Genomic DNA, 72,089 nt, shown 5'->3' on the forward strand with positions numbered 1-72,089 from the left:
ATACACGTACCCTCCTGAAATCGCGTGATAAACTTCCCCGCACCCCAGAAATACACGTACCCTGCTGAAATCGCGTGGTAAACTTCCCCGCACCCCAGAAATACACGTACCCTGCTGAAATCGCGTTTGGAACTTCCCGCGCACCGCAGTAATACATGTACCCTGCTGAAATCGCGTGTGGAACTTCCCCGCACCCCAGAAATACACATACGCTGCTGAAATCGCGTGTGGACTTCCCGCGCACCCCAGTAATACACGTACACTGCTGAAATCGCGTGTTAAACTTCCCCGCACCCCAGAAATACACGTACCCTTCGGAAATCGCGTGTGGAACTTCCCACGCACCCCAGTAATACACGTACCCTGCTTAAATCGCGTTGTACCCTGCTGAAATCGCGTATTAAACTTCCCCGCACCCCAGAAATACACGTACCCTGCTGAAATCGCGTGTGGATCTTCCCACGCACCCCAGAAATACACGTACCCTGCTGAAAATCGCGTGTGGAACTTCCCGCGCACCCCAGTAATACACATACCCTGCTGAAATCGCGTGTTAAACTTCCCCGCACCCCAGAAATACACATACGCTGCTGAAATCGTGTGTGGAACTTCCGGCGCACCCCAGTAATACACGTACCCTGCTGAAATTGCATGTTAAACTTCCCCACACCCCAGAAATACACGTACCCTGCTGAAATCGCGTGTGGAACTTCCCGCGCACCGCAGTAATACATGTACCCTGCTGAAATTGCGTGTTAAACTTCCCCGCACCCCAGAAATACACGTACCCTGCTAAAATCGCTTGTGGAACTTCCCGTGCACCCCAGTAATACACGTATCCTGCTGAAATCGCGTGTTAAACTTCCCCGAACCCCAGAAATACACATACCCTGCTGAAATCGCGTATTAAACTTCCCCGCACCCCAGAAATACACGTACCCTGCTGAAATCGCGTGTGGAACTTCCCACGCACCCCAGTAATACACGTACCCTGCTGAAATCGCGTGTGAAACTTCCCACGCACCCCAGTAATACACGAACCCTGCTGAAATCACGTGTTAAACTTCCCCGCACCCCAGCAATACACGTACCCTGCTGAAATCGCGTGTGGACTTCCAGCGCACCCCAGTAATACACATACCCTGCTGAAATTGCGTGTTAAACTTCCCCGCGCCCCAGTAATACACGTACCCTGCTGAAATCGCATGTTAAACTTCCCCGCATCCCAGAAATACATGTACCCTGCTGAAATTGCGTGTGGAACTTCCCGCGCACCCCAGTAATACACGTACCCTGCTGAAATCACGTGTTAAACTTCCCCGCACCCCAGAAATACACGTACCCTGCTGAAATCGCGTGTGGAACTTCCCGTGCACCCCAGTAAAACACGTACCCTGCTGAAATCGCGTGTTAAACTTCCCCGCACCCCCGAAATTCACGTACCCTGCTGAAATCGCGTGTGAAACTTCCTGCGCACCCCAGTGATACACGTACCCTGCTTAAATCACGTGTTAAACTTCCCCGCACCCCAGTAATACACATACCCTGCTGAAATTGCGTGTTAAACTTCCCCGCACCCCAGAAATACACATACCCTGCTGAAATCGCGTGTGGAACTTCCCGCGCACCCCAGTAATACACATACCCTGCTGAAATTGCGTATTAAACTTCCCCGCACCCCAGAAATACACGTTCCCTGCTGAAATCGCGTGTGGAACTTCCCGCGCACCCCAGTAATACACGTACCCTGCTGAAATTGCGTGTTAAACTTCCCCGCACCCCAGAAATACACGTACCCTGCTGAAATCGCATGTGGAACTTCCCGCGCACGCTAGTAATACATGTACCCTGCTGAAATCGCGTGTTAAACTTCTCCGCACCCCAGAAATACACATACGCTGCTGAAATCGCGTGTGGAACTTCCTGCGCACCCCAGTAATACACGTACCCTGCTGAAATCGCGTGGTAAACTTCCCCGCACCCCAGAAATACACGTACCCTGCTGAAATCGCGTGTGGAACTTCCCGCGCACCCCAGTAATACACGTACCCTGCTGAAATCGCGTGATAAACTTCCCCGCACCCCAGAAATACACGTACCCTGCTGAAATCGCGTGATAAACTTCCCCGCACCCCAGAAATACACGTACCCTGCTGAAATCGCGTGGTAAACTTCCCCGCACCGCAGAAATACCCGTACCCTGCTGAAATCGCGTGTGGAACTTCCCGCGCACCGCAGTAATACATGTACCCTGCTGAAATCGCGTGTGGAACTTCCCCGCACCCCAGTAATACACGTACACTGCTGAAATCGCGTGTTAAACTTCCCCGCACCCCAGAAATACACGTACCCTGCGGAAATCGCGTGTGGAACTTCCCACGCACCCCAGTAATACACGTACCCTGCTGAAATCGCGTTGTACCCTGCTGAAATCGCGTATTAAACTTCCCCGCACCCCAGAAATACACGTACCCTGCTGAAATCGCGTGTGGAACTTCCCACGCACCCCAGTAATACACGTACCCTGCTGAAATCGCGTTGTACCCTGCTGAAATCGCGTGTTAAACTTCCCCGCACCCCAGAAATACACGTACCCTGCTGAAATCGCGTGTGGAACTTCCCGCGCACCGCAGTAATACATGTACCCTGCTGAAATCGCGTGTTAAACTTCTCTGCACCCCAGAAATACACGTACCCTGCTGAAATTGCTTGTGGAACTTCTTGCGCACCCCAGTAATACACGTACCCTGCTGAAATCGCGTGTTAAACTTCCCCGCACCCCAGAAATACACATACCCTGCTGAAATCACGTGTGGAACTTCCCGTGCACCCGAGTAATACACGTACCCTGCTGAAATCGCGTGTTAAACTTCCCTGCACCCCTGAAATTCACGTACCCTGCTGAAATCGCGTGTGAAACTTCCCGCGCACCCCAGTAATACACGTACCCGGCTGAAATCACGTGTTAAACTTCCCCGCACCCCAGTAATACACATACCCTGCTGAAATTGCGTGTTAAACTTCCCCGCACACCAGCAATACATGTACCCTGCTGAAATCGCGTGTGGAACTTCCCGCGCACCCCAGTAATACACATACCCTGCTGAAATCGCATGTTAAACTTCCCTGCACCTCAGAAATACACATACCCTGCTGAAATCGCGTGTGGAACTGCCCGCGCACCCCAGTAATACACGTACCCTGCTGAAATTGCGTGTTAAACTTCCCTGCACCCCAGAAATACACGTACCCTGCTTAAATCGCGTGTGGAACTTCCCGCGCACCCCAGTAATACATGTACCCTGCTGAAATCGCGAGTTAAACTTCCTCACACCCCAGAAATACTCATACGCTGCTGAAATCGTGTGTGGAACTTCCCGTGCATCCCAGTAATACACGTACCCTGCTGAAAACGCGTGTTAAACTTCCCCGCACACCTGAAATTCACGTACCCTGCTGAAATCGCTTGTGGAACTTCCCGCGCACCCCAGTAATACACGTACCCTGCTGAAATCACGTGTGGAACTTCCCGCGCACCCCAGTAATACACATACCCTGCTGAAATTGCATGTTAAACTTCCCCACACCCCAGAAATACACATACCCTGCTGAAATCGCTTGTGGAACTTCCCGCGCACCCCAGTAATACACGTACACTGATGAAATTGCGTGTTAAACTTCCCCGCACCCCAGTAATACACATACCCTGCTGAAATTGCGTGTTAAACTTCCCCGCACCCCAGAAATACATGTACCCTGCTGAAATCGCGTGTCGAACTTCCTGCGCACCCCAGTAATACACGTACCCTGCTGAAATCGCGAGTTAAACTTCCCCGCACCCCAGAAATACACGTACCATGCTTAAATCGCGTGTGGAACTTCCCGCGCACCCCAGTAATACACGTACCCTGCTGAAATTGCGTGTTAAACTTCCCCGCACTCCAGAAATACACGTACCCTGCTGAAATCGCGTGTGAAACTTCCAGCGCACCCCAGTAATACATGTACCCTGCTGAAATCGCGTGTTAAACTTCCCCGCACCCTAGAAATACACGTACCCTGCTGAAATCGCTTGTGGAACTTCTTGCGCACCCCAGTAATACACGTACCCTGCTGAAATCGCTTGTGGAACTTCTTGCGCACCCCAGTAATACACGTACCCTGCTGAAATTGAGTGTTAAACTTCCACGCACCCCAGAAATACACGTACCCTGCTGAAATCGCGTGTGGAACTTCCCGCGCACCCCAGTAATACACGTACCCTGATGAAATTGCGTGTTAAACTTCCCCGCACCCCCGAAATTCATGTACCCTGCTGAAATCGCGTGTGAAACTACCCGCGCACCCCAGTAATACACGTACCCTGCTGAAATCACGTGTTAAACTTCCCCGCACCCCAGTAATACACATACCCTGCTGAAATTGCGTATTAAACTTCCCCGCACCCCAGAAATACACATACGCTGCTGAAATCGCGTGTGGAACTTCCCGCGCACCCCAGTAATACACGTACCCTGGTGAAATTGCGTGTTAAACTTCCCCGCACACCCGAAATTCACGTACCCTGCTGAAATCGCATGTGAAACTTCCCGCGCACCCCAGTAATACACGTACCCTCCTGAAATCGCGTGATAAACTTCCCCGCACCCCAGAAATACACGTACCCTGCTGAAATCGCGTGGTAAACTTCCCCGCACCCCAGAAATACACGTACCCTGCTGAAATCGCGTTTGGAACTTCCCGCGCACCGCAGTAATACATGTACCCTGCTGAAATCGCGTGTGGAACTTCCCCGCACCCCAGAAATACACATACGCTGCTGAAATCGCGTGTGGACTTCCCGCGCACCCCAGTAATACACGTACACTGCTGAAATCGCGTGTTAAACTTCCCCGCACCCCAGAAATACACGTACCCTTCGGAAATCGCGTGTGGAACTTCCCACGCACCCCAGTAATACACGTACCCTGCTTAAATCGCGTTGTACCCTGCTGAAATCGCGTATTAAACTTCCCCGCACCCCAGAAATACACGTACCCTGCTGAAATCGCGTGTGGATCTTCCCACGCACCCCAGAAATACACGTACCCTGCTGAAAATCGCGTGTGGAACTTCCCGCGCACCCCAGTAATACACATACCCTGCTGAAATCGCGTGTTAAACTTCCCCGCACCCCAGAAATACACATACGCTGCTGAAATCGTGTGTGGAACTTCCGGCGCACCCCAGTAATACACGTACCCTGCTGAAATTGCATGTTAAACTTCCCCACACCCCAGAAATACACGTACCCTGCTGAAATCGCGTGTGGAACTTCCCGCGCACCGCAGTAATACATGTACCCTGCTGAAATTGCGTGTTAAACTTCCCCGCACCCCAGAAATACACGTACCCTGCTAAAATCGCTTGTGGAACTTCCCGTGCACCCCAGTAATACACGTATCCTGCTGAAATCGCGTGTTAAACTTCCCCGAACCCCAGAAATACACATACCCTGCTGAAATCGCGTATTAAACTTCCCCGCACCCCAGAAATACACGTACCCTGCTGAAATCGCGTGTGGAACTTCCCACGCACCCCAGTAATACACGTACCCTGCTGAAATCGCGTGTGAAACTTCCCACGCACCCCAGTAATACACGAACCCTGCTGAAATCACGTGTTAAACTTCCCCGCACCCCAGCAATACACGTACCCTGCTGAAATCGCGTGTGGACTTCCAGCGCACCCCAGTAATACACATACCCTGCTGAAATTGCGTGTTAAACTTCCCCGCGCCCCAGTAATACACGTACCCTGCTGAAATCGCATGTTAAACTTCCCCGCATCCCAGAAATACATGTACCCTGCTGAAATTGCGTGTGGAACTTCCCGCGCACCCCAGTAATACACGTACCCTGCTGAAATCACGTGTTAAACTTCCCCGCACCCCAGAAATACACGTACCCTGCTGAAATCGCGTGTGGAACTTCCCGTGCACCCCAGTAAAACACGTACCCTGCTGAAATCGCGTGTTAAACTTCCCCGCACCCCAGAAATACACGTACCCTGCTGAAATCGCGTGTGGAACTTCCCGTGCACCCCAGTAAAACACGTACCCTGCTGAAATCGCGTGTTAAACTTCCCCGCACCCCCGAAATTCACGTACCCTGCTGAAATCGCGTGTGAAACTTCCTGCGCACCCCAGTGATACACGTACCCTGCTTAAATCACGTGTTAAACTTCCCCGCACCCCAGTAATACACATACCCTGCTGAAATTGCGTGTTAAACTTCCCCGCACCCCAGAAATACACATACCCTGCTGAAATCGCGTGTGGAACTTCCCGCGCACCCCAGTAATACACATACCCTGCTGAAATTGCGTATTAAACTTCCCCGCACCCCAGAAATACACGTTCCCTGCTGAAATCGCGTGTGGAACTTCCCGCGCACCCCAGTAATACACGTACCCTGCTGAAATTGCGTGTTAAACTTCCCCGCACCCCAGAAATACACGTACCCTGCTGAAATCGCATGTGGAACTTCCCGCGCACGCTAGTAATACATGTACCCTGCTGAAATCGCGTGTTAAACTTCTCCGCACCCCAGAAATACACATACGCTGCTGAAATCGCGTGTGGAACTTCCTGCGCACCCCAGTAATACACGTACCCTGCTGAAATCGCGTGGTAAACTTCCCCGCACCCCAGAAATACACGTACCCTGCTGAAATCGCGTGTGGAACTTCCCGCGCACCCCAGTAATACACGTACCCTGCTGAAATCGCGTGATAAACTTCCCCGCACCCCAGAAATACACGTACCCTGCTGAAATCGCGTGATAAACTTCCCCGCACCCCAGAAATACACGTACCCTGCTGAAATCGCGTGGTAAACTTCCCCGCACCGCAGAAATACCCGTACCCTGCTGAAATCGCGTGTGGAACTTCCCGCGCACCGCAGTAATACATGTACCCTGCTGAAATCGCGTGTGGAACTTCCCCGCACCCCAGTAATACACGTACACTGCTGAAATCGCGTGTTAAACTTCCCCGCACCCCAGAAATACACGTACCCTGCGGAAATCGCGTGTGGAACTTCCCACGCACCCCAGTAATACACGTACCCTGCTGAAATCGCGTTGTACCCTGCTGAAATCGCGTATTAAACTTCCCCGCACCCCAGAAATACACGTACCCTGCTGAAATCGCGTGTGGAACTTCCCACGCACCCCAGTAATACACGTACCCTGCTGAAATCGCGTTGTACCCTGCTGAAATCGCGTGTTAAACTTCCCCGCACCCCAGAAATACACGTACCCTGCTGAAATCGCGTGTGGAACTTCCCGCGCACCGCAGTAATACATGTACCCTGCTGAAATCGCGTGTTAAACTTCTCTGCACCCCAGAAATACACGTACCCTGCTGAAATTGCTTGTGGAACTTCTTGCGCACCCCAGTAATACACGTACCCTGCTGAAATCGCGTGTTAAACTTCCCCGCACCCCAGAAATACACATACCCTGCTGAAATCACGTGTGGAACTTCCCGTGCACCCGAGTAATACACGTACCCTGCTGAAATCGCGTGTTAAACTTCCCTGCACCCCTGAAATTCACGTACCCTGCTGAAATCGCGTGTGAAACTTCCCGCGCACCCCAGTAATACACGTACCCGGCTGAAATCACGTGTTAAACTTCCCCGCACCCCAGTAATACACATACCCTGCTGAAATTGCGTGTTAAACTTCCCCGCACACCAGCAATACATGTACCCTGCTGAAATCGCGTGTGGAACTTCCCGCGCACCCCAGTAATACACATACCCTGCTGAAATCGCATGTTAAACTTCCCTGCACCTCAGAAATACACATACCCTGCTGAAATCGCGTGTGGAACTGCCCGCGCACCCCAGTAATACACGTACCCTGCTGAAATTGCGTGTTAAACTTCCCTGCACCCCAGAAATACACGTACCCTGCTTAAATCGCGTGTGGAACTTCCCGCGCACCCCAGTAATACATGTACCCTGCTGAAATCGCGAGTTAAACTTCCTCACACCCCAGAAATACTCATACGCTGCTGAAATCGTGTGTGGAACTTCCCGTGCATCCCAGTAATACACGTACCCTGCTGAAAACGCGTGTTAAACTTCCCCGCACACCTGAAATTCACGTACCCTGCTGAAATCGCTTGTGGAACTTCCCGCGCACCCCAGTAATACACGTACCCTGCTGAAATCACGTGTGGAACTTCCCGCGCACCCCAGTAATACACATACCCTGCTGAAATTGCATGTTAAACTTCCCCACACCCCAGAAATACACATACCCTGCTGAAATCGCTTGTGGAACTTCCCGCGCACCCCAGTAATACACGTACACTGATGAAATTGCGTGTTAAACTTCCCCGCACCCCAGTAATACACATACCCTGCTGAAATTGCGTGTTAAACTTCCCCGCACCCCAGAAATACATGTACCCTGCTGAAATCGCGTGTCGAACTTCCTGCGCACCCCAGTAATACACGTACCCTGCTGAAATCGCGAGTTAAACTTCCCCGCACCCCAGAAATACACGTACCATGCTTAAATCGCGTGTGGAACTTCCCGCGCACCCCAGTAATACACGTACCCTGCTGAAATTGCGTGTTAAACTTCCCCGCACTCCAGAAATACACGTACCCTGCTGAAATCGCGTGTGAAACTTCCAGCGCACCCCAGTAATACATGTACCCTGCTGAAATCGCGTGTTAAACTTCCCCGCACCCTAGAAATACACGTACCCTGCTGAAATCGCTTGTGGAACTTCTTGCGCACCCCAGTAATACACGTACCCTGCTGAAATCGCTTGTGGAACTTCTTGCGCACCCCAGTAATACACGTACCCTGCTGAAATTGAGTGTTAAACTTCCACGCACCCCAGAAATACACGTACCCTGCTGAAATCGCGTGTGGAACTTCCCGCGCACCCCAGTAATACACGTACCCTGATGAAATTGCGTGTTAAACTTCCCCGCACCCCCGAAATTCATGTACCCTGCTGAAATCGCGTGTGAAACTACCCGCGCACCCCAGTAATACACGTACCCTGCTGAAATCACGTGTTAAACTTCCCCGCACCCCAGTAATACACATACCCTGCTGAAATTGCGTATTAAACTTCCCCGCACCCCAGAAATACACATACGCTGCTGAAATCGCGTGTGGAACTTCCCGCGCACCCCAGTAATACACGTACCCTGGTGAAATTGCGTGTTAAACTTCCCCGCACACCCGAAATTCACGTACCCTGCTGAAATCGCATGTGAAACTTCCCGCGCACCCCAGTAATACACGTACCCTCCTGAAATCGCGTGATAAACTTCCCCGCACCCCAGAAATACACGTACCCTGCTGAAATCGCGTGGTAAACTTCCCCGCACCCCAGAAATACACGTACCCTGCTGAAATCGCGTTTGGAACTTCCCGCGCACCGCAGTAATACATGTACCCTGCTGAAATCGCGTGTGGAACTTCCCCGCACCCCAGAAATACACATACGCTGCTGAAATCGCGTGTGGACTTCCCGCGCACCCCAGTAATACACGTACACTGCTGAAATCGCGTGTTAAACTTCCCCGCACCCCAGAAATACACGTACCCTTCGGAAATCGCGTGTGGAACTTCCCACGCACCCCAGTAATACACGTACCCTGCTTAAATCGCGTTGTACCCTGCTGAAATCGCGTATTAAACTTCCCCGCACCCCAGAAATACACGTACCCTGCTGAAATCGCGTGTGGATCTTCCCACGCACCCCAGAAATACACGTACCCTGCTGAAAATCGCGTGTGGAACTTCCCGCGCACCCCAGTAATACACATACCCTGCTGAAATCGCGTGTTAAACTTCCCCGCACCCCAGAAATACACATACGCTGCTGAAATCGTGTGTGGAACTTCCGGCGCACCCCAGTAATACACGTACCCTGCTGAAATTGCATGTTAAACTTCCCCACACCCCAGAAATACACGTACCCTGCTGAAATCGCGTGTGGAACTTCCCGCGCACCGCAGTAATACATGTACCCTGCTGAAATTGCGTGTTAAACTTCCCCGCACCCCAGAAATACACGTACCCTGCTAAAATCGCTTGTGGAACTTCCCGTGCACCCCAGTAATACACGTATCCTGCTGAAATCGCGTGTTAAACTTCCCCGAACCCCAGAAATACACATACCCTGCTGAAATCGCGTATTAAACTTCCCCGCACCCCAGAAATACACGTACCCTGCTGAAATCGCGTGTGGAACTTCCCACGCACCCCAGTAATACACGTACCCTGCTGAAATCGCGTGTGAAACTTCCCACGCACCCCAGTAATACACGAACCCTGCTGAAATCACGTGTTAAACTTCCCCGCACCCCAGCAATACACGTACCCTGCTGAAATCGCGTGTGGACTTCCAGCGCACCCCAGTAATACACATACCCTGCTGAAATTGCGTGTTAAACTTCCCCGCGCCCCAGTAATACACGTACCCTGCTGAAATCGCATGTTAAACTTCCCCGCATCCCAGAAATACATGTACCCTGCTGAAATTGCGTGTGGAACTTCCCGCGCACCCCAGTAATACACGTACCCTGCTGAAATCACGTGTTAAACTTCCCCGCACCCCAGAAATACACGTACCCTGCTGAAATCGCGTGTGGAACTTCCCGTGCACCCCAGTAAAACACGTACCCTGCTGAAATCGCGTGTTAAACTTCCCCGCACCCCCGAAATTCACGTACCCTGCTGAAATCGCGTGTGAAACTTCCTGCGCACCCCAGTGATACACGTACCCTGCTTAAATCACGTGTTAAACTTCCCCGCACCCCAGTAATACACATACCCTGCTGAAATTGCGTGTTAAACTTCCCCGCACCCCAGAAATACATGTACCCTGCTGAAATCGCGTGTTAAACTTCCCCGTAACCCAGAAATACACGTACCCTGGTAAAATCGCTTGTGGAACTTCCCGCGCACCCCAGTAATACACGTACCCTGCTGAAATCACGTGATAAACTTCCCCGCACCCCAGAAATACACGTACCCTGCTGAAATCGCGTGGTAAACTTCCCCGCACCCCAGAAATACACGTACCCTGCTGAAATCGCGTGTGGAACTTCCCGCGCACCGCAGTAATACATGTACCCTGCTGAAATCGCGTGTGGAACTTCCCCGCACCCCAGAAATACACATACGCTGCTGAAATCGCGTGTGGACTTCCCGCGCACCCCAGTAATACACGTACACTGCTGAAATCGCGTGTTAAACTTCCCCGCACCCCAGAAATACACGTACCCTGCGGAAATCGCGTGTGGAACTTCCCACGCACCCCAGTAATACACGTACCCTGCTGAAATCGCGTTGTACCCTGCTGAAATCGCGTATTAAACTTCCCCGCACCCCAGAAATACACGTACCCTGCTGAAATCGCGTGTGGAACTTCCCACGCACCCCAGAAATACACGTACCCTGCTGAAAATCGCGTGTGGAACTTCCCGCGCACCCCAGTAATACACATACCCTGCTGAAATCGCGTGTTAAACTTCCCCGCACCCCAGAAATACACATACGCTGCTGAAATCGTGTGTGGAACTTCCGGCGCACCCCAGTAATACACGTACCCTGCTGAAATTGCATGTTAAACTTCCCCACACCCCAGAAATACACGTACCCTGCTGAAATCGCGTGTGGAACTTCCCGCGCACCGCAGTAATACATGTACCCTGCTGAAATTGCGTGTTAAACTTCCCCGCACCCCAGAAATACACGTACCCTGCTAAAATCGCTTGTGGAACTTCCTGTGCACCCCAGTAATACACGTATCCTGCTGAAATCGCGTGTTAAACTTCCCCGAACCCCAGAAATACACATACCCTGCTGAAATCGCATGTGGAACTTCCCGCGCACCACAGTAATACACGTACCCTGCTGAAATCGCGTGTTAAACTTCCCCGCACCCCCGAAATTCACGTACCCTGCTGAAATCGCGTGTGAAACTTCCCACGCACCCCAGTAATACACGAACCCTGCTGAAATCACGTGTTAAACTTCCCCGGACCCCAGCAATACACGTACCCTGCTGAAATCGCGTGTGGACTTCCAGCGCACCCCAGTAATACACATACCCTGCTGAAATTGCGTGTTAAACTTCCCCGCGCCCCAGTAATACACGTACCCTGCTGAAATCGCATGTTAAACTTCCCCGCATCCCAGAAATACATGTACCCTGCTGAAATTGCGTGTGGAACTTCCCGCGCACCCCAGTAATACACGTACCCTGCTGAAATCACGTGTTAAACTTCCCCGCACCCCAGAAATACACGTACCCTGCTGAAATCGCGTGTGGAACTTCCCGTGCACCCCAGTAAAACACGTACCCTGCTGAAATCGCGTGTTAAACTTCCCCGCACCCCCGAAATTCACGTACCCTGCTGAAATCGCGTGTGAAACTTCCTGCGCACCCCAGTGATACACGTACCCTGCTTAAATCACGTGTTAAACTTCCCCGCACCCCAGTAATACACATACCCTGCTGAAATTGCGTGTTAAACTTCCCCGCACCCCAGAAATACATGTACCCTGCTGAAATCGCGTGTGGAACTTCCCGCGCACCCCAGTAATACACGGACCCTGCTGAAATCGCGTGTTAAACTTCTCTGCACCCCAGAAATACACGTACCCTGCTTAAATCGCTTGTGGAACTTCCCGCGCACCCCAGTAATACACGTACCCTGCTGAAATCACGTGTTAAACTTCCCGCGCACCCCAGAAATACATGTACCCTGCTGAAATCGCGTGTGGAACTTCCTGCGCACCCCAGTAATACACATACCCTGCTGAAATTGTGTGTTAAACTTCCCCGCACCCCAGAAATACATGTACCCTGCTGAAATCGCGTGTGGAACTTCCCGCGCACCCCAGTAATACACCTACCCTGCTGAAATCGCGTGTTAAACTTCCCTGCACCCCAGAAATACACATACGCTGCTGAAATCGCGTGTGGAACTTCCCGCGCACCCCAGTAATACACGTACCCTGCTGAAATCGTGTGTTAAACTTCCCCGCACCCCAGAAATACACGTACCCTACTGAAATCGCGTGTGGAACTTCCCGTGCACCGCAGTAATACATGTACCCTGCTGAAATCGCGTGTTAAACTTCCCCGCACCCCAGAAATACACGTACCCTTCTGAAATCGCTTGTGGAACTTCTTGCGCATCCCAGTAATACACGTACCCTGCTGAAATCGCTTGTGGAACTTCTTGCGCACCCCAGTAATGCACGTACCCTGCTGAAATTGCGTGTTAAACTTCCCCGCACCCCAGAAATACACGTACCCTGCTGAAATCGCGTGTGGAACTTCCCGCGCACCCCAGTAATACACATACCCTGATGAAATTGCGTGTTAAACTTCCCCACACCCCTGAAATTCATGTACCCTGCTGAAATCGCGTGTGAAACTACCCGCGCACCCCAGTAATACACGTACCCTGCTGAAATCACGTGTTAAACTTCCCCGCACCCCAGTAATACACATACCCTGCTGGAATTGCGTGTTAAACTTCCCCGCACCCCAGAAATACACATACGCTGCTGAAATCGCGTGTGGAACTTCCCGTGCATCCCAGTAATACACGTACCCTGCTGAAATCGCGTGTTAAACTTCCCCACACCCCAAAAATACACGTACCCTGCTTAAATCGCTTGTGGAACTTCCCGCGCACCCCAGTAATACACGTACCCTGCTTAAATCACGTGTGCAACTTCCCAAGCACCCCAGTATTACACGTACCCTGCTGAAATCGCGGGTTAAACTTCCCCGCACCCCAGAAATACACGTACCCTGTTGAAATCGCATGTGGAACTTCCCGCGCACCCCAGTAATACACATACCCTGCTGAAAACGCGTGTTAAACTTCCCCGCACACCTGAAATTCACGTACCCTGCTGAAATCGCGTGTGGAACTTGCCGCGCACCCCAGTAATACACGTACCCTGCTGAAATCACGTGTTAAACTTCCCCGCACCCCAGAAATACACATACCCTGCTGAAATCGCGTGTGGAACTTCCCGGGCACCCCAGTAATACACATACCCTGCTGAAATTGCGTATTAAACTTCCCCGCACCCCAGAAATACACGTTCCCTGCTGAAATCGCGTGTGGAACTTCCCGCGCACCCCAGTAATACACGTACCCTGCTGAAATTGCGTGTTAAACTTCCCCGCACCCCAGAAATACACGTACCCTGCTGAAATCGCATGTGGAACTTCCCGCGCACGCTAGTAATACATGTACCCTGCTGAAATCGCGTGTTAAACTTCCCCGCACCCCAGAAATACACATACGCTGCTGAAATCGCGTGTGGAACTTCCCGCGCACCCCAGAAATACACGTACCCTGCTGAAATCGCGTGTGGAACTTCCCGCGCACCGCAGTAATACATGTACCCTGCTGAAATCGCGTGTTAAACTTCCCCGTAACCCAGAAATACACGTACCCTGGTAAAATCGCTTGTGGAACTTCCCGCGCACCCCAGTAATACACGTACCCTGCTGAAATCGCGTGATAAACTTCCCCGCACCCCAGAAATACACGTACCCTGCTGAAATCGCGTGGTAAACTTCCCCGCACCCCAGAAATACACGTACCCTGCTGAAATCGCGTGTGGAACTTCCCGCGCACCGCAGTAATACATGTACCCTGCTGAAATCGCGTGTGGAACTTCCCCGCACCCCAGAAATACACATACGCTGCTGAAATCGCGTGTGGACTTCCCGCGCACCCCAGTAATACACGTACACTGCTGAAATCGCGTGTTAAACTTCCCCGCACCCCAGAAATACACGTACCCTGCGGAAATCGCGTGTGGAACTTCCCACGCACCCCAGTAATACACGTACCCTGCTGAAATCGCGTTGTACCCTGCTGAAATCGCGTATTAAACTTCCCCGCACCCCAGAAATACACGTACCCTGCTGAAATCGCGTGTGGAACTTCCCACGCACCCCAGAAATACACGTACCCTGCTGAAAATCGCGTGTGGAACTTCCCGCGCACCCCAGTAATACACATACCCTGCTGAAATCGCGTGTTAAACTTCCCCGCACCCCAGAAATACACATACGCTGCTGAAATCGTGTGTGGAACTTCCGGCGCACCCCAGTAATACACGTACCCTGCTGAAATTGCATGTTAAACTTCCCCACACCCCAGAAATACACGTACCCTGCTGAAATCGCGTGTGGAACTTCCCGCGCACCGCAGTAATACATGTACCCTGCTGAAATTGCGTGTTAAACTTCCCCGCACCCCAGAAATACACGTACCCTGCTAAAATCGCTTGTGGAACTTCCCGTGCACCCCAGTAATACACGTATCCTGCTGAAATCGCGTGTTAAACTTCCCCGAACCCCAGAAATACACATACCCTGCTGAAATCGCGTATTAAACTTCCCCGCACCCCAGAAATACACGTACCCTGCTGAAATCGCGTGTGGAACTTCCCACGCACTCCAGTAATACACGTACCCTGCTGAAATCGCGTGTGAAACTTCCCAAGCACCCCAGTAATACACGAACCCTGCTGAAATCACGTGTTAAACTTCCCCGCACCCCAGCAATACACGTACCCTGCTGAAATCGCGTGTGGACTTCCAGCGCACCCCAGTAATACACATACCCTGCTGAAATTGCGTGTTAAACTTCCCCGCGCCCCAGTAATACACGTACCCTGCTGAAATCGCATGTTAAACTTCCCCGCATCCCAGAAATACATGTACCCTGCTGAAATTGCGTGTGGAACTTCCCGCGCACCCCAGTAATACACGTACCCTGCTGAAATCACGTGTTAAACTTCCCCGCACCCCAGAAATACACGTACCCTGCTGAAATCGCATGTGGAACTTCCCGTGCACCCCAGTAAAACACGTACCCTGCTGAAATCGCGTGTTAAACTTCCCCGCACCCCCGAAATTCACGTACCCTGCTGAAATCGCGTGTGAAACTTCCTGCGCACCCCAGTGATACACGTACCCTGCTTAAATCACGTGTTAAACTTCCCCGCACCCCAGTAATACACATACCCTGCTGAAATTGCGTGTTAAACTTCCCCGCACCCCAGAAATACATGTACCCTGCTGAAATCGCGTGTGGAACTTCCCGCGCACCCCAGTAATACACGGACCCTGCTGAAATCGCGTGTTAAACTTCTCTGCACCCCAGAAATACACGTACCCTGCTTAAATCGCTTGTGGAACTTCCCGCGCACCCCAGTAATACACGTACCCTGCTGAAATCACGTGTTAAACTTCCCGCGCACCCCAGAAATACATGTACCCTGCTGAAATCGCGTGTGGAACTTCCTGCGCACCCCAGTAATACACATACCCTGCTAAAATTGTGTGTTAAACTTCCCCGCACCCCAGAAATACATGTACCCTGCTGAAATCGCGTGTGGAACTTCCCGCGCACCCCAGTAATACACCTACCCTGCTGAAATCGCGTGTTAAACTTCCCTGCACCCCAGAAATACACATACGCTGCTGAAATCGCGTGTGGAACTTCCCGCGCACCCCAGTAATACACGTACCCTGCTGAAATTGCGTGTTAAACTTCCCCGCACCCCAGAAATACACGTACCCTACTGAAATCGCGTGTGGAACTTCCCGTGCACCGCAGTAATACATGTACCCTGCTGAAATCGCGTGTTAAACTTCCCCGCACCCCAGAAATACACGTACCCTTCTGAAATCGCTTGTGGAACTTCTTGCGCATCCCAGTAATACACGTACCCTGCTGAAATCGCTTGTGGAACTTTTTGCGCACCCCAGTAATGCACGTACCCTGCTGAAATTGCGTGTTAAACTTCCCCGCACCCCAGAAATACACGTACCCTGCTGAAATCGCGTGTGGAACTTCCCGCGCACCCCAGTAATACACATACCCTGATGAAATTGCGTGTTAAACTTCCCCACACCCCTGAAATTCATGTACCCTGCTGAAATCGCGTGTGAAACTACCCGCGCACCCCAGTAATACACGTACCCTGCTGAAATCACGTGTTAAACTTCCCCGCACCCCAGTAATACACATACCCTGCTGGAATTGCGTGTTAAACTTCCCCGCACCCCAGAAATACAAATACGCTGCTGAAATCGCGTGTGGAACTTCCCGTGCATCCCAGTAATACACGTACCCTGCTGAAATCGCGTGTTAAACTTCCCCACACCCCAAAAATACACGTACCCTGCTTAAATCGCTTGTGGAACTTCCCGCGCACCCCAGTAATACACGTACCCTGCTTAAATCACGTGTGCAACTTCCCAAGCACCCCAGTATTACACGTACCCTGCTGAAATCGCGGGTTAAACTTCCCCGCACCCCAGAAATACACGTACCCTGTTGAAATCGCGTGTGGAACTTCCCGCGCACCCCAGTAATACACATACCCTGCTGAAAACGCGTGTTAAACTTCCCCGCACACCTGAAATTCACGTACCCTGCTGAAATCGCGTGTGGAACTTGCCGCGCACCCCAGTAATACACGTACCCTGCTGAAATCACGTGTTAAACTTCCCCGCACCCCAGAAATACACATACCCTGCTGAAATCGCGTGTGGAACTTCCCGCGCACCCCAGTAATACACATACCCTGCTGAAATTGCGTATTAAACTTCCCCGCACCCCAGAAATACACGTTCCCTGCTGAAATCGCGTGTGGAACTTCCCGCGCACCCCAGTAATACACGTACCCTGCTGAAATTGCGTGTTAAACTTCCCCGCACCCCAGAAATACACGTACCCTGCTGAAATTGCATGTGGAACTTCCCGCGCACGCTAGTAATACATGTACCCTGCTGAAATCGCGTGTTAAACTTCTCCGCACCCCAGAAATACACATACGCTGCTGAAATCGCGTGTGGAACTTCCCGCGCACCCCAGTAATACACGTACCCTGCTGAAATCGCGTGGTAAACTTCCCCGCACCCCAGAAATACACGTACCCTGCTGAAATCGCGTGTGGAACTTCCCGCGCACCGCAGTAATACATGTACCCTGCTGAAATCGCGTGTTAAACTTCCCCGTAACCCAGAAATACACGTACCCTGGTAAAATCGCTTGTGGAACTTCCCGCGCACCCAAGTAATACACGTACCCTGCTGAAATCGCGTGATAAACTTCCCTGCACCCCAGAAATACACGTACCCTGCTGAAATCGCGTGGTAAACTTCCCCGCACCCCAGAAATACACGTACCCTGCTGAAATCGCGTGTGGGACTTCCCGCACACCGCAGCAATACATGTACCCTGCTGAAATCGCGTGTGGAACTTCCCCGCACCCCAGAAATACACATACGCTGCTGAAATCGCGTGTGGACTTCCCGCGCACCCCAGTAATACACGTACACTGCTGAAATCGCGTGTTAAACTTCCCCGCACCCCAGAAATACACGTACCCTGCGGAAATCGCGTGTGGAACTTCCCACGCACCCCAGTAATACACGTACCCTGCTGAAATCGCGTTGTACCCTGCTGAAATCGCGGATTAAACTTCCCCGCACCCCAGAAATACACGTACCCTGCTGAAATCGCGTGTGGAACTTCCCACGCACCCCAGTAATACACGTACCCTGCTGAAATCGCGTTGTACCCTGCTGAAATCGCGTATTAAACTTCCCCGCACCCCAGAAATACACGTACCCTGCTGAAATCGCGTGTGGAACTTCCCACGCACCCCAGTAATACACGTACCCTGCTGAAATCGCGTTGTACCCTGCTGAAATCGCGTGTTAAACTTCCCCGCACCCCAGAAATACACGTACCCTGCTGAAATCGCGTGTGGAACTTCCCGCGCACCACAGTAAGACATGTACCCTGCTGAAATCGCGTGTTAAACTTCTCTGCACCCCAGAAATACACGTACCCTGCTGAAATCGCTTGTGGAACTTCTTGCGCACCCCAGTAATACACGTACCCTGCTGAAATCGCGTGTTAAACTTCCCCGCACCCCAGAAATACACATACCCTGCTGAAATCACGTGTGGAACTTCCCGTGCACCCGAGTAATACACGTACCCTGCTGAAATCGCGTGTTAAACTTCCCTGCACCCCTGAAATTCACGTACCCTGCTGAAATTGCGTGTGAAACTTCCCGCGCACCCCAGTAATACACGTACCCTGCTGAAATCACGTGTTAAACTTCCCCGCACCCCAGTAATACACATACCCTGCTGAAATTGCGTGTTAAACTTCCCCGCACACCAGAAATACATGTACCCTGCTGAAATCGCGTGTGGAACTTCCCGCGCACCCCAGTAATACACATACCCTGCTGAAATCGCATATTAAACTTCCCTGCACCTCAGAAATACACATACCCTGCTGAAATCGCGTGTGGAACTGCCCGCGCACCCCAGTAATACACGTACCCTGCTGAAATTGCGTGTTAAACTTCCCTGCACCCCAGAAATACACGTACCCTGCTTAAATCGCGTGTGGAACTTCCCGCGCACCCCAGTAATACATGTACCCTGCTGAAATCGCGAGTTAAACTTCCTCACACCCCAGAAATACTCATACGCTGCTGAAATCGTGTGTGGAACTTCCCGTGCATCCCAGTAATACACGTACCCTGCTGAAAACGCGTGTTAAACTTCCCCGCACACCTGAAATTCACGTACCCTGCTGAAATCGCTTGTGGAACTTCCCGCGCACCCCAGTAATACACGTACCCTGCTGAAATCACGTGTGGAACTTCCCGCGCACCCCAGTAATACACATACCCTGCTGAAATTGCATGTTAAACTTCCCCGCACCCCAGAAATACACATACCCTGCTGAAATCGCTTGTGGAACTTCCCGCGCACCCCAGTAATACACGTACCCTGATGAAATTGCGTGTTAAACTTCCCCGCACCCCCGAAATTCACGTACCCTGCTGAAATCGCATGTGAAACTTCCCGCGCACCCCAGTAATACACGTACCCTGCTGAAATCACGTGTTAAACTTCCCCGCACCCCAGTAATACACATACCCTGCTGAAATTGCGTGTTAAACTTCCCCGCACCCCAGAAATACATGTACCCTGCTGAAATCGCGTGTAGAACTTCCTGCGCACCCCAGTAATACACGTACCCTGCTGAAATCGCGAGTTAAACTTCCCCGCACCCCAGAAATACACGTACCATGCTTAAATCGCGTGTGGAACTTCCCGCGCACCCCAGTAATACACGTACCCTGCTGAAATTGCGTGTTAAACTTCCCCGCACTCCAGAAATACACGTACCCTGCTGAAATCGCGTGTGAAACTTCCAGCGCACCCCAGTAATACATGTACCCTGCTGAAATCGCGTGTTAAACTTCCCCGCACCCTAGAAATACACGTACCCTGCTGAAATCGCTTGTGGAACTTCTTGCGCACCCCAGTAATACATGTACCCTGCTGAAATCACGTGTTAAACTTCCCCGCACCCCAGTAATACACATACCCTGCTGAAATTGCGTATTAAACTTCCCCGCACCCCAGAAATACACATACGCTGCTGAAATCGCGTGTGGAACTTCCCGCGCACCCCAGTAATACACGTACCCTGCTGAAATCGCGTGTGGAACTTCCCGCGCACCCCAGTAATACACGTACCCTGGTGAAATTGCGTGTTAAACTTCCCCGCACACCCGAAATTCACGTACCCTGCTGAAATCGCATGTGAAACTTCCCGCGCACCCCAGTAATACACGTACCCTGCTGAAATCGCGAGTTAAACTTCCCCGCACCCCAGAAATACACGTACCCTGCTTAAATCGCGTGTGGAACTTCCCGCACACCCCAGTAATACACGTACCCTGCTGAAATCGTGAGTTAAACTTCCCCGCACCCCAGAAATACACGTACCCTGCTTAAATCGCGTGTGGAACTTCCCGCGCACCCCAGTAATACACATACCGTGCTGAAATTGCGTGTGGAACTTCCCGCACACCCCAGTAATACACATACCCTGCTGAAATCGCGTGTTAAACTTCCCCGCACACCCGAAATTCACATACCCTACTGAAATCGCGTGTGGAACTTCCCGCGCACTCCAGTAATACACGTACCCTGCTGAAATCACGTGTTAAACTTCCCGCGCACCCCAGTAATACATGTACCCTGCTGAAATCGCGGGTTAAACTTCCCCACACCCCAGAAATACACGTACCCTGCTGAAATCGCGTGTGGAACTTCCCGCGCACCTCAGTAATACACGTACCCTGCTGAAAACGCGTGTTAAACTTCCCCGCACACCCGAAATTCACATACCCTACTGAAATCGCGTGTGGAACTTCCCGCCCACTCCAGAAATACACGTACCCTGCTGAAATCGGGTGTGGAACTTCCCACGCACCCCAGAAATACACGTACCCTGCTGAAAATCGCGTGTGGAACTTCCCGCGCACCCCAGTGTTAGGGAGAATTCTCTGTTTAGGCTGAATTTCCCTACCTAGTGAGTCCCCCAGCAGCTTTGCTGGATTTCTGGAGTTTATTTTTTTTCTCCTGCCAAGAGTGAGACTCTTTTACCCTCACTCTTGGACATGTTGAACTGTGTTATCTTGGTTAAACCTTGTGTTGAATGGGCTATGGGGTCTTTTACTCCATAGGGCCTCATGTATTTTTGTGATGTGGGTTACACAGCACCCTCTGTGCCGTGACCCAGGAGTGTCCTAGGGACTCCCCAACATAGACTCCATACCCTGGGACTGACTACTGTCTCCCAGGGCATGTAAAGTCACCAAAGACTTTGCTAGTCTTGAATCCTGAACAGAACCAGTACAAACCATCATATTGTGGACGTACTGGCTGGGGCAATTCGATTGCCCCAGGGTCTGTTAGTCGAGGGGGCACGTCTCCGTCCCCCCTGATCGAGTTTTGGCTGGTGGCAGTGGAAACTACTTTTTATATTCGACCGCGAATATTTCCCTATGGGATTTCCCATTGTTTTAGGCTAACACATTTAATTATTTATTTACGGTAGCCTTAAACATCCCGCCGGTTTATATATTTCTTTTTATAACTCCGGTTGGGACTTTTTGCCAAAACTTGATTCTAAAATGGCGTTGGTGTTCGCCTCTGTAACTCTGACCCAAAGTGGAGCCCTTTGTTCCACTTTTGGCGGGCTTCTCCACAGAAGCCCTCCAAAGTGGTGCCACTCTGTCTGGGGTACTTAGGAGGGGTGGAGGGGGATTTAGGCACCCTGGACTGAGTTACCTTGGTAACTCAAGTCGCACTCCGTCCTGATTGGCCCAAGTGGTGAGCCGCCCGGCTCACCACTTAGCATGTTTGAGTGACAGCTAGGCTGGGTGAATGGGGGCTTGCTGCATAAAAGCAGGGCTTTGGGGACTGGGACTTCAGAAGTCGCCACAGGACCAAGAATCCGACGAGGGAAGAGCTGAGCCGACCTGCTTCGACGACACCACCCGGTGGAGCCCTGCTGAACCGTCTCACCACTTTTTCCCGACGACCGAGGAGAACTCTTAACGGAGTGGCTCCTTCCCTTAACTGGTGGGGACAACCAGTTTTCGCCTTCTTTCCGTTCTTTGAGGTATCTCGTGGCCGCCTTGCCTGTGCCAAGCACCCCGGCAACCGGAATACCACACTTTACCCCCCTACCGCGAAAGTCGGTACCAACCCTTTAACCGGAGGACTCCGCGGCTGGTTTCTTCCCGGGCAGTGCAACGACCCTCCTCTTCTGCCCTTCAGCGAGAACTTCTTCTCCCCTGACCGACGTCGAGCCCTGCTGCCACTGCCTGGAACAACTGCCACCGCTGGAGGATCCTTTCCGCTTAAGGTACTGTGTTCCGCCTGGCTTCCCTTGCCACCGACTGTACGGGGTAGATTTAGTCCCCGGCTTTCGAACCTGGGAGTGCCTGGGACACTTTGGCTAAACTTTCTGAGCCACTCTAAAACTCTTTTTGACTCTTTGCAAGACTTGAATCTCTAACTAACAGTGTGATCTTGGGCACCTTTTCGCTCCGGCTACTCTAAGAGTGGGCCCTGCCTAGTGACTTTTTGCTCACCTGTGACTTTGTGCTTCTTTAAGCCTATTGCAAGTGTTCTGGACCTTAGAGTGGTGTGTTTAACCCATTTCTGCTTTTTCTCTCCCTTTCTTGGAAACTACTAGAGTGTCATCTAACGTTAAACACTCACCTCTGTTTTAATTAAGTGGTGTTAACCTAGAGTTGTCTAGATAGGAGAAAGGATTGAATCTACTTTCATTATAACTGTGTTTGAAGTGTTTACTATATTGTGCTAGAGTGTTTTTAACTTATGTGTATTTTAAATAAATAACTATATACTTTTGAAACCAAGCTCTGGTCAGTGTTTGCTTGTGCTATTGTGTTTTGGTACATATTGTGTATACTTTGCATACTGCCTAACTCTTCTTGAGAGAAGTCTGACTGCTCAGCCACAGCTACCAGGTAAATCTGGGTGGTACAGACTGCTACCAAAGGGGTTTACTGCTCTACCTGTAGTCTTAAATCTTTTGCAGTGTTCCCCAAGGGAACTGCACAGGTTTCTGCCTAACACTGGTGGCAGCGGTGGGATTTGTATTGAGTATACACTTTATTGTGCTTTAGATACCTTAGTGCAACTAACCACAAAGCTTAGCACTGAAAAAGTAAAACCTCTAACATGTCAGTTATAGAAAGCTATAGTCAAGAGTCCCTTGCAGCCAAAACTGCTGATTGTTTAAGAGTGCTCTGTAAACATAAGGATCTCCTGACTAAGGGCAAGAAAATGGAGCTGATTGAAAGATTGTTAGCTAACCAAAGTCTGGGTGATGGTTCAGAGGAACCTACCACTCCAGCAACTGTAGATGACAGTGTTGAAGTTAACATGGAGCAAAATGTTGATGATTCTGAGGAAGAGTCAGAAGAGGAGGGTGAGGCTGTTGTAACTGTCCCCCCTAGGCCTCTGCCTGCTCTACCTGCTGTGCCTACTGGACCTTTACCAGGTCCCACATTTAGTCCTCAGTACTTTGAACTGGAGAAAATGAAGCTAGAATTGGAGTATAAGAAACTTAATGCTCAAACTGACAAAGAACTAAGGCTAAGGGAAATGGAGCTCAAGTATGACTTAGAAATGAAGAAATTATCTGTTGAGAATGTTTCTCTCTCTGGCTCCTCTAGAAGTTCCAGTCCTAAAAGACCCCGGATGCCTAAAGAATTGGTTGGTATGTATGAGCCTAAGTTGGATGTGTTGGATTGGTTGTCTCTGTTTGAATATAATCATGGGCTCCAGAACATCACAGGAAATGACTTACTCACCTGGTTGTTCTCTAGGCTTCCCCCTGTTGCAACTGATGTGGTAATGGAGATGGGGGAGGAGGATAGGAAGGACTATGAATGTGTGAAACTAGCTTTGATAGCTAGGTTTGGGAAGACCCCTTCCCAGTATCTTAAGAGGTTTAGGAGCCTCAAAAAGCATGATGGTACCCCTTGGGCTACCTGGGTGAATGAATGTTTGAAAAACTTAGAGGGATGGATTAAGGGTTACAAGGTGAACACTTATGAAGGTATGAAGAATTTGTTTATGTTGGAGACTATTTATGATGCCTGCTCTCCTGAGCTCAGACAACACTTGGCTGATTCCAGGGAATTGGATTCCCGGAAACTAGCTAAGGCTGCTGACTTGTGGGTTGCCAACAGGGCCACTCACAAGGATTCTGGGGTAACTCAGAAGAAGGATGGGGAAAAACAGTCTAAGAAGGACTCCAAAGAGAATTCTAATACTACAAATTCCAAAGAGGGCCCCAAACAAAACTATAAGGGTAAGCCACAAGGGAAACCAAATCAGGCTAGTGTACCTTCTGGTCCCAGACCAGAAGGAGGTCAGAACAAGCCTCCTTTCCAGCGAGCCTTTGGCTCATGCTTTGTTTGTAAGGCTACTGACCATGTGAAAGGAGATCCCAGATGTAAGGGTAAACCTTCAGGGGTCCAGCTTGCCTCCTTAGCCTTCGCTCCAGAAGAGGGAGTACATATGGCAAGTGGAAACTTTCTATTACTAGCTGATGAACCCACTGGAGTCTCAGCTAGTGTTTCTTTAGTCTCTCTGGGGTTGTGGGAGCAACAGAATTTAGATGTCTATAACTCTATCCCAGATAATACTAAAGAGTATTATAAGGACAGTGTCCAGGTGAATGGTCAGGAGACTCCTGCCATTAGGGACACTGGAGCCAGCATAACTGTGGTGGATGAATCATTTTTCAAGGCAGAGGATGTTGCTAAGGCACCCAAATGCCTCACCAAGTTAGCTGGTGGGCCTGTGCAGATGTGTCCCCAGTTACCAGTTCTCATCCAATGTAATGATATGGCTGTAAAAATACCTGTCAGTGTACAATGTGAAGTGCCAGGTAGGGTTCTGTTGGGTAATGACCTCAAAGCTCTTGGAGTTGTATCTCATACCCCCAGACCTCCTAGCAAAAGGTTTCAGGAACTCACAAAACCTGCAAGGGAGAAAACCCTGAGAGGGTTATCTCAGGAGATGATGACAGAAATCACTCCTCTACCACTGGAGCAACTTACTGCAGTAACTACCAGATCAGGAGCAAAGGGGCAACCCAAGACTCCTAGGAAAAAGCCAGCAGCAAGCACTCCAGTGCTTCCAACAAGGACTTCCCCTAGGTTGTCCAAAGTTACACCTGTAACTCCCCCTCCAGCTGAGGCTGAGAGAGAGGTACAACCCTGTGTGGTTGAGCTAGACTCTGAGGAAGAGCTAGAAGGAGGCCCCAACCTTATTGGAGATTTGGACCCTGAGGACCATCCTGAGCTGCAGTCTTTACTGGCAGAAGGTGGGCCTAGCAGGGCAGCTTTTCGTAAGGGGCAAAGAGAATGTCCAACTCTGGAGGGTCTCCGCCACCAGGCAGCTTCTCAAGCTGATGGGCAAGAGCCTGGGAAGTATAGGTTGCACTGGGAAGATGGCCTCTTCTACAGTGAACCCACTGAGTCTGAACCTGGAGACTACAAACGCCTTGTAGTCCCACAAGAGAACAGACAACAGTTCTTACAACTAGCCCATGAGATACCTTTGGCTGGCCACTTGAGTTTCAAGAAGACCAAGGAAAGGCTCTCACTCTACTTTTATTGGCCAAAGATGGGGGCTGAAGTAGATAGATATTGTAAGAGCTGCCATACCTGCCAGACTTCTGGTAAGGTTGGTTCCAAGAATGTGGCACCTTTAGTGCCTCTCCCAGTTGTGGGAGTCCCATTTGAGAGGGTAGGGATTGACATTGTTGGTCCCCTTGATCCTCCAACCTCCTCAGGCAACAGGTTTATCCTTGTTGTAGTAGACCATGCTACTAGATACCCTGAGGCCATTCCTATGAGGACTGTTACAGCTCCGGCTGTGGCTAAGGCCCTCCTTGGTATTTTTACCAGGGTTGGGTTTCCTAAGGAGGTAATCTCTGACAGGGGGTCAAACTTTATGTCCCACTACATGAAGGCCATGTGGAAAACCTGTGGAGTTACCTACAAGTTCTCAACCGCCTACCACCCTCAGACAAACGGGTTGGTTGAAAGGTTTAACAGAACCATGAAGAGCATGATAGGTGCTTTGGAAGAACCCCTTAAGAAAAAGTGGGACCTTCTACTGCCATGCCTTCTCTTTGCTTATAGAGAAGTCCCTCAGGAGGGAGTAGGTTATTCTCCCTTTGAGCTTCTCTATGGCCATCCAGTCAGGGGTCCATTGGCCCTGATTAAGGAGGGGTTGGAAGGTGCTCCTCCCCTCAAGCCAGTCAGAGTGACTGACTATGTGATAGGTCTCCGGAGGAGAATGTCACACATGATGGCAGAAGCAAGTGACAACTTGAAAGCTGGTCAAGCCCTGGTCAAACATTGGCACGACCAGAAGGCTAACATGGTTGAGTTTACTCAAGACCAGCTAGTTCTAGTTATGCTCCCAACAAGGCAGAGGGCCTTGCAAGACAAATGGATGGGACCCTTCAAGGTTGTGGGAAAACTTGGAGAGGTCAACTATCTGGTGGATCTGGGCAGACCCAGGGAAGCTCCTAGAGTCTTCCACACCAACCGACTAAAAGCCTACATCTCCAGACCTGATGTAGGAGCCTTGCTCCTAGCTTCAGCTGCAGAGGAGGAAGAGAGTGAATCTCTCCCTGATCTCCTCAGAGGTGTACCTTTAGATGAAAAAGTTGAAGGAGTCAATCTCTCTTCAGACCTGACACCTGAGCAACAAGAGGAGTGCAAATCTATGTTAAATCAGTTTGCCTCCCTGTTCTCACTGTCACCAGGCTTGACCCCTTGGGGCCAGCATGAGATACTCACTGGTGACTGTCTGCCAGTCAAAAGCAGAGGATACAGAATGTCAGAACATATCAGAGCCCACATCAAAGGAGAGGTCAAGAAGATGCTTGATCTCGGGGTAATAGAGCCCTCTACTAGTCCATGGTCTAGCCCAGTTGTGTTAGTACCAAAGGCAGGATCCAAAGACTTGAGATTCTGTGTGGACTATAGAGCTCTAAATGCAGTCACCAAGACTGATGCCCATCCTTTGCCCAGGACAGATGAGTTGGTGGATAAACTTGGTGCAGCCAAGTACCTCAGCACATTTGACCTGACGTCAGGCTATTGGCAAATAGCCCTGACAGACCATGCCAAGGAGAAAACTGCATTTTCAACCCCAGTTGGCTTGTACCAGTTTAAGGTCATGCCTTTTGGACTGAAAAATGCACCTGCCACATTCCAAAGGATGGTGAACCAAGTTCTGGCTGGGATGGAAGATTTCTGCATGGCATACTTGGATGACATTGCAGTCTTCAGCCACTCCTGGGAAGAACATGTGAACCACCTAGGACATGTGTTGCAGGCTCTGAAACAGGCCCATTTGACAATCAAAGCCAGTAAGTGCCAGATTGGTCAAAGTAAAGTGGTCTACCTTGGACATGAGGTAGGAGGTGGAGAAATAAGGCCTTTGCCCAGCAAGATTGAAGCTGTGCAAAATTGGACAACACCAACTACTCAAACCCAAGTGAGAGCTTTTTTAGGCCTCACTGGGTATTACAGGAATTTCATTGAGAACTATGGGACCATAGCTTCTCCACTGAATGTAATCTCCTCTCCCAAATTCCCAAAAAAGGTAAAATGGAATGAGGAGTGCAATCAGGCCTTTGAAAAACTGAAGAGAGCTCTTTGCCAGGCCCCAGTATTGAGAGCTCCTGACTACCACCAACCTTTCATTGTACAAACTGATGCTTCCAATGTAGGTATAGGTGCAGTTCTAAGCCAACTGGATGAGAAGGGTAGGGAGCACCCCATTTGCTTCATCAGTAGGAAACTGAAGGATCCTGAGACAAGGTGGGCAACTATCGAAAGAGAATGCTTTGCTATTGTGTGGGCACTGAAGAAGTTTAGGCCATACTTGTATGGTTCTACTTTTGTTATTCAGACTGACCACCAACCCTTGAGATGGTTAATGCAAATGAAAGGGGAAAATCCAAAACTATTGAGATGGTCAATCTGCCTGCAAGGGTTTGATTTCACCATTGAGCACAGGTCAGGGTGTCACCATCAAAATGCTGATGGACTCTCTAGGATGTATATCATCGACTAGAGGTATGAGGTTCATCCAGGAGTGGATTAAATCCTCCTGTCCCTTAGTCTGGGGGGGGCGAGTGTTAGGGAGAATTCTCTGTTTAGGCTGAATTTCCCTACCTAGTGAGTCCCCCAGCAGCTTTGCTGGATTTCTGGAGTTTATTTTTTTTCTCCTGCCAAGAGTGAGACTCTTTTACCCTCACTCTTGGACATGTTGAACTGTGTTATCTTGGTTAAACCTTGTGTTGAATGGGCTATGGGGTCTTTTACTCCATAGGGCCTCATGTATTTTTGTGATGTGGGTTACACAGCACCCTCTGTGCCGTGACCCAGGAGTGTCCTAGGGACTCCCCAACATAGACTCCATACCCTGGGACTGACTACTGTCTCCCAGGGCATGTAAAGTCACCAAAGACTTTGCTAGTCTTGAATCCTGAACAGAACCAGTACAAACCATCATATTGTGGACGTACTGGCTGGGGCAATTCGATTGCCCCAGGGTCTGTTAGTCGAGGGGGCACGTCTCCGTCCCCCCTGATCGAGTTTTGGCTGGTGGCAGTGGAAACTACTTTTTATATTCGACCGCGAATATTTCCCTATGGGATTTCCCATTGTTTTAGGCTAACACATTTAATTATTTATTTACGGTAGCCTTAAACATCCCGCCGGTTTATATATTTCTTTTTATAACTCCGGTTGGGACTTTTTGCCAAAACTTGATTCTAAAATGGCGTTGGTGTTCGCCTCTGTAACTCTGACCCAAAGTGGAGCCCTTTGTTCCACTTTTGGCGGGCTTCTCCACAGAAGCCCTCCAAAGTGGTGCCACTCTGTCTGGGGTACTTAGGAGGGGTGGAGGGGGATTTAGGCACCCTGGACTGAGTTACCTTGGTAACTCAAGTCGCACTCCGTCCTGATTGGCCCAAGTGGTGAGCCGCCCGGCTCACCACTTAGCATGTTTGAGTGACAGCTAGGCTGGGTGAATGGGGGCTTGCTGCATAAAAGCAGGGCTTTGGGGACTGGGACTTCAGAAGTCGCCACAGGACCAAGAATCCGACGAGGGAAGAGCTGAGCCGACCTGCTTCGACGACACCACCCGGTGGAGCCCTGCTGAACCGTCTCACCACTTTTTCCCGACGACCGAGGAGAACTCTTAACGGAGTGGCTCCTTCCCTTAACTGGTGGGGACAACCAGTTTTCGCCTTCTTTCCGTTCTTTGAGGTATCTCGTGGCCGCCTTGCCTGTGCCAAGCACCCCGGCAACCGGAATACCACACTTTACCCCCCTACCGCGAAAGTCGGTACCAACCCTTTAACCGGAGGACTCCGCGGCTGGTTTCTTCCCGGGCAGTGCAACGACCCTCCTCTTCTGCCCTTCAGCGAGAACTTCTTCTCCCCTGACCGACGTCGAGCCCTGCTGCCACTGCCTGGAACAACTGCCACCGCTGGAGGATCCTTTCCGCTTAAGGTACTGTGTTCCGCCTGGCTTCCCTTGCCACCGACTGTACGGGGTACCCTGCTGAAATTGCATGTTAAACTTCCCCACACCCCAGAAATACACGTACCCAGCTGAAATCGCGTGTGGAACTTCCCGCGCACCGCAGTAATACATGTACCCTGCTGAAATTGCGTGTTAAACTTCCCCGCACCCCAGAAATACACGTACCATGCTAAAATCGCTTGTGGAACTTCCCGTGCACCCCAGTAATACACGTATCCTGCTGAAATCGCGTGTTAAACTTCCCCGAACCCCAGAAATACACATACCCTGCTGAAATCGCATGTGGAACTTCCCGCGCACCACAGTAATACACGTACCCTGCTGAAATCGCGTGTTAAACTTCCCCGCACCCCCGAAATTCACGTACCCTGCTGAAATCGCGTGTGAAACTTCCCACGCACCCCAGTAATACACGAACCCTGCTGAAATCACGTGTTAAACTTCCCCGCACCCCAGCAATACACGTACCCTGCTGAAATCGCGTGTGGACTTCCAGCGCACCCCAGTAATACACATACCCTGCTGAAATTGCGTGTTAAACTTCCCCGCGCCCCAGTAATACACGTACCCTGCTGAAATCGCATGTTAAACTTCCCCGCATCCCAGAAATACATGTACCCTGCTGAAATTGCGTGTGGAACTTCCCGCGCACCCCAGTAATACACGTACCCTGCTGAAATCACGTGTTAAACTTCCCCGCACCCCAGAAATACACGTACCCTGCTGAAATCGCGTGTGGAACTTCCCGTGCACCCCAGTAAAACACGTACCCTGCTGAAATCGCGTGTTAAACTTCCCCGCACCCCCGAAATTCACGTACCCTGCTGAAATCGCGTGTGAAACTTCCTGCGCACCCCAGTGATACACGTACCCTGCTTAAATCACGTGTTAAACTTCCCCGCACCCCAGTAATACACATACCCTGCTGAAATTGCGTGTTAAACTTCCCCGCACCCCAGAAATACATGTACCCTGCTGAAATCGCGTGTTAAACTTCCCCGTAACCCAGAAATACACGTACCCTGGTAAAATCGCTTGTGGAACTTCCCGCGCACCCCAGTAATACACGTACCCTGCTGAAATCGCGTGATAAACTTCCCCGCACCCCAGAAATACACGTACCCTGCTGAAATCGCGTGGTAAACTTCCCCGCACCCCAGAAATACACGTACCCTGCTGAAATCGCGTGTGGAACTTCCCGCGCACCGCAGTAATACATGTACCCTGCTGAAATCGCGTGTGGAACTTCCCCGCACCCCAGAAATACACATACGCTGCTGAAATCGCGTGTGGACTTCCCGCGCACCCCAGTAATACACGTACACTGCTGAAATCGCGTGTTAAACTTCCCCGCACCCCAGAAATACACGTACCCTGCGGAAATCGCGTGTGGAACTTCCCACGCACCCCAGTAATACACGTACCCTGCTGAAATCGCGTTGTACCCTGCTGAAATCGCGTATTAAACTTCCCCGCACCCCAGAAATACACGTACCCTGCTGAAATCACGTGTGGAACTTCCCACGCACCCCAGAAATACACGTACCCTGCTGAAAATCGCGTGTGGAACTTCCCGCGCACCCCAGTAATACACATACCCTGCTGAAATCGCGTGTTAAACTTCCCCGCACCCCAGAAATACACATACGCTGCTGAAATCGTGTGTGGAACTTCCGGCGCACCCCAGTAATACACGTACCCTGCTGAAATTGCATGTTAAACTTCCCCACACCCCAGAAATACACGTACCCTGCTGAAATCGCGTGTGGAACTTCCCGCGCACCGCAGTAATACATGTACCCTGCTGAAATTGCGTGTTAAACTTCCCCGCACCCCAGAAATACACGTACCCTGCTAAAATCGCTTGTGGAACTTCCCGTGCACCCCAGTAATACACGTATCCTGCTGAAATCGCGTGTTAAACTTCCCCGAACCCCAGAAATACACATACCCTGCTGAAATCGCATGTGGAACTTCCCGCGCACCACAGTAATACACGTACCCTGCTGAAATCGCGTGTTAAACTTCCCCGCACCCCCGAAATTCACGTACCCTGCTGAAATCGCGTGTGAAACTTCCCACGCACCCCAGTAATACACGAACCCTGCTGAAATCACGTGTTAAACTTCCCCGCACCCCAGCAATACACGTACCCTGCTGAAATCGCGTGTGGACTTCCAGCGCACCCCAGTAATACACATACCCTGCTGAAATTGCGTGTTAAACTTCCCCGCGCCCCAGTAATACACGTACCCTGCTGAAATCGCATGTTAAACTTCCCCGCATCCCAGAAATACATGTACCCTGCTGAAATTGCGTGTGGAACTTCCCGCGCACCCCAGTAATACACGTACCCTGCTGAAATCACGTGTTAAACTTCCCCGCACCCCAGAAATACACGTACCCTGCTGAAATCGCGTGTGGAACTTCCCGTGCACCCCAGTAAAACACGTACCCTGCTGAAATCGCGTGTTAAACTTCCCCGCACCCCCGAAATTCACGTACCCTGCTGAAATCGCGCGTGAAACTTCCTGCGCACCCCAGTGATACACGTACCCTGCTTAAATCACGTGTTAAACTTCCCCGCACCCCAGTAATACACATACCCTGCTGAAATTGCGTGTTAAACTTCCCCGCACCCCAGAAATACACGTACCCTGCTGAAATCGCGTGTGGAACTTCCCGCGCACCCCAGTAATACACGGACCCTGCTGAAATCGCGTGTTAAACTTCTCTGCACCCCAGAAATACACGTACCCTGCTTAAATCGCTTGTGGAACTTCCCGTGCACCCCAGTAATACACGTACCCTGCTGAAATCACGTGTTAAACTTCCCGCGCACCCCAGAAATACATGTACCCTGCTGAAATCGCGTGTGGAACTTCCTGCGCACCCCAGTAATACACATACCCTGCTGAAATTGTGTGTTAAACTTCCCCGCACCCCAGAAATACATGTACCCTGCTGAAATCGCGTGTGGAACTTCCCGCGCACCCCAGTAATACACCTACCCTGCTGAAATCGCGTGTTAAACTTCCCTGCACCCCAGAAATACACATACGCTGCTGAAATCGCGTGTGGAACTTCCCGCGCACCCCAGTAATACACGTACCCTGCTGAAATTGCGTGTTAAACTTCCCCGCACCCCAGAAATACACGTACCCTACTGAAATCGCGTGTGGAACTTCCCGTGCACCGCAGTAATACATGTACCCTGCTGAAATCGCGTGTTAAACTTCCCCGCACCCCAGAAATACACGTACCCTTCTGAAATCGCTTGTGGAACTTCTTGCGCATCCCAGTAATACACGTACCCTGCTGAAATCGCTTGTGGAACTTCTTGCGCACCCCAGTAATGCACGTACCCTGCTGAAATTGCGTGTTAAACTTCCCCGCACCCCAGAAATACACGTACCCTGCTGAAATCGCGTGTGGAACTTCCCGCGCACCCCAGTAATACACATACCCTGATGAAATTGCGTGTTAAACTTCCCCACACCCCTGAAATTCATGTACCCTGCTGAAATCGCGTGTGAAACTACCCGCGCACCCCAGTAATACACGTACCCTGCTGAAATCACGTGTTAAACTTCCCCGCACCCCAGTAATACACATACCCTGCTGGAATTGCGTGTTAAACTTCCCCGCACCCCAGAAATACACATACGCTGCTGAAATCGCGTGTGGAACTTCCCGTGCATCCCAGTAATACACGTACCCTGCTGAAATCGCGTGTTAAACTTCCCCACACCCCAAAAATACACGTACCCTGCTTAAATCGCTTGTGGAACTTCCCGCGCACCCCAGTAATACACGTACCCTGCTTAAATCACGTGTGCAACTTCCCAAGCACCCCAGTATTACACGTACCCTGCTGAAATCGCGGGTTAAACTTCCCCGCACCCCAGAAATACACGTACCCTGTTGAAATCGCGTGTGGAACTTCCCGCGCACCCCAGTAATACACATACCCTGCTGAAAACGCGTGTTAAACTTCCCCGCACACCTGAAATTCACGTACCCTGCTGAAATCGCGTGTGGAACTTGCCGCGCACCCCAGTAATACACGTACCCTGCTGAAATCACGTGTTAAACTTCCCCGCACCCCAGAAATACACATACCCTGCTGAAATCGCGTGTGGAACTTCCCGCGCACCCCAGTAATACACATACCCTGCTGAAATTGCGTATTAAACTTCCCCGCACCCCAGAAATACACGTTCCCTGCTGAAATCGCGTGTGGAACTTCCCGCGCACCCCAGTAATACACGTACCCTGCTGAAATTGCGTGTTAAACTTCCCCGCACCCCAGAAATACACGTACCCTGCTGAAATCGCATGTGGAACTTCCCGCGCACGCTAGTAATACATGTACCCTGCTGAAATTGCGTGTTAAACTTCCCCGCACCCCAGAAATACACATACGCTGCTGAAATTGCGTGTGGAACTTCCCGCGCACCCCAGTAATACACGTACCCTGCTGAAATCGCGTGGTAAACTTCCACGCACCCCAGAAATACACGTACCCTGCTGAAATCGCGTGTGGAACTTCCCGCGCACCGCAGTAATACATGTACCCTGCTGAAATCGCGTGTTAAACTTCCCCGTAACCCAGAAATACACGTACCCTGGTAAAATCGCTTGTGGAACTTCCCGCGCACCCCAGTAATACACGTACCCTGCTGAAATCGCGTGATAAACTTCCCCGCACCCCAGAAATACACGTACCCTGCTGAAATCGCGTGGTAAACTTCCCCGCACCCCAGAAATACACGTACCCTGCTGAAATCGCGTGTGGAACTTCCCGCGCACCGCAGTAATACATGTACCCTGCTGAAATCGCGTGTGGAACTTCCCCGCACCCCAGAAATACACATACGCTGCTGAAATCGTGTGTGGACTTCCCGCGCTCCCCAGTAATACACGTACACTGCTGAAATCGCGTGTTAAACTTCCCCGCACCCCAGAAATACACGTACCCTGCGGAAATCGCGTGTGGAACTTCCCACGCACCCCAGTAATACACGTACCCTGCTTAAATCGCGTTGTACCCTGCTGAAATCGCGTATTAAACTTCCCCGCACCCCAGAAATACACGTACCCTGCTGAAAATCGCGTGTGGAACTTCCCGCGCACCCCAGTAATACACATACCCTGCTGAAATCGCGTGTTAAACTTCCCCGCACCCCAGAAATACACATACGCTGCTGAAATCGTGTGTGGAACTTCCGGCGCACCCCAGTAATACACGTACCCTGCTGAAATTGCATGTTAAACTTCCCCACACCCCAGAAATACACGTACCCTGCTGAAATCGCGTGTGGAACTTCCCGCGCACCGCAGTAATACATGTACCCTGCTGAAATTGCGTGTTAAACTTCCCCGCACCCCAGAAATACACGTACCCTGCTAAAATCGCTTGTGGAACTTCCCGTGCACCCCAGTAATACACGTATCCTGCTGAAATCGCGTGTTAAACTTCCCCGAACCCCAGAAATACACATACCCTGCTGAAATCGCGTATTAAACTTCCCCGCACCCCAGAAATACACGTACCCTGCTGAAATCGCGTGTGGAACTTCCCACGCACCCCAGTAATACACGTACCCTGCTGAAATCGCGTGTGAAACTTCCCACGCACCCCAGTAATACACGAACTCTGCTGAAATCACGTGTTAAACTTCCCCGCACCCCAGCAATACACGTACCCTGCTGAAATCGCGTGTGGACTTCCAGCGCACCCCAGTAATACACATACCCTGCTGAAATTGCGTGTTAAACTTCCCCGCGCCCCAGTAATACACGTACCCTGCTGAAATCGCGTGTGGAACTTCCCACGCACCCCAGAAATACACGTACCCTGCTGAAAATCGTGTGTGGAACTTCCCGCGCACCCCAGTAATACACATACCCTGCTGAAATCGCGTGTTAAACTTCCCCGCACCCCAGAAATACACATACGCTGCTGAAATCGTGTGTGGAACTTCCGGCGCACCCCAGTAATACACGTACCCTGCTGAAATTGCATGTTAAACTTCCCCACACCCCAGAAATACACGTACCCTGCTGAAATCGCGTGTGGAACTTCCCGCGCACCGCAGTAATACATGTACCCTGCTGAAATTGCGTGTTAAACTTCCCCGCACCCCAGAAATACACGTACCCTGCTAAAATCGCTTGTGGAACTTCCCGTGCACCCCAGTAATACACGTATCCTGCTGAAATCGCGTGTTAAACTTCCCCGAACCCCAGAAATACACATACCCTGCTGAAATCGCGTATTAAACTTCCCCGCACCCCAGAAATACACGTACCCTGCTGAAATCGCGTGTGGAACTTCCCACGCACCCCAGTAATACACGTACCCTGCTGAAATCGCGTGTGAAACTTCCCACGCACCCCAGTAATACACGAACCCTGCTGAAATCACGTGTTAAACTTCCCCGCACCCCAGCAATACACGTACCCTGCTGAAATCGCGTGTGGACTTCCAGCGCACCCCAGTAATACACATACCCTGCTGAAATTGCGTGTTAAACTTCCCCGCGCCCCAGTAATACACGTACCCTGCTGAAATCGCATGTTAAACTTCCCCGCACACCTGAAATTCACGTACCCTGCTGAAATCGCGTGTGGAACTTGCCGCGCACCCCAGTAATACACGTACCCTGCTGAAATCACGTGTTAAACTTCCCCGCACCCCAGAAATACACATACCCTGCTGAAATCGCGTGTGGAACTTCCCGCGCACCCCAGTAATACACATACCCTGCTGAAATTGCGTATTAAACTTCCCCGCACCCCAGAAATACACGTTCCCTGCTGAAATCGCGTGTGGAACTTCCCGCGCACCCCAGTAATACACGTACCCTGCTGAAATTGCGTGTTAAACTTCCCCGCACCCCAGAAATACACGTACCCTGCTGAAATCGCATGTGGAACTTCCCGCGCACGCTAGTAATACATGTACCCTGCTGAAATCGCGTGTTAAACTTCTCCGCACCCCAGAAATACACATACGCTGCTGAAATCGCGTGTGGAACTTCCCGCGCACCCCAGTAATACACGTACCCTGCTGAAATCGCGTGGTAAACTTCCCCGCACCCCAGAAATACACGTACCCTGCTGAAATCGCGTGTGGAACTTCCCGCGCACCCCAGTAATACACGTACCCTGCTGAAATCGCGTGATAAACTTCCCCGCACCCCAGAAATACACGTACCCTGCTGAAATCGCGTGATAAACTTCCCCGCACCCCAGAAATACACGTACCCTGCTGAAATCGCGTGGTAAACTTCCCCGCACCGCAGAAATACCCGTACCCTGCTGAAATCGCGTGTGGAACTTCCCGCGCACCGCAGTAATACATGTACCCTGCTGAAATCGCGTGTGGAACTTCCCCGCACCCCAGTAATACACGTACACTGCTGAAATCGCGTGTTAAACTTCCCCGCACCCCAGAAATACACGTACCCTGCGGAAATCGCGTGTGGAACTTCCCACGCACCCCAGTAATACACGTACCCTGCTGAAATCGCGTTGTACCCTGCTGAAATCGCGTATTAAACTTCCCCGCACCCCAGAAATACACGTACCCTGCTGAAATCGCGTGTGGAACTTCCCACGCACCCCAGTAATACACGTACCCTGCTGAAATCGCGTTGTACCCTGCTGAAATCGCGTGTTAAACTTCCCCGCACCCCAGAAATACACGTACCCTGCTGAAATTGCGTGTGGAACTTCCCGCGCACCGCAGTAATACATGTACCCTGCTGAAATCGCGTGTTAAACTTCTCTGCACCCCAGAAATACACGTACCCTGCTGAAATTGCTTGTGGAACTTCTTGCGCACCCCAGTAATACACGTACCCTGCTGAAATCGCGTGTTAAACTTCCCCGCACCCCAGAAATACACATACCCTGCTGAAATCACGTGTGGAACTTCCCGTGCACCCGAGTAATACACGTACCCTGCTGAAATCGCGTGTTAAACTTCCCTGCACCCCTGAAATTCACGTACCCTGCTGAAATCGCGTGTGAAACTTCCCGCGCACCCCAGTAATACACGTACCCGGCTGAAATCACGTGTTAAACTTCCCCGCACCCCAGTAATACACATACCCTGCTGAAATTGCGTGTTAAACTTCCCCGCACACCAGCAATACATGTACCCTGCTGAAATCGCGTGTGGAACTTCCCGCGCACCCCAGTAATACACATACCCTGCTGAAATCGCATGTTAAACTTCCCTGCACCTCAGAAATACACATACCCTGCTGAAATCGCGTGTGGAACTGCCCGCGCACCCCAGTAATACACGTACCCTGCTGAAATTGCGTGTTAAACTTCCCTGCACCCCAGAAATACACGTACCCTGCTTAAATCGCGTGTGGAACTTCCCGCGCACCCCAGTAATACATGTACCCTGCTGAAATCGCGAGTTAAACTTCCTCACACCCCAGAAATACTCATACGCTGCTGAAATCGTGTGTGGAACTTCCCGTGCATCCCAGTAATACACGTACCCTGCTGAAAACGCGTGTTAAACTTCCCCGCACACCTGAAATTCACGTACCCTGCTGAAATCGCTTGTGGAACTTCCCGCGCACCCCAGTAATACACGTACCCTGCTGAAATCACGTGTGGAACTTCCCGCGCACCCCAGTAATACACATACCCTGCTGAAATTGCATGTTAAACTTCCCCACACCCCAGAAATACACATACCCTGCTGAAATCGCTTGTGGAACTTCCCGCGCACCCCAGTAATACACGTACCCTGATGAAATTGCGTGTTAAACTTCCCCGCACCCCAGTAATACACATACCCTGCTGAAATTGCGTGTTAAACTTCCCCGCACCCCAGAAATACATGTACCCTGCTGAAATCGCGTGTCGAACTTCCTGCGCACCCCAGTAATACACGTACCCTGCTGAAATCGCGAGTTAAACTTCCCCGCACCCCAGAAATACACGTACCATGCTTAAATCGCGTGTGGAACTTCCCGCGCACCCCAGTAATACACGTACCCTGCTGAAATTGCGTGTTAAACTTCCCCGCACTCCAGAAATACACGTACCCTGCTGAAATCGCGTGTGAAACTTCCAGCGCACCCCAGTAATACATGTACCCTGCTGAAATCGCGTGTTAAACTTCCCCGCACCCTAGAAATACACGTACCCTGCTGAAATCGCTTGTGGAACTTCTTGCGCACCCCAGTAATACACGTACCCTGCTGAAATCGCTTGTGGAACTTCTTGCGCACCCCAGTAATACACGTACCCTGCTGAAATTGAGTGTTAAACTTCCACGCACCCCAGAAATACACGTACCCTGCTGAAATCGCGTGTGGAACTTCCCGCGCACCCCAGTAATACACGTACCCTGATGAAATTGCGTGTTAAACTTCCCCGCACCCCCGAAATTCATGTACCCTGCTGAAATCGCGTGTGAAACTACCCGCGCACCCCAGTAATACACGTACCCTGCTGAAATCACGTGTTAAACTTCCCCGCACCCCAGTAATACACATACCCTGCTGAAATTGCGTATTAAACTTCCCCGCACCCCAGAAATACACATACGCTGCTGAAATCGCGTGTGGAACTTCCCGCGCACCCCAGTAATACACGTACCCTGGTGAAATTGCGTGTTAAACTTCCCCGCACACCCGAAATTCACGTACCCTGCTGAAATCGCATGTGAAACTTCCCGCGCACCCCAGTAATACATGTACCCTGCTGAAATCGCGTGATAAACTTCCCCGCACCCCAGAAATACACGTACCCTGCTGAAATCGCGTGGTAAACTTCCCCGCACCCCAGAAATACACGTACCCTGCTGAAATCGCGTTTGGAACTTCCCGCGCACCGCAGTAATACATGTACCCTGCTGAAATCGCGTGTGGAACTTCCCCGCACCCCAGAAATACACATACGCTGCTGAAATCGCGTGTGGACTTCCCGCGCACCCCAGTAATACACGTACACTGCTGAAATCGCGTGTTAAACTTCCCCGCACCCCAGAAATACACGTACCCTGCGGAAATCGCGTGTGGAACTTCCCACGCACCCCAGTAATACACGTACCCTGCTTAAATCGCGTTGTACCCTGCTGAAATCGCGTATTAAACTTCCCCGCACCCCAAAAATACACGTACCCTGCTGAAATCGCGTGTGGATCTTCCCACGCACCCCAGAAATACACGTACCCTGCTGAAAATCGCGTGTGGAACTTCCCGCGCACCCCAGTAATACACATACCCTGCTGAAATCGCGTGTTAAACTTCCCCGCACCCCAGAAATACACATACGCTGCTGAAATCGTGTGTGGAACTTCCGGCGCACCCCAGTAATACACGTACCCTGCTGAAATTGCATGTTAAACTTCCCCACACCCCAGAAATACACGTACCCTGCTGAAATCGCGTGTGGAACTTCCCGCGCACCGCAGTAATACATGTACCCTGCTGAAATTGCGTGTTAAACTTCCCCGCACCCCAGAAATACACGTACCCTGCTAAAATCGCTTGTGGAACTTCCCGTGCACCCCAGTAATACACGTATCCTGCTGAAATCGCGTGTTAAACTTCCCCGAACCCCAGAAATACACATACCCTGCTGAAATCGCGTATTAAACTTCCCCGCACCCCAGAAATACACGTACCCTGCTGAAATCGCGTGTGGAACTTCCCACGCACCCCAGTAATACACGTACCCTGCTGAAATCGCGTGTGAAACTTCCCACGCACCCCAGTAATACACGAACCCTGCTGAAATCACGTGTTAAACTTCCCCGCACCCCAGCAATACACGTACCCTGCTGAAATCGCGTGTGGACTTCCAGCGCACCCCAGTAATACACATACCCTGCTGAAATTGCGTGTTAAACTTCCCCGCGCCCCAGTAATACACGTACCCTGCTGAAATCGCATGTTAAACTTCCCCGCATCCCAGAAATACATGTACCCTGCTGAAATTGCGTGTGGAACTTCCCGCGCACCCCAGTAATACACGTACCCTGCTGAAATCACGTGTTAAACTTCCCCGCACCCCAGAAATACACGTACCCTGCTGAAATCGCGTGTGGAACTTCCCGTGCACCCCAGTAAAACACGTACCCTGCTGAAATCGCGTGTTAAACTTCCCCGCACCCCCGAAATTCACGTACCCTGCTGAAATCGCGTGTGAAACTTCCTGCGCACCCCAGTGATACACGTACCCTGCTTAAATCACGTGTTAAACTTCCCCGCACCCCAGTAATACACATACCCTGCTGAAATTGCGTGTTAAACTTCCCCGCACCCCAGAAATACATGTACCCTGCTGAAATCGCGTGTTAAACTTCCCCGTAACCCAGAAATACACGTACCCTGGTAAAATCGCTTGTGGAACTTCCCGCGCACCCCAGTAATACACGTACCCTGCTGAAATCGCGTGATAAACTTCCCCGCACCCCAGAAATACACGTACCCTGCTGAAATCGCGTGGTAAACTTCCCCGCACCCCAGAAATACACGTACCCTGCTGAAATCGCGTGTGGAACTTCCCGCGCACCGCAGTAATACATGTACCCTGCTGAAATCGCGTGTGGAACTTCCCCGCACCCCAGAAATACACATACGCTGCTGAAATCGCGTGTGGACTTCCCGCGCACCCCAGTAATACACGTACACTGCTGAAATCGCGTGTTAAACTTCCCCGCACCCCAGAAATACACGTACCCTGCGGAAATCGCGTGTGGAACTTCCCACGCACCCCAGTAATACACGTACCCTGCTGAAATCGCGTTGTACCCTGCTGAAATCGCGTATTAAACTTCCCCGCACCCCAGAAATACACGTACCCTGCTGAAATCGCGTGTGGAACTTCCCACGCACCCCAGAAATACACGTACCCTGCTGAAAATCGCGTGTGGAACTTCCCGCGCACCCCAGTAATACACATACCCTGCTGAAATCGCGTGTTAAACTTCCCCGCACCCCAGAAATACACATACGCTGCTGAAATCGTGTGTGGAACTTCCGGCGCACCCCAGTAATACACGTACCCTGCTGAAATTGCATGTTAAACTTCCCCACACCCCAGAAATACACGTACCCTGCTGAAATCGCGTGTGGAACTTCCCGCGCACCGCAGTAATACATGTACCCTGCTGAAATTGCGTGTTAAACTTCCCCGCACCCCAGAAATACACGTACCCTGCTAAAATCGCTTGTGGAACTTCCTGTGCACCCCAGTAATACACGTATCCTGCTGAAATCGCGTGTTAAACTTCCCCGAACCCCAGAAATACACATACCCTGCTGAAATCGCATGTGGAACTTCCCGCGCACCACAGTAATACACGTACCCTGCTGAAATCGCGTGTTAAACTTCCCCGCACCCCCGAAATTCACGTACCCTGCTGAAATCGCGTGTGAAACTTCCCACGCACCCCAGTAATACACGAACCCTGCTGAAATCACGTGTTAAACTTCCCCGGACCCCAGCAATACACGTACCCTGCTGAAATCGCGTGTGGACTTCCAGCGCACCCCAGTAATACACATACCCTGCTGAAATTGCGTGTTAAACTTCCCCGCGCCCCAGTAATACACGTACCCTGCTGAAATCGCATGTTAAACTTCCCCGCATCCCAGAAATACATGTACCCTGCTGAAATTGCGTGTGGAACTTCCCGCGCACCCCAGTAATACACGTACCCTGCTGAAATCACGTGTTAAACTTCCCCGCACCCCAGAAATACACGTACCCTGCTGAAATCGCGTGTGGAACTTCCCGTGCACCCCAGTAAAACACGTACCCTGCTGAAATCGCGTGTTAAACTTCCCCGCACCCCCGAAATTCACGTACCCTACTGAAATTGCGTGTGAAACTTCCTGCGCACCCCAGTGATACACGTACCCTGCTTAAATCACGTGTTAAACTTCCCCGCACCCCAGTAATACACATACCCTGCTGAAATTGCGTGTTAAACTTCCCCGCACCCCAGAAATACATGTACCCTGCTGAAATCGCGTGTGGAACTTCCCGCGCACCCCAGTAATACACGGACCCTGCTGAAATCGCGTGTTAAACTTCTCTGCACCCCAGAAATACACGTACCCTGCTTAAATCGCTTGTGGAACTTCCCGCGCACCCCAGTAATACACGTACCCTGCTGAAATCACGTGTTAAACTTCCCGCGCACCCCAGAAATACATGTACCCTGCTGAAATCGCGTGTGGAACTTCCTGCGCACCCCAGTAATACACATACCCTGCTGAAATTGTGTGTTAAACTTCCCCGCACCCCAGAAATACATGTACCCTGCTGAAATCGCGTGTGGAACTTCCCGCGCACCCCAGTAATACACCTACCCTGCTGAAATCGCGTGTTAAACTTCCCTGCACCCCAGAAATACACATACGCTGCTGAAATCGCGTGTGGAACTTCCCGCGCACCCCAGTAATACACGTACCCTGCTGAAATCGTGTGTTAAACTTCCCCGCACCCCAGAAATACACGTACCCTACTGAAATCGCGTGTGGAACTTCCCGTGCACCGCAGTAATACATGTACCCTGCTGAAATCGCGTGTTAAACTTCCCCGCACCCCAGAAATACACGTACCCTTCTGAAATCGCTTGTGGAACTTCTTGCGCATCCCAGTAATACACGTACCCTGCTGAAATCGCTTGTGGAACTTCTTGCGCACCCCAGTAATGCACGTACCCTGCTGAAATTGCGTGTTAAACTTCCCCGCACCCCAGAAATACACGTACCCTGCTGAAATCGCGTGTGGAACTTCCCGCGCACCCCAGTAATACACATACCCTGATGAAATTGCGTGTTAAACTTCCCCACACCCCTGAAATTCATGTACCCTGCTGAAATCGCGTGTGAAACTACCCGCGCACCCCAGTAATACACGTACCCTGCTGAAATCACGTGTTAAACTTCCCCGCACCCCAGTAATACACATACCCTGCTGGAATTGCGTGTTAAACTTCCCCGCACCCCAGAAATACACATACGCTGCTGAAATCGCGTGTGGAACTTCCCGTGCATCCCAGTAATACACGTACCCTGCTGAAATCGCATGTTAAACTTCCCCACACCCCAAAAATACACGTACCCTGCTTAAATCGCTTGTGGAACTTCCCGCGCACCCCAGTAATACACGTACCCTGCTTAAATCACGTGTGCAACTTCCCAAGCACCCCAGTATTACACGTACCCTGCTGAAATCGCGGGTTAAACTTCCCCGCACCCCAGAAATACACGTACCCTGTTGAAATCGCATGTGGAACTTCCCGCGCACCCCAGTAATACACATACCCTGCTGAAAACGCGTGTTAAACTTCCCCGCACACCTGAAATTCACGTACCCTGCTGAAATCGCGTGTGGAACTTGCCGCGCACCCCAGTAATACACGTACCCTGCTGAAATCACGTGTTAAACTTCCCCGCACCCCAGAAATACACATACCCTGCTGAAATCGCGTGTGGAACTTCCCGCGCACCCCAGTAATACACATACCCTGCTGAAATTGCGTATTAAACTTCCCCGCACCCCAGAAATACACGTTCCCTGCTGAAATCGCGTGTGGAACTTCCCGCGCACCCCAGTAATACACGTACCCTGCTGAAATTGCGTGTTAAACTTCCCCGCACCCCAGAAATACACGTACCCTGCTGAAATCGCATGTGGAACTTCCCGCGCACGCTAGTAATACATGTACCCTGCTGAAATCGCGTGTTAAACTTCCCCGCACCCCAGAAATACACATACGCTGCTGAAATCGCGTGTGGAACTTCCCGCGCACCCCAGAAATACACGTACCCTGCTGAAATCGCGTGTGGAACTTCCCGCGCACCGCAGTAATACATGTACCCTGCTGAAATCGCGTGTTAAACTTCCCCGTAACCCAGAAATACACGTACCCTGGTAAAATCGCTTGTGGAACTTCCCGCGCACCCCAGTAATACACGTACCCTGCTGAAATCGCGTGATAAACTTCCCCGCACCCCAGAAATACACGTACCCTGCTGAAATCGCGTGGTAAACTTCCCCGCACCCCAGAAATACACGTACCCTGCTGAAATCGCGTGTGGAACTTCCCGCGCACCGCAGTAATACATGTACCCTGCTGAAATCGCGTGTGGAACTTCCCCGCACCCCAGAAATACACATACGCTGCTGAAATCGCGTGTGGACTTCCCGCGCACCCCAGTAATACACGTACACTGCTGAAATCGCGTGTTAAACTTCCCCGCACCCCAGAAATACACGTACCCTGCGGAAATCGCGTGTGGAACTTCCCACGCACCCCAGTAATACACGTACCCTGCTGAAATCGCGTTGTACCCTGCTGAAATCGCGTATTAAACTTCCCCGCACCCCAGAAATACACGTACCCTGCTGAAATCGCGTGTGGAACTTCCCACGCACCCCAGAAATACACGTACCCTGCTGAAAATCGCGTGTGGAACTTCCCGCGCACCCCAGTAATACACATACCCTGCTGAAATCGCGTGTTAAACTTCCCCGCACCCCAGAAATACACATACGCTGCTGAAATCGTGTGTGGAACTTCCGGCGCACCCCAGTAATACACGTACCCTGCTGAAATTGCATGTTAAACTTCCCCACACCCCAGAAATACACGTACCCTGCTGAAATCGCGTGTGGAACTTCCCGCGCACCGCAGTAATACATGTACCCTGCTGAAATTGCGTGTTAAACTTCCCCGCACCCCAGAAATACACGTACCCTGCTAAAATCGCTTGTGGAACTTCCCGTGCACCCCAGTAATACACGTATCCTGCTGAAATCGCGTGTTAAACTTCCCTGCACCCCAGAAATACACATACGCTGCTGAAATCGCGTGTGGAACTTCCCGCGCACCCCAGTAATACACGTACCCTGCTGAAATCGTGTGTTAAACTTCCCCGCACCCCAGAAATACACGTACCCTACTGAAATCGCGTGTGGAACTTCCCGTGCACCGCAGTAATACATGTACCCTGCTGAAATCGCGTGTTAAACTTCCCCGCACCCCAGAAATACACGTACCCTTCTGAAATCGCTTGTGGAACTTCTTGCGCATCCCAGTAATACACGTACCCTGCTGAAATCGCTTGTGGAACTTCTTGCGCACCCCAGTAATGCACGTACCCTGCTGAAATTGCGTGTTAAACTTCCCCGCACCCCAGAAATACACGTACCCTGCTGAAATCGCGTGTGGAACTTCCCGCGCACCCCAGTAATACACATACCCTGATGAAATTGCGTGTTAAACTTCCCCACACCCCTGAAATTCATGTACCCTGCTGAAATCGCGTGTGAAACTACCCGCGCACCCCAGTAATACACGTACCCTGCTGAAATCACGTGTTAAACTTCCCCGCACCCCAGTAATACACATACCCTGCTGGAATTGCGTGTTAAACTTCCCCGCACCCCAGAAATACACATACGCTGCTGAAATCGCGTGTGGAACTTCCCGTGCATCCCAGTAATACACGTACCCTGCTGAAATCGCGTGTTAAACTTCCCCACACCCCAAAAATACACGTACCCTGCTTAAATCGCTTGTGGAACTTCCCGCGCACCCCAGTAATACACGTACCCTGCTTAAATCACGTGTGCAACTTCCCAAGCACCCCAGTATTACACGTACCCTGCTGAAATCGCGGGTTAAACTTCCCCGCACCCCAGAAATACACGTACCCTGTTGAAATCGCATGTGGAACTTCCCGCGCACCCCAGTAATACACATACCCTGCTGAAAACGCGTGTTAAACTTCCCCGCACACCTGAAATTCACGTACCCTGCTGAAATCGCGTGTGGAACTTGCCGCGCACCCCAGTAATACACGTACCCTGCTGAAATCACGTGTTAAACTTCCCCGCACCCCAGAAATACACATACCCTGCTGAAATCGCGTGTGGAACTTCCCGCGCACCCCAGTAATACACATACCCTGCTGAAATTGCGTATTAAACTTCCCCGCACCCAAAAATACACGTTCCCTGCTGAAATCGCGTGTGGAACTTCCCGCGCACCCCAGTAATACACGTACCCTGCTGAAATTGCGTGTTAAACTTCCCCGCACCCCAGAAATACACGTACCCTGCTGAAATCGCATGTGGAACTTCCCGCGCACGCTAGTAATACATGTACCCTGCTGAAATCGCGTGTTAAACTTCCCCGCACCCCAGAAATACACATACGCTGCTGAAATCGCGTGTGGAACTTCCCGCGCACCCCAGAAATACACGTACCCTGCTGAAATCGCGTGTGGAACTTCCCGCGCACCGCAGTAATACATGTACCCTGCTGAAATCGCGTGTTAAACTTCCCCGTAACCCAGAAATACACGTACCCTGGTAAAATCGCTTGTGGAACTTCCCGCGCACCCCAGTAATACACGTACCCTGCTGAAATCGCGTGATAAACTTCCCCGCACCCCAGAAATACACGTACCCTGCTGAAATCGCGTGGTAAACTTCCCCGCACCCCAGAAATACACGTACCCTGCTGAAATCGCGTGTGGAACTTCCCGCGCACCGCAGTAATACATGTACCCTGCTGAAATCGCGTGTGGAACTTCCCCGCACCCCAGAAATACACATACGCTGCTGAAATCGCGTGTGGACTTCCCGCGCACCCCAGTAATACACGTACACTGCTGAAATCGCGTGTTAAACTTCCCCGCACCCCAGAAATACACGTACCCTGCGGAAATCGCGTGTGGAACTTCCCACGCACCCCAGTAATACACGTACCCTGCTGAAATCGCGTTGTACCCTGCTGAAATCGCGTATTAAACTTCCCCGCACCCCAGAAATACACGTACCCTGCTGAAATCGCGTGTGGAACTTCCCACGCACCCCAGAAATACACGTACCCTGCTGAAAATCGCGTGTGGAACTTCCCGCGCACCCCAGTAATACACATACCCTGCTGAAATCGCGTGTTAAACTTCCCCGCACCCCAGAAATACACATACGCTGCTGAAATCGTGTGTGGAACTTCCGGCGCACCCCAGTAATACACGTACCCTGCTGAAATTGCATGTTAAACTTCCCCACACCCCAGAAATACACGTACCCTGCTGAAATCGCGTGTGGAACTTCCCGCGCACCGCAGTAATACATGTACCCTGCTGAAATTGCGTGTTAAACTTCCCCGCACCCCAGAAATACACGTACCCTGCTAAAATCGCTTGTGGAACTTCCCGTGCACCCCAGTAATACACGTATCCTGCTGAAATCGCGTGTTAAACTTCCCCGAACCCCAGAAATACACATACCCTGCTGAAATCGCGTATTAAACTTCCCCGCACCCCAGAAATACACGTACCCTGCTGAAATCGCGTGTGGAACTTCCCACGCACCCCAGTAATACACGTACCCTGCTGAAATCGCGTGTGAAACTTCCCAAGCACCCCAGTAATACACGAACCCTGCTGAAATCACGTGTTAAACTTCCCCGCACCCCAGCAATACACGTACCCTGCTGAAATCGCGTGTGGACTTCCAGCGCACCCCAGTAATACACATACCCTGCTGAAATTGCGTGTTAAACTTCCCCGCGCCCCAGTAATACACGTACCCTGCTGAAATCGCATGTTAAACTTCCCCGCATCCCAGAAATACATGTACCCTGCTGAAATTGCGTGTGGAACTTCCCGCGCACCCCAGTAATACACGTACCCTGCTGAAATCACGTGTTAAACTTCCCCGCACCCCAGAAATACACGTACCCTGCTGAAATCGCATGTGGAACTTCCCGTGCACCCCAGTAAAACACGTACCCTGCTGAAATCGCGTGTTAAACTTCCCCGCACCCCCGAAATTCACGTACCCTGCTGAAATCGCGTGTGAAACTTCCTGCGCACCCCAGTGATACACGTACCCTGCTTAAATCACGTGTTAAACTTCCCCGCACCCCAGTAATACACATACCCTGCTGAAATTGCGTGTTAAACTTCCCCGCACCCCAGAAATACATGTACCCTGCTGAAATCGCGTGTGGAACTTCCCGCGCACCCCAGTAATACACGGACCCTGCTGAAATCGCGTGTTAAACTTCTCTGCACCCCAGAAATACACGTACCCTGCTTAAATCGCTTGTGGAACTTCCCGCGCACCCCAGTAATACACGTACCCTGCTGAAATCACGTGTTAAACTTCCCGCGCACCCCAGAAATACATGTACCCTGCTGAAATCGCGTGTGGAACTTCCTGCGCACCCCAGTAATACACATACCCTGCTAAAATTGTGTGTTAAACTTCCCCGCACCCCAGAAATACATGTACCCTGCTGAAATCGCGTGTGGAACTTCCCGCGCACCCCAGTAATACACCTACCCTGCTGAAATCGCGTGTTAAACTTCCCTGCACCCCAGAAATACACATACGCTGCTGAAATCGCGTGTGGAACTTCCCGCGCACCCCAGTAATACACGTACCCTGCTGAAATCGCGTGTTAAACTTCCCCGCACCCCAGAAATACACGTACCCTACTGAAATCGCGTGTGGAACTTCCCGTGCACCGCAGTAATACATGTACCCTGCTGAAATCGCGTGTTAAACTTCCCCGCACCCCAGAAATACACGTACCCTTCTGAAATCGCTTGTGGAACTTCTTGCGCATCCCAGTAATACACGTACCCTGCTGAAATCGCTTGTGGAACTTCTTGCGCACCCCAGTAATGCACGTACCCTGCTGAAATTGCGTGTTAAACTTCCCCGCACCCCAGAAATACACGTACCCTGCTGAAATCGCGTGTGGAACTTCCCGCGCACCCCAGTAATACACATACCCTGATGAAATTGCGTGTTAAACTTCCCCACACCCCTGAAATTCATGTACCCTGCTGAAATCGCGTGTGAAACTACCCGCGCACCCCAGTAATACACGTACCCTGCTGAAATCACGTGTTAAACTTCCCCGCACCCCAGTAATACACATACCCTGCTGGAATTGCGTGTTAAACTTCCCCGCACCCCAGAAATACAAATACGCTGCTGAAATCGCGTGTGGAACTTCCCGTGCATCCCAGTAATACACGTACCCTGCTGAAATCGCGTGTTAAACTTCCCCACACCCCAAAAATACACGTACCCTGCTTAAATCGCTTGTGGAACTTCCCGCGCACCCCAGTAATACACGTACCCTGCTTAAATCACGTGTGCAACTTCCCAAGCACCCCAGTATTACACGTACCCTGCTGAAATCGCGGGTTAAACTTCCCCGCACCCCAGAAATACACGTACCCTGTTGAAATCGCGTGTGGAACTTCCCGCGCACCCCAGTAATACACATACCCTGCTGAAAACGCGTGTTAAACTTCCCCGCACACCTGAAATTCACGTACCCTGCTGAAATCGCGTGTGGAACTTGCTGCGCACCCCAGTAATACACGTACCCTGCTGAAATCACGTGTTAAACTTCCCCGCACCCCAGAAATACACATACCCTGCTGAAATCGCGTGTGGAACTTCCCGCGCACCCCAGTAATACACATACCCTGCTGAAATTGCGTATTAAACTTCCCCGCACCCCAGAAATACACGTTCCCTGCTGAAATCGCGTGTGGAACTTCCCGCGCACCCCAGTAATACACGTACCCTGCTGAAATTGCGTGTTAAACTTCCCCGCACCCCAGAAATACACGTACCCTGCTGAAATCGCATGTGGAACTTCCCGCGCACGCTAGTAATACATGTACCCTGCTGAAATCGCGTGTTAAACTTCTCCGCACCCCAGAAATACACATACGCTGCTGAAATCGCGTGTGGATCTTCCCGCGCACCCCAGTAATACACGTACCCTGCTGAAATCGCGTGGTAAACTTCCCCGCACCCCAGAAATACACGTACCCTGCTGAAATCGCGTGTGGAACTTCCCGCGCACCGCAGTAATACATGTACCCTGCTGAAATCGCGTGTTAAACTTCCCCGTAACCCAGAAATACACGTACCCTGGTAAAATCGCTTGTGGAACTTCCCGCGCACCCCAGTAATACACGTACCCTGCTGAAATCGCGTGATAAACTTCCCTGCACCCCAGAAATACACGTACCCTGCTGAAATCGCGTGGTAAACTTCCCCGCACCCCAGAAATACACGTACCCTGCTGAAATCGCGTGTGGGACTTCCCGCACACCGCAGCAATACATGTACCCTGCTGAAATCGCGTGTGGAACTTCCCCGCACCCCAGAAATACACATACGCTGCTGAAATCGCGTGTGGACTTCCCGCGCACCCCAGTAATACACGTACACTGCTGAAATCGCGTGTTAAACTTCCCCGCACCCCAGAAATACACGTACCCTGCGGAAATCGCGTGTGGAACTTCCCACGCACCCCAGTAATACACGTACCCTGCTGAAATCGCGTTGTACCCTGCTGAAATCGCGGATTAAACTTCCCCGCACCCCAGAAATACACGTACCCTGCTGAAATCGCGTGTGGAACTTCCCACGCACCCCAGTAATACACGTACCCTGCTGAAATCGCGTTGTACCCTGCTGAAATCGCGTATTAAACTTCCCCGCACCCCAGAAATACACGTACCCTGCTGAAATCGCGTGTGGAACTTCCCACGCACCCCAGTAATACACGTACCCTGCTGAAATCGCGTTGTACCCTGCTGAAATCGCGTGTTAAACTTCCCCGCACCCCAGAAATACACGTACCCTGCTGAAATCGCGTGTGGAACTTCCCGCGCACCGCAGTAATACATGTACCCTGCTGAAATCGCGTGTTAAACTTCTCTGCACCCCAGAAATACACGTACCCTGCTGAAATCGCTTGTGGAACTTCTTGCGCACCCCAGTAATACACGTACCCTGCTGAAATCGCGTGTTAAACTTCCCCGCACCCCAGAAATACACATACCCTGCTGAAATCACGTGTGGAACTTCCCGTGCACCCGAGTAATACACGTACCCTGCTTAAATCGCGTGTTAAACTTCCCTGCACCCCTGAAATTCACGTACCCTGCTGAAATTGCGTGTGAAACTTCCCGCGCACCCCAGTAATACACGTACCCTGCTGAAATCACGTGTTAAACTTCCCCGCACCCCAGTAATACACATACCCTGCTGAAATTGCGTGTTAAACTTCCCCGCACACCAGAAATACATGTACCCTGCTGAAATCGCGTGTGGAACTTCCCGCGCACCCCAGTAATACACATACCCTGCTGAAATCGCATGTTAAACTTCCCTGCACCTCAGAAATACACATACCCTGCTGAAATCGCGTGTGGAACTGCCCGCGCACCCCAGTAATACACGTACCCTGCTGAAATTGCGTGTTAAACTTCCCTGCACCCCAGAAATACACGTACCCTGCTTAAATCGCGTGTGGAACTTCCCGCGCACCCCAGTAATACATGTACCCTGCTGAAATCGCGAGTTAAACTTCCTCACACCCCAGAAATACTCATACGCTGCTGAAATCGTGTGTGGAACTTCCCGTGCATCCCAGTAATACACGTACCCTGCTGAAAACGCGTGTTAAACTTCCCCGCACACCTGAAATTCACGTACCCTGCTGAAATCGCTTGTGGAACTTCCCGCGCACCCCAGTAATACACGTACCCTGCTGAAATCACGTGTGGAACTTCCCGCGCACCCCAGTAATACACATACCCTGCTGAAATTGCATGTTAAACTTCCCCGCACCCCAGAAATACACATACCCTGCTGAAATCGCTTGTGGAACTTCCCGCGCACCCCAGTAATACACGTACCCTGATGAAATTGCGTGTTAAACTTCCCCGCACCCCCGAAATTCACGTACCCTGCTGAAATCGCATGTGAAACTTCCCGCGCACCCCAGTAATACACGTACCCTGCTGAAATCACGTGTTAAACTTCCCCGCACCCCAGTAATACACATACCCTGCTGAAATTGCGTGTTAAACTTCCCCGCACCCCAGAAATACATGTACCCTGCTGAAATCGCGTGTAGAACTTCCTGCGCACCCCAGTAATACACGTACCCTGCTGAAATCGCGAGTTAAACTTCCCCGCACCCCAGAAATACACGTACCATGCTTAAATCGCGTGTGGAACTTCCCGCGCACCCCAGTAATACACGTACCCTGCTGAAATTGCGTGTTAAACTTCCCCGCACTCCAGAAATACACGTACCCTGCTGAAATCGCGTGTGAAACTTCCAGCGCACCCCAGTAATACATGTACCCTGCTGAAATCGCGTGTTAAACTTCCCCGCACCCTAGAAATACACGTACCCTGCTGAAATCGCTTGTGGAACTTCTTGCGCACCCCAGTAATACACGTACCCTGCTGAAATCACGTGTTAAACTTCCCCGCACCCCAGTAATACACATACCCTGCTGAAATTGCGTATTAAACTTCCCCGCACCCCAGAAATACACATACGCTGCAGAAAATCGCGTGTGGAACTTCCCGCGCACCCCAGTAATACACGTACCCTGCTGAAATCGCGTGTGGAACTTCCCGCGCACCCCAGTAATACACGTACCCTGGTGAAATTGCGTGTTAAACTTCCCCGCACACCCGAAATTCACGTACCCTGCTGAAATCGCATGTGAAACTTCCCGCGCACCCCAGTAATACACGTACCCTGCTGAAATCACGTGTTAAACTTCCCCGCACCCCAGTAATACACATACCCTGCTGAAATTTCGTGTTAAACTTCCCCGCACCCCAGAAATACATGTACCCTGCTGAAATTGCGCGTGGAACTTCCCGGGCACCCCAGTAATACACGTACCCTGCTGAAATCGCGAGTTAAACTTCCCCGCACCCCAGAAATACACGTACCCTGCTTAAATCGCGTGTGGAACTTCCCGCACACCCCAGTAATACACGTACCCTGCTGAAATCGCGAGTTAAACTTCCCCGCACCCCAGAAATACACGTACCCTGCTTAAATCGCGTGTGGAACTTCCCGCGCACCCCAGTAATACACATACCGTGCTGAAATTGCGTGTGGAACTTCCCGCACACCCCAGTAATACACATACCCTGCTGAAATCGCGTGTTAAACTTCCCCGCACACCCGAAATTCACATACCCTACTGAAATCGCGTGTGGAACTTCCCGCGCACTCCAGTAATACACGTACCCTGCTGAAATCACGTGTTAAACTTCCCGCGCACCCCAGTAATACATGTACCCTGCTGAAATCGCGGGTTAAACTTCCCCACACCCCAGAAATACACGTACCCTGCTGAAATCGCGTGTGGAACTTCCCGCGCACCTCAGTAATACACGTACCCTGCTGAAAACGCGTGTTAAACTTCCCCGCACACCCGAAATTCACATACCCTACTGAAATCGCGTGTGGAACTTCCCGCCCACTCCAGAAATACACGTACCCTGCTGAAATCGGGTGTGGAACTTCCCACGCACCCCAGTAATACACGTACCCTGCTGAAATCGCGTTGTACCCTGCTGAAATCGCGTATTAAACTTCCCCGCATCCCAGAAATACACGTACCCTGCTGAAATCGCGTGTGGAACTTCCCACGCACCCCAGTAATACACGTACCCTGCTGAAATCGCGTTGTACCCTGCTGAAATCGCGTATTAAACTTCCCCGCACCCCAGAAATACACGTACCCTGCTGAAATCGCGTGTGGAACTTCCCATGCACCCCAGTAATACACGTACCCTGCTGAAATCGCGTTGTACCCTGCTGAAATCGCGTGTTAAACTTCCCCGCACCCCAGAAATACACGTACCCTGCTGAAATCGCGTGTGGAACTTCCCGCGCACCGCAGTAATACATGTACCCTGCTGAAATCGCGTGTTAAACTTCTCTGCACCCCAGAAATACACGTACCCTGCTGAAATTGCTTGTGGAACTTCTTGCGCACCCCAGTAATACACGTACCCTGCTGAAATCGCGTGTTAAACTTCCCCGCACCCCAGAAATACACATACCCTGCTGAAATCGCGTGTGGAACTTCCCGTGCACCCGAGTAATACACGTACCCTGCTGAAATCGCGTGTTAAACTTCCCTGCACCCCTGAAATTCACGTACCCTGCTGAAATCGCGTGTGAAACTTCCCGCGCACCCCAGTAATACACGTACCCTGCTGAAATCACGTGTTAAACTTCCCCGCACCCCAGTAATACACATACCCTGCTGAAATTGCGTGTTAAACTTCCCCGCACACCAGAAATACATGTACCCTGCTGAAATCGCGTGTGGAACTTCCCGCGCACCCCAGTAATACACATACCCTGCTGAAATCGCATGTTAAACTTCCCTGCACCTCAGAAATACACATACCCTGCTGAAATCGCGTGTGGAACTGCCCGCGCACCCCAGTAATACACGTACCCTGCTGAAATTGCGTGTTAAACTTCCCTGCACCCCAGAAATACACGTACCCTGCTTAAATCGCGTGTGGAACTTCCCGCGCACCCCAGTAATACATGTACCCTGCTGAAATCGCGAGTTAAACTTCCCCGCACCCCAGAAATACTCATACGCTGCTGAAATCGTGTGTGGAACTTCCCGTGCATCCCAGTAATACACGTACCCTGCTGAAAACGCGTGTTAAACTTCCCCGCACACCTGAAATTCACGTACCCTGCTGAAATCGCTTGTGGAACTTCCCGCGCACCCCAGTAATACACGTACCCTGCTGAAATCACGTGTTAAACTTCCCCGCACCCCAGAAATACACGTACCCTGCTGAAATCGCGTGTGGAACTTCCCGCGCACCCCAGTAATACACATACCCTGCTGAAATTGCATGTTAAACTTCCCCGCACCCCAGAAATACACATACCCTGCTGAAATCGCGTGTGGAACTTCCCGCGCACCGCAGTAATACATGTACCCTGCTGAAATTGCGTGTTAAACTTCCCCGCACCCCAGAAATACACGTACCCTGCTAAAATCGCTTGTGGAACTTCCCGTGCACCCCAGTAATACACGTATCCTGCTGAAATCGCGTGTTAAACTTCCCCGAACCCCAGAAATACACATACCCTGCTGAAATCGCATGTGGAACTTCCCGCGCACCACAGTAATACACGTACCCTGCTGAAATCGCGTGTTAAACTTCCCCGCACCCCCGAAATTCACGTACCCTGCTGAAATCGCGTGTGAAACTTCCCACGCACCCCAGTAATACACGAACCCTGCTGAAATCACGTGTTAAACTTCCCCGCACCCCAGCAATACACGTACCCTGCTGAAATCGCGTGTGGACTTCCAGCGCACCCCAGTAATACACATACCCTGCTGAAATTGCGTGTTAAACTTCCCCGCGCCCCAGTAATACACGTACCCTGCTGAAATCGCATGTTAAACTTCCCCGCATCCCAGAAATACATGTACCCTGCTGAAATTGCGTGTGGAACTTCCCGCGCACCCCAGTAATACACGTACCCTGCTGAAATCACGTGTTAAACTTCCCCGCACCCCAGAAATACACGTACCCTGCTGAAATTGCGTGTGGAACTTCCCGCGCACCCCAGTAATACACGTACCCTGCTGAAATTGCGTGTTAAACTTCCCCGCACCCCAGAAATACACGTACCCTGCTGAAATTGCGTGTGGAACTTCCCGCGCACCCCAGTAATACACGTACCCTGCTGAAATTGCGTGTTAAACTTCCCGCGCACCCCTGTAATACACGTACCCTGCTGAAATCGCGTGTGGAACTTCCCGCGCACCCCAGTAATACATGTACCCTGCTGAAATTGCGTGTTAAACTTCCCTGCACCCCAGAAATACACGTACCCTCCTGAAATGGCGTGTGGAACTTCCCGCGCACCCCAGTAATACACGTACCCTGCTGAAATTGCATGTTAAACTTCCCCGCACCCCAGAAATACACATACCCTGCTGAAATCGCGTGTGGAACTTCCTGCGCACCCCAGTAATACACGTACCCTGGTGAAATTGCGTGTTAAACTTCCCTGCACCCCAGAAATACACGTACCCTGCTGAAATCGCGTGTGGAACTTCCCGCGCACACCAGTAATACAGGTACCCTGCTGAAATCACGTGTTAAACTTCCCCGCACGCCCGAAATTCACGTACCCTGCTGAAATCGCATGTGAAACTTCCCGCGCACCCCAGTATACACATACCCTGCTGAAATCACGTGTTAAACTTCCCCACACCCCAGAAATACACATACCCTGCTTAAATCGCGTTTGGAACTTCCCGCGCACCCCAGTAATACACATACCCTGCTGAAATCGCGTGTTAAACTTCCCCGCACACCCGAAATTCACATACCCTACTGAAATCGCGTGTGGAACTTCCCGCGCACTCCAGTAATACATGTACCCTGCTGAAATCACGTGTTAAACTTCCCGCGCACCCCAGTAATACATGTACCCTGCTGAAATCGCGGGTTAAACTTCCCCACACCCCAGAAATACACGTACCCTGCTGAAATCACGTGTGGAACTTCCCGGCACCCCAGTAATACACGTACCCTGCTGAAAACGCGTGTTAAACTTCCCCGCACACCCGAAATTCACATACCCTACTGAAATCGCGTGTGGAACTTCCCGCGCACTCCAGAAATACACGTACCCTGGTGAAATCGGGTGTGGAACTTCCTGCGCACCCCAGTAATACACATAACCTGCTGAAATTGCGTATTAAACTTCCCCGCACCCCAGAAATACACATACCCTGCTGAAATCGCGTGTGGAACTTCCTGCGCACCCCAGTAATACACGTACCCTGGTGAAATTGCGTGTTAAACTTCCCTGCACCCCAGAAATACACGTACCCTGCTGAAATCGCGTGTGGAACTTCCCGCGCACACCAGTAATACAGGTACCCTGCTGAAATCACGTGTTAAACTTCCCCGCACGCCCGAAATTCACGTACCCTGCTGAAATCGCATGTGAAACTTCCCGCGCACCCCAGTATACACATACCCTGCTGAAATCACGTGTTAAACTTCCCCACACCCCAGAAATACACATACCCAGCTTAAATCGCGTTTGGAACTTCCCGCGCACCCCAGTAATACACATACCCTGCTGAAATCGCGTGTTAAACTTCCCCGCACACCCGAAATTCACATACCCTACTGAAATCGCGTGTGGAACTTCCCGCGCACTCCAGTAATACATGTACCCTGCTGAAATCACGTGTTAAACTTCCCGCGCACCCCAGTAATACATGTACCCTGCTGAAATCGCGGGTTAAACTTCCCCACACCCCAGAAATACACGTACCCTGCTGAAATCACGTGTGGAACTTCCCGCGCACCCCAGTAATACACGTACCCTGCTGAAAACGCGTGTTAAACTTCCCCGCACACCCGAAATTCACATACCCTACTGAAATCGCGTGTGGAACTTCCCGCGCACTCCAGAAATACACGTACCCTGGTGAAATCGGGTGTGGAACTTCCTGCGCACCCCAGTAATACACATAACCTGCTGAAATTGCGTATTAAACTTCCCTGCACCCCAGAAATACACGTACCCTGCTGAAATCGCGTGTGGAACTTCCCACGCACCCCAGTAATACACGTACTCTGCTGAAATTGCGTTGTACCCTGCTGAAATCGCGTGTTAAACTTCCCCGCACCCCAGAAATACACGTACCCTGCTGAAATCGCGTGTGGAACTTCCCGCGCACCGCAGTAATACATGTACCCTGCTGAAATCGCGTGTTAAACTTCCCTGCACCCCAGAAATACACGTACCGTGCTGAAATCACTTGTGGAACTTCTTGCGCACCCCAGTAATACACGTACCCTGCTGAAATTGCGTGTTAAACTTCCCTGCACCCCAGAAATACACATACCCTGCTGAAATCGCGTGTGGAACTTCCCGTGCACCCCAGTAATACACGTACCCTGCTGAAATTGCGTGTTAAACTCCCCTGCACCCCCGAAATTCACGTGCCCTGCTGAAATCGCATGTGAAACTTCCCGCGCACCCCAGTAATACACGTACCCTGCTGAAATCACGTGTTAAACTTCCCCGCACCCCAGTAATACACATACCCTGCTGAAATCGCATGTTAAACTTCCCTGCACCTCAGAAATACACGTACCCTGCTGAAATCGCATGTGAAACTTCCCGCGCACCCCAGTATACACGTACCCTGCTGAAATCACGTGTTAAACTTCCCCGCACCCCAGTAATACACATACCCTGCTGAAATTGCGAGTTAAACTTCCCCGCACCCCAGAAATACATGTACCCTGCTGAAATCGTGTGTGGAACTTCCCGCGCACCCCAGTAATACACGTACCCTGCTGAAATCACGTGTTAAACTTCCCCGCACCCCAGAAATACACATACCCTGCTGAAATCGCATGTGGAACTTCCCGCGCACCCCAGTAATACACATACCCTGCTGAAAACGCGTATTAAACTTCCCCGCACCCCAGAAATACACGTTCCCTGCTGAAATCGCGTGTGGAACTTCCCGCGCACCCCAGTAATACACGTACCCTGCTGAAATCGCGTGTTAAACTTCCCCGCACCCCAGAAATACACGTACCCTGCTGTAATCGCGTGTGGAACTTCCCGCGCACGCAAGTAATACACGTACCCTGCTGAAATCGCGTGTTAAACTTCCCCGCACCCCAGAAATACACATACGCTGCTGAAATCGCGTGTGGAACTTCCCACGCACCCCAGTAATACACGTACCCTGCTGAAATCGCGTGTTAAACTTCCCCGCACCCCAGAAATACACGTACCCTGCTAAAATCGCTTGTGGAACTTCCCGCGCAACCCAGTAATACACGTACCCTGCTGAAATCGCGTGATAAACTTCCCCGCACCCCAGAAATACACGTACCCTGCTGAAATCGCATGTGGAACTTCCCGCGCAGCCCAGTAATACACGTACCCTGCTGAAATCGGGTGTTAAACTTCCCCGCACCCCTGAAATTCACGTACCCTGCTGAAATCGCATGTGGAACTTCCCGCGCACCCCAGTAATACACGTACACTGCTGAAATCGCGTGTTAAACTTCCCCGCACCCCTGAAATTCACGTACCCTGCTGAAATCGCATGTGAAACTTCCCACGCACCCCAGTAATACACGTACCCTGCTGAAATCACATGTTAAACTTCCCCGCACCCCCGAAATACACGTACCCTGCTGAAATCGCGTGTGGAACTTCCCGCGCACCCCAGAAATACACGTACCCTGCTGAAATCGCTTGTGGAACTTCTCGCGCAACCCATTAATACACGTACCCTGCTGAAATCGCGTGTTAAACTTCCCCGAACCCCAGAAATACACGTACCCTGCTGAAATCGCGTTTGGAACTTCCCGCGCACCCCAGTAATACACGTACCCTGCCGAAATCGCGTGTTAAACTTCCCCGCACCCCCGAAATTCACGTACCCTGCTGAAATCGCGTGTGAAACTTCCCGCGCACCCCAGTAATACACATACCCTGCTGAAATCACGTGTTAAACTTCCCCGCACCCCAGTAATACACATACCCTGCTGAAATTGCGTGTTAAACTTCCCCGCACCCCAGAAATACATGTACCCTGCTGAAATATCGTGTTAAACTTCCCTGCACCTCAGAAATACATGTACCCTGCTGAAATCGCGTGTGCAACTGCCACGCACCCCAGTAATACACGTACCCTGCTGAAATCGCGTGTTAAACTTCCCCGCACCCCAGAAATACACGTACCCTCCTTAAATCGCGTGTGGAACTTCCCGCGCACCCCAGTAATACACATACCCTGCTGAAATCGCGAGTTAAACTTCCCCGCACCCCAGTAATACACGAACCCTGCTGAAAACACGTGTTAAACTTCCCCGCACACCTGAAATTCACGTACCCTGCTGAAATCGCGTGTGGAACTTCCCGCGCACCCCAGTAATACACGTACCCTGCTGAAATCGCGTGTGGAACTTCCCGCGCACCCCAGTAATACACCTACCCTGCTGAAATCGTGTGTTAAACTTCCCCGCACCCCAGAAATACACGTACCCTGCTTAAATCACGTGTGGAACTTCCCGCACACCCCAGTAATACACGTACCCTGCTGAAATCGCGGGTTAAACTTCCCCGCACCCCAGAAATACACGTACCCTGCTGAAATTGCGTGTGGAACTTCCCGCGCACCCCAGTAATACACGTACCCTGCTGAAAACGCGTGTTAAACTTCCCCACACACCTGAAATTCACGTACCCGGCTGAAATCGCGTGTGGAACTTCCCGCAAACCCCAGTAATACACGTACCCTGCTGAAATCACGTGTTAAACTTCCCCGCACCCCAGAAATACACGTACCCTGCTTAAATCGCGTGTGGAACTTCCCGCACACCCCAGTAATACACGTACCCTGCTGAAATCGCGAGTTAAACTTCCCCGCACCCCAGAAATACACGTACCCTGCTTAAATCGCGTGTGGAACTTCCCGCGCACCCCAGTAATACACATACCGTGCTGAAATTGCGTGTGGAACTTCCCGCACACCCCAGTAATACACATACCCTGCTGAAATCGCGTGTTAAACTTCCCCGCACACCCGAAATTCACATACCCTACTGAAATCGCGTGTGGAACTTCCCGCGCACTCCAGTAATACACGTACCCTGCTGAAATCACGTGTTAAACTTCCCGCGCACCCCAGTAATACATGTACCCTGCTGAAATCGCGGGTTAAACTTCCCCACACCCCAGAAATACACGTACCCTGCTGAAATCGCGTGTGGAACTTCCCGCGCACCTCAGTAATACACGTACCCTGCTGAAAACGCGTGTTAAACTTCCCTGCACACCCGAAATTCACATACCCTACTGAAATCGCGTGTGGAACTTCCCGCCCACTCCAGAAATACACGTACCCTGCTGAAATCGGGTGTGGAACTTCCCACGCACCCCAGTAATACACGTACCCTGCTGAAATCGCGTTGTACCCTGCTGAAATCGCGTATTAAACTTCCCCGCTTCCCAGAAATACACGTACCCTGCTGAAATCGCGTGTGGAACTTCCCACGCACCCCAGTAATACACGTACCCTGCTGAAATCGCGTTGTACCCTGCTGAAATCGCGTATTAAACTTCCCCGCACCCCAGAAATACACGTACCCTGCTGAAATCGCGTGTGGAACTTCCCATGCACCCCAGTAATACACGTACCCTGCTGAAATCGCGTTGTACCCTGCTGAAATCGCGTGTTAAACTTCCCCGCACCCCAGAAATACACGTACCCTGCTGAAATCGCGTGTGGAACTTCCCGCGCACCGCAGTAATACATGTACCCTGCTGAAATCGCGTGTTAAACTTCTCTGCACCCCAGAAATACACGTACCCTGCTGAAATCGCTTGTGGAACTTCTTGCGCACCCCAGTAATACACGTACCCTGCTGAAATCGCGTGTTAAACTTCCCCGCACCCCAGAAATACACATACCCTGCTGAAATCGCGTGTGGAACTTCCCGTGCACCCGAGTAATACACGTACCCTGCTGAAATCGCGTGTTAAACTTCCCTGCACCCCTGAAATTCACGTACCCTGCTGAAATCGCGTGTGAAACTTCCCGCGCACCCCAGTAATACACGTACCCTGCTGAAATCACGTGTTAAACTTCCCCGCACCCCAGTAATACACATACCCTGCTGAAATTGCGTGTTAAACTTCCCCGCACACCAGAAATACATGTACCCTGCTGAAATCGCGTGTGGAACTTCCCGCGCACCCCAGTAATACACATACCCTGCTGAAATCGCATGTTAAACTTCCCTGCACCTCAGAAATACACATACCCTGCTGAAATCGCGTGTGGAACTGCCCGCGCACCCAGTAATACACGTACCCTGCTGAAATTGCGTGTTAAACTTCCCTGCACCCCAGAAATACACGTACCCTGCTTAAATCGCGTGTGGAACTTCCCGCGCACCCCAGTAATACATGTACCCTGCTGAAATCGCGAGTTAAACTTCCCCGCACCCCAGAAATACTCATACGCTGCTGAAATCGTGTGTGGAACTTCCCGTGCATCCCAGTAATACACGTACCCTGCTGAAAACGCGTGTTAAACTTCCCCGCACACCTGAAATTCACGTACCCTGCTGAAATCGCTTGTGGAACTTCCCGCGCACCCCAGTAATACACGTACCCTGCTGAAATCACGTGTTAAACTTCCCCGCACCCCAGAAATACACGTACCCTGCTGAAATCGCGTGTGGAACTTCCCGCGCACCCCAGTAATACACATACCCTGCTGAAATTGCATGTTAAACTTCCCCGCACCCCAGAAATACACATACCCTGCTGAAATCGCGTGTGGAACTTCCCGCGCACCGCAGTAATACATGTACCCTGCTGAAATTGCGTGTTAAACTTCCCCGCACCCCAGAAATACACGTACCCTGCTAAAATCGCTTGTGGAACTTCCCGTGCACCCCAGTAATACACGTATCCTGCTGAAATCGCGTGTTAAACTTCCCCGAACCCCAGAAATACACATACCCTGCTGAAATCGCATGTGGAACTTCCCGCGCACCACAGTAATACACGTACCCTGCTGAAATCGCGTGTTAAACTTCCCCGCACCCCCGAAATTCACGTACCCTGCTGAAATCGCGTGTGAAACTTCCCACGCACCCCAGTAATACACGAACCCTGCTGAAATCACGTGTTAAACTTCCCCGCACCCCAGCAATACACGTACCCTGCTGAAATCGCGTGTGGACTTCCAGCGCACCCCAGTAATACACATACCCTGCTGAAATTGCGTGTTAAACTTCCCCGCGCCCCAGTAATACACGTACCCTGCTGAAATCGCATGTTAAACTTCCCCGCATCCCAGAAATACATGTACCCTGCTGAAATTGCGTGTGGAACTTCCCGCGCACCCCAGTAATACACGTACCCTGCTGAAATCACGTGTTAAACTTCCCCGCACCCCAGAAATACACGTACCCTGCTGAAATTGCGTGTGGAACTTCCCGCGCACCCCAGTAATACACGTACCCTGCTGAAATTGCGTGTTAAACTTCCCCGCACCCCAGAAATACACGTACCCTGCTGAAATTGCGTGTGGAACTTCCCGCGCACCCCAGTAATACACGTACCCTGCTGAAATTGCGTGTTAAACTTCCCGCGCACCCCTGTAATACACGTACCCTGCTGAAATCGCGTGTGGAACTTCCCGCGCACCCCAGTAATACATGTACCCTGCTGAAATTGCGTGTTAAACTTCCCTGCACCCCAGAAATACACGTACCCTCCTGAAATGGCGTGTGGAACTTCCCGCGCACCCCAGTAATACACGTACCCTGCTGAAATTGCATGTTAAACTTCCCCGCACCCCAGAAATACACATACCCTGCTGAAATCGCGTGTGGAACTTCCTGCGCACCCCAGTAATACACGTACCCTGGTGAAATTGCGTGGTAAACTTCCCTGCACCCCAGAAATACACGTACCCTGCTGAAATCGCGTGTGGAACTTCCCGCGCACACCAGTAATACAGGTACCCTGCTGAAATCACGTGTTAAACTTCCCCGCATGCCCGAAATTCACGTACCCTGCTGAAATCGCATGTGAAACTTCCCGCGCACCCCAGTATACACATACCCTGCTGAAATCACGTGTTAAACTTCCCCACACCCCAGAAATACACATACCCTGCTTAAATCGCGTTTGGAACTTCCCGCGCACCCCAGTAATACACATACCCTGCTGAAATCGCGTGTTAAACTTCCCCGCACACCCGAAATTCACATACCCTACTGAAATCGCGTGTGGAACTTCCCGCGCACTCCAGTAATACATGTACCCTGCTGAAATCACGTGTTAAACTTCCCGCGCACCCCAGTAATACATGTACCCTGCTGAAATCGCGGGTTAAACTTCCCCACACCCCAGAAATACACGTACCCTGCTGAAATCACGTGTGGAACTTCCCGGCACCCCAGTAATACACGTACCCTGCTGAAAACGCGTGTTAAACTTCCCCGCACACCCGAAATTCACATACCCTACTGAAATCGCGTGTGGAACTTCCCGCGCACTCCAGAAATACACGTACCCTGGTGAAATCGGGTGTGGAACTTCCTGCGCACCCCAGTAATACACATAACCTGCTGAAATTGCGTATTAAACTTCCCCGCACCCCAGAAATACACATACCCTGCTGAAATCGCGTGTGGAACTTCCTGCGCACCCCAGTAATACACGTACCCTGGTGAAATTGCGTGTTAAACTTCCCTGCACCCCAGAAATACACGTACCCTGCTGAAATCGCGTGTGGAACTTCCCGCGCACACCAGTAATACAGGTACCCTGCTGAAATCACGTGTTAAACTTCCCCGCACGCCCGAAATTCACGTACCCTGCTGAAATCGCATGTGAAACTTCCCGCGCACCCCAGTATACACATACCCTGCTGAAATCACGTGTTAAACTTCCCCACACCCCAGAAATACACATACCCAGCTTAAATCGCGTTTGGAACTTCCCGCGCACCCCAGTAATACACATACCCTGCTGAAATCGCGTGTTAAACTTCCCCGCACACCCGAAATTCACATACCCTACTGAAATCGCGTGTGGAACTTCCCGCGCACTCCAGTAATACATGTACCCTGCTGAAATCACGTGTTAAACTTCCCGCGCACCCCAGTAATACATGTACCCTGCTGAAATCGCGGGTTAAACTTCCCCACACCCCAGAAATACACGTACCCTGCTGAAATCACGTGTGGAACTTCCCGCGCACCCCAGTAATACACGTACCCTGCTGAAAACGCGTGTTAAACTTCCCCGCACACCCGAAATTCACATACCCTACTGAAATCGCGTGTGGAACTTCCCGCGCACTCCAGAAATACACGTACCCTGGTGAAATCGGGTGTGGAACTTCCTGCGCACCCCAGTAATACACATAACCTGCTGAAATTGCGTATTAAACTTCCCTGCACCCCAGAAATACACGTACCCTGCTGAAATCGCGTGTGGAACTTCCCACGCACCCCAGTAATACACGTACTCTGCTGAAATTGCGTTGTACCCTGCTGAAATCGCGTGTTAAACTTCCCCGCACCCCAGAAATACACGTACCCTGCTGAAATCGCGTGTGGAACTTCCCGCGCACCGCAGTAATACATGTACCCTGCTGAAATCGCGTGTTAAACTTCCCTGCACCCCAGAAATACACGTACCGTGCTGAAATCACTTGTGGAACTTCTTGCGCACCCCAGTAATACACGTACCCTGCTGAAATTGCGTGTTAAACTTCCCTGCACCCCAGAAATACACATACCCTGCTGAAATCGCGTGTGGAACTTCCCGTGCACCCCAGTAATACACGTACCCTGCTGAAATTGCGTGTTAAACTCCCCTGCACCCCCGAAATTCACGTGCCCTGCTGAAATCGCATGTGAAACTTCCCGCGCACCCCAGTAATACACGTACCCTGCTGAAATCACGTGTTAAACTTCCCCGCACCCCAGTAATACACATACCCTGCTGAAATCGCATGTTAAACTTCCCTGCACCTCAGAAATACACGTACCCTGCTGAAATCGCATGTGAAACTTCCCGCGCACCCCAGTATACACGTACCCTGCTGAAATCACGTGTTAAACTTCCCCGCACCCCAGTAATACACATACCCTGCTGAAATTGCGAGTTAAACTTCCCCGCACCCCAGAAATACATGTACCCTGCTGAAATCGTGTGTGGAACTTCCCGCGCACCCCAGTAATACACGTACCCTGCTGAAATCACGTGTTAAACTTCCCCGCACCCCAGAAATACACATACCCTGCTGAAATCGCATGTGGAACTTCCCGCGCACCCCAGTAATACACATACCCTGCTGAAAACGCGTATTAAACTTCCCCGCACCCCAGAAATACACGTTCCCTGCTGAAATCGCGTGTGGAACTTCCCGCGCACCCCAGTAATACACGTACCCTGCTGAAATCGCGTGTTAAACTTCCCCGCACCCCAGAAATACACGTACCCTGCTGTAATCGCGTGTGGAACTTCCCGCGCACGCAAGTAATACACGTACCCTGCTGAAATCGCGTGTTAAACTTCCCCGCACCCCAGAAATACACATACGCTGCTGAAATCGCGTGTGGAACTTCCCACGCACCCCAGTAATACACGTACCCTGCTGAAATCGCGTGTTAAACTTCCCCGCACCCCAGAAATACACGTACCCTGCTAAAATCGCTTGTGGAACTTCCCGCGCAACCCAGTAATACACGTACCCTGCTGAAATCGCGTGATAAACTTCCCCGCACCCCAGAAATACACGTACCCTGCTGAAATCGCATGTGGAACTTCCCGCGCAGCCCAGTAATACACGTACCCTGCTGAAATCGGGTGTTAAACTTCCCCGCACCCCTGAAATTCACGTACCCTGCTGAAATCGCATGTGGAACTTCCCGCGCACCCCAGTAATACACGTACACTGCTGAAATCGCGTGTTAAACTTCCCCGCACCCCTGAAATTCACGTACCCTGCTGAAATCGCATGTGAAACTTCCCACGCACCCCAGTAATACACGTACCCTGCTGAAATCACATGTTAAACTTCCCCGCACCCCCGAAATACACGTACCCTGCTGAAATCGCGTGTGGAACTTCCCGCGCACCCCAGAAATACACGTACCCTGCTGAAATCGCTTGTGGAACTTCTCGCGCAACCCATTAATACACGTACCCTGCTGAAATCGCGTGTTAAACTTCCCCGAACCCCAGAAATACACGTACCCTGCTGAAATCGCGTTTGGAACTTCCCGCGCACCCCAGTAATACACGTACCCTGCCGAAATCGCGTGTTAAACTTCCCCGCACCCCCGAAATTCACGTACCCTGCTGAAATCGCGTGTGAAACTTCCCGCGCACCCCAGTAATACACATACCCTGCTGAAATCACGTGTTAAACTTCCCCGCACCCCAGTAATACACATACCCTGCTGAAATTGCGTGTTAAACTTCCCCGCACCCCAGAAATACATGTACCCTGCTGAAATATCGTGTTAAACTTCCCTGCACCTCAGAAATACATGTACCCTGCTGAAATCGCGTGTGCAACTGCCACGCACCCCAGTAATACACGTACCCTGCTGAAATCGCGTGTTAAACTTCCCCGCACCCCAGAAATACACGTACCCTCCTTAAATCGCGTGTGGAACTTCCCGCGCACCCCAGTAATACACATACCCTGCTGAAATCGCGAGTTAAACTTCCCCGCACCCCAGTAATACACGAACCCTGCTGAAAACACGTGTTAAACTTCCCCGCACACCTGAAATTCACGTACCCTGCTGAAATCGCGTGTGGAACTTCCCGCGCACCCCAGTAATACACGTACCCTGCTGAAATCGCGTGTGGAACTTACCGCGCACCCCAGTAATACACCTACCCTGCTGAAATCGTGTGTTAAACTTCCCCGCACCCCAGAAATACACGTACCCTGCTTAAATCACGTGTGGAACTTCCCGCACACCCCAGTAATACACGTACCCTGCTGAAATCGCGGGTTAAACTTCCCCGCACCCCAGAAATACACGTACCCTGCTGAAATTGCGTGTGGAACTTCCCGCGCACCCCAGTAATACACGTACCCTGCTGAAAACGCGTGTTAAACTTCCCCACACACCTGAAATTCACGTACCCGGCTGAAATCGCGTGTGGAACTTCCCGCAAACCCCAGTAATACACGTACCCTGCTGAAATCACGTGTTAAACTTCCCCGCACCCCAGAAATACACATACCCTGCTGAAATTGCGTGTGGAACTTCCCGCGCTCCCCCGTAATACACATACCCTGCTGAAATTGTGTATTAAACTTCCCCGCACCCCAGAAATACACGTTCCTTGCTGAAATCGCATGTGGAACTTCCCGCGCACCCCAGTAATACACGTACCCTGCTGAAATCGCGTGTGGAACTTCCCGCGCACCCCAGTAATACACCTACCCTGCTGAAATTGTGTGTTAAACTTCCCCGCACCCCAGAAATACAAGTACCCTGCTTAAATCACGTGTGGAACTTCCCGCGCACCCCAGTAATACACGTACCCTGCTGAAATCGCGTGTTAAACTTCCCTGCACCCCTGAAATTCACGTACCCTGCTGAAATCGTGTGTGAAACTTCCCACGCACCCCAGTAATACACGTACTCTGCTGAAATCACGTGTTAAACTTCCCCGCACCCCAGAAATACACGTTCCCTGCTGAAATCGCGTGTGGAACTTCCCGCGCACCCCAGTAATACACGTACCCTGCTGAAATCGCGTGTTAAACTTCCCCGCACCCCAGAAATACACGTACCCTGCTGAAATCACGTGTGTAACTTCCCGCGCACCCTAGTAATACATGTACCCTGCTGAAATTGCGTGTTAAACTTCCCCGCACCCCCGAAATACACGTACCCTGCTGAAATCGCGTGTGGAACTTCCCGCGCACCCCAGTAATACACGTACCCTGCTGAAATCGCGTGTTAAACTTCACCGCACCCCAGAAATACACATACCCTGCTGAAATTGCGTGTGGAACTTCCCGCACACCCCAGTAATACACGTACCCTGCTGAAATCGCGTGTTAAACTTCCCCGCACCCCTGAAATTCACGTACCCTGCTGAAATCGCGTGTAAAACTTCCCACGCACCCCAGTAATACACGTACCCTGCTGAAATCACGTGTTAAACTTCCCCGCACCCTAGTAATACACACACCCTGCTGAAATTGCGTGATAAACTTCCCCGCACCCCAGAAATACATGTACCCTGCTGAAATCACGTGTGGAACTTCCTGCGCACCCCAGTAATACACGTACCCTGCTGAAATTGCGTGTTAAACTTCCCCGCACCCTAGAAATACACGTACCCTGCTTAAATCGCGTGTGGAACTTCCCGCGCACCCCAGTAATACACGTACCCTGCTGAAATTGCGGGTTAAACTTCCCCGCACCCCAGAAATACACGTACCCTGCTGAAATTGCGTGTGGAACTTCCCGGGCACCCAAGTAATACACGTACCCTGCTTAAAACGCGCGTTAAACTTCCCCGCACACCCGAAATTCACGTATCCTATTGAAATCGCGTGTGGAACTTCCCGCGCACCCCAGTAATACACATACCCTGCTGAAATCTCGTGTTAAACTTCCCCGCACCCCAGAAATACACGTACCCTGCTCAAATCACGTGTGGAACTTCCCGCGCACCCAAGTAATACACATACCCTGCTGAAATTGCGTGTTAAACTTCCCCACACCCCAGAAATACACGTACCCTGCTGAAATCGCGTTTGGAACTTCCCACGCACCCCAGTAATACACGTACCCTGCTGAAATCGCGTGTTAAACTTCCCCGCACCCCAGAAATACACGTACCCTGATGAAATCGTGTGTGGAACTTCTCGCGCACCCCAGTAATACACGTACCCTGCTGAAATTGCGTGTTAAACTTCCCCGCACCCCAGAAATACACGTACCCTGCTGAAATCGCATGTGAAACTTCCCACGCACCCCAGTAATACACGTACCCTGCTGAAATCACGTGTTAAACTTCCCCGCACCCCAGTAATACACACACCCTGCTGAAATTGCGTGTTAAACTTCCCCGCACCCCAGAAATACATGTACCCTGCTGAAATCACGTGTGGAACTTCCTGCGCACCCCAGTAATACACATACCCTGCTGAAATCTCGTGTTAAACTTCCCCGCACCCCAGAAATACACGTACCCTGCTCAAATCGCGTGTGGAACTTCCCGTGCACCCAAGTAATACACATACCCTGCTGAAATTGCGTGTTAAACTTCCCCGCACCCCAGAAATACACGTACCCTGCTGAAATCACGTGTGGAACTTTCCACGCACCCCAGTAATACACGTACCCTGCTGAAATCGCGTGTTAAACTTCCCCGCACCCCAGAAATACACGTACCCTGATGAAATCGTGTGTGGAACTTCTCGCGCACCCCAGTAATACACGTACCCGGCTGAAATTGCGTGTTAAACTTCCCCGCACCCCAGAAATACACGTACCCTGCTGAAATCGCGTGTGGAACTTCCCGTGCACCCCAGTAATACACGTACCCTGCTGAAAACGCGTGTTAAACTTCCCCGCACCCCCCAAATTCACGTACCCTGCTGAAATCGCGTGTGAAACTTCCCGCACACCCCAGTCATACACGTACCCTGCTGAAATCGCGTGTGGAACTTCCCACGCACCCCAGTAATACACCTACCCTGCTGAAATCGTGTGTTAAACTTCCCCGCACCCCAGAAATATACGTACCCTGCTTAAATCATGTGTGGAACTTCCCGAGCACCCCAGTAATACACGTACCCTGCTGAAATTGCGTGTTAAACTTCCCTGCACCCCTGAAATTCACGTACCCTGCTGAAATCGTGTGTGAAACTTCCCACGCACCCCAGTAACACACGTACCCTGCTGAAATCACGTGTTAAACTTCACCGCACCCCAGAAATACACGTTCCCTGCTGAAATCGCGTGTGGAACTTCCCACGCACCCCAGTAATACACGTACCCTGCTGAAATCACGTGTTAAACTTCCCCGCACCCCAGTAATACACATACCCTGCTGAAATTGCGTGTTAAACTTCCCCGCACCCCAGAAATACATGTACCCTGCTGAAATCGCCTGTGGAACTTTCCGCGCACCCCAGTAATACACGTACCCTGCTGAAATCATGTGTTAAACTTCCCCGCACACCCGAAATTCACGTATCCTATTGAAATCGCGTGTGGAACTTCCCGCGCACCCCAGTAATACACATACCCTGCTGAAATCTCGTGTTAAACTTCCCCGCACCCCAGAAATACACATACCCTGCTCAAATCGCGTGTGGAACTTCCGGCGCACCCAAGTAATACTCATACCCTGCTGAAATTGCGTGTTAAACTTCCCGCACCCCAGAAATACACGTACCCTGCTGAAATCGCGTGTGGAACTTCCCCGCACCCCAGAAATACACGTACCCTGATGAAATCGCGTGTGGAACTTCCCGCGCACCGCAGTAATACATGT

The sequence above is a fragment of the Ambystoma mexicanum genome, chromosome 13 (genome assembly GCF_040938575.1).
Source record: "Ambystoma mexicanum isolate Mex_15411 chromosome 13, UKY_AmexF1_1, whole genome shotgun sequence".
Taxonomy (NCBI): Eukaryota; Metazoa; Chordata; class Amphibia; order Caudata; family Ambystomatidae; genus Ambystoma; species Ambystoma mexicanum.